The 64958-nt window shown below is 44.1% G+C and overlaps 1 long non-coding RNA gene across 1 annotated transcript; it reads right to left on the reverse strand.

Annotated features, from left to right (window-relative positions):
• Positions 1-23706: 23706 nt before the first annotated feature.
• Positions 23707-56934, reverse strand: LOC113406816. The gene is made up of 3 exons (XR_003369883.1): positions 56836-56934; positions 37919-38010; positions 23707-24149 (listed from the first exon to the last, which is right to left on the reverse strand). It is a non-coding gene; the product is annotated as an uncharacterized LOC113406816 (long non-coding RNA).
• Positions 56935-64958: the final 8024 nt, after the last annotated feature.

Raw genomic sequence — 64958 nt, forward strand, 5'->3', positions numbered from 1 at the left:
CTATGACCTTGCCCTAAATGGAGGAGCAGTAGACTGGTAGGAAGTGAACTGTGGGGATGTAAATTGGGGTGGACCAACAAATGGTCTGGACACTGCAACAACCCTTCAGGGCCTTGGGTCAGGTCCCACTACCCTGATCCTCCTCCTCCTCCAATGGGAGAAGAAGGGACACATAGGAGGGACTGAGGCCTGCCAATGACTCGTCAGGGCCACCCCCTCCAGAACAGACTGAAGAGAACTGTGGAGCCATTGCCTGACCAGAAGGCCAGCTGGATATCATATTGACCTGCTACAAAGCCCCAGTCCAATTCCCACTGAAGTCAATGGAAGACTTATTGGGTTGAATTGGGCCCATGGTAAAGATGAAGTGGGCCCAATGGCTTGACTTAAGGCTGAAACATCAGTCCTTAACTTCAAATGTTGCAGATTGATGTCTAGTTTTTCTTTTTTGTGTTGAGAAAGGATAAAGGATTAGGTTTTAAATACAACAGCTATTCTAGACCAACTGTATAGCATGTAAATACATAAGCAGCCACACAGACTCAAAAAAAAATCAAGAGATGGTAAAGACTATTAGGTCATCTCGTCCCTCCTGCCAGTGCAGGATTGCTCCCTACAGTGTATCCTGAAGCATTTGGTTTGGTCTAGTTTTAAATGACTCACCATTCAGGAAATGTTCTCTGAAAGGCAGCCTACATCTTTGTTTCCTCAGTTTGATCTCATTACTCAGTTTCACCTTTTCAGACCGCCCTAAATAATTCCTCTTTCTTTTATATTTACACCCTTTAGATTTATGTCCTCGCTTAGTCAGAGTTACCAGAGATACCACTGAAATAATTCTTTTAATCTTTTCTTTGTAAATAAATTGTTACTTATTTATGTTGCTTTTCTATAAAATTCTCTGTGACATGGCCTCTTTCTGGGGGTGCAGAGATACCAGGTAGTGCAAACCGTATTCTAGATGTGGCCTCACCAGTGATATGCAGGAAGGAACTGTTGCTTGTTCCATGGCATAATGCCTCTTTCTATGCAGTCTAGACTCATTCTGGCTGTTTGAACTGCTATATACCATTGCAAATCCATAGAGTAGTACTTTGGCATAGTCTTTTGAAGAATCTTAAAGCATTTTGCAAGAATTAATGAAGTGATCCTATAATACCCAATGGTATAGATAAAAACTATTAATACATACAAAGCTTAATTGTGAAGCAGTTATTGTTTCGGCACATGCACCTGACACAAAGCCACAAACATAAAGAAATTAAGAGTTATGCCACCTAACAGAACACATTCTCTACTCCAACCCTTGACCATATCACAACTACTGTACACCACAGACACACATCACAACCTTAACTCTGTCCCCCTTTTGCCTTTATGCACATACTGCTTCACTAGATTGTTTGCCAACCCTAGCAGTTGTGACTATTTGGTGTAGTGACTGTGTTGAGAGCGGGTACTTTGGTAAAGGGTGTGTGCAGGACAGTTAAATGGGGTACCAGGGAGCTGAGTTACAGCTGTAGTGCATGACCTGTGATGTACGGCAGTTGTGGTATGGTCAGGTGTGGGCCTGTGGTGGAGTGTATGTACTGTTAGGTGACTCAACTTTTAATTTCTTTGCTTCTGGGACTTGTGTCAGGTATGCGTGTGTACACCAACACTATCTGCTTCACAACAAAGGGTTAGTGTGTATGTGTGTGTTAATTTCCTAAAAGTTTTAAAGGTTTAATTATTGGTAGCATTTTCACTGAGAGTGGGAGGATGGGGCTAGGAATCATTTTATCCATCAATAGCTACACATAAATCCTTCCTGTTGGAATAAAATCTGACAGAAAAATATAGCTCTTCACACATCAGTTGGACTGGCATGTGCCCAGTACCTCTGCCACCAGTCAACCAATCAGGCTTGCAAGCAAACAGCCTCGATTAATCAGATGTAGAGCATATAAACTTTCAGTTATAATGTGAATAACAGCTAAAAATTATCCTAAAATCCAATATAAAAGAGAACCTCCCCATTTGCCCAAATCTGGTTGCCCCTCTATGAAGTTTTGCATAGATACAGAACACTTTTTAAGAGAGATCAGACAACAGTGAAAAGTGGGCCTGCCAAGAACAAATTTCAGCCAGAGCCCAACGCAGACTAGCTATTAAAAATAAATCCTGAGAAATCAAACAAACTACAGAGAAAATTCAAAAGACATAAAAACTAAACCTGTGTGAAATTTCACATTGATTAGCCACTTACTTTTGGAGAATAAGAATTTATGCCCCATTTTAAGCCTATATTATATACAGCTATGGCGTTTTTACGAGGCATCTCCATGTTTTATGGGAAACTGAGGCTCAAAGAGATTAGGTATGTTGCTTAAGGTTTCTGCAAGAAGTCTGTTGCAGAGTCTGGAATAAGCCGGATCTCAACTCCCAGCCATGTACTTTAACCACAGCACCACTGTACCTCTCAAAATATCCAATTTGCTGTTCACTCTCAGGCCATGTCTACACTACAGAGACTATAGCTGCAGCACTGTAGCTATACCAGCATAATCCCATAGTGTAGACACAGCCTGCACTGATAGAAGGGGGTTTTCTGTCTCTGTAAGAACCTCCCTGAGCGATGGTAGCTATGTTCATGGAAGCATTCTTTGTCAACTGCCAGGGGTTAGGTTGGCATAGTTATGTGGCTCAGGATGTGAATTTTTATGCTGTAGCTATGTTGACCTAAGTTTTAAGTGTAGACAAGTCTTTAGTTCTTTTTCAGAATTCCTGCTTTCCAAGTATCTTCCTCCCACTGAATATTTGTTATTAAATATTACTCCCCATATGTATTCACTTGTATTTTTCCAAGCTGAATCTCATTATTTCTGGCTCAGATTTCTCACTTCTCTGTAGGTCCCTTTGTATTATTTCTCTGTCCTCAATGGGAATTGCAACACTTCTCTGTTTAGTATCACTTGCCAATTGAATGAATGTGCTGTTTAACCCTTCCTCTAGATCACTACAGTTCCGTGCCTAATAAAACCAGGCCTACCACCTGTCACTGTGCTAACTGTCCACCCTCACACAATTTGGCATGGTGCTGCTGGTCAATGACTGCTGTTTGCAATTCTTCAGTCTGTTTTCAATCCATGTGACAGTGCTTCTGCCCAAGGCAAATGGAAATCATTGTTCAAATACAATTGTGTGAGGCACTGTATCAAATGTCTGCCTATACTACAGCAGAGACTCATTAATGCACACTTCCAGGGGAGCCACATTGCAGGCTAGTAAGGTCTGTGATTTGGCTCAAGGCTAGTGGAGGTAATGCCATTTGGGAGAATGCCATGTCATCCCTGATCCCAGGAATGGCTGCAGCCCTGACCCAGGCAACTTACTGTGCTCTTCCTTCTCTGGCATTGTGGTGCTGAAAGAGGCGGGAGCGGATTCTCCCTGAAGCTGTTGAGGAACTCAGCAGCCACTGTGAGGCTATCAGGAGTGAGAGAGGCCATTAGAAAGGCAGCCTCCATTGTCCCTCCTCCCCTTCAACAGCAGCTCTTAAGGGAGCCACCAGCATCTGGGACCCCCAGGGCTTTCAGACCAGCTGTGGGAGTCAAGTAAAACTAGCCACCACTTCCTCCATGCAGAAGGGAAAGGACATCCACAGTCCTGAGCCCTCCCAACCTTTGTTAAGAGAGGAAGAAGAGGTGGCACAAATGGGTTAAGTTCCTTCCCCTCGGTCAAGAGGTGGCAGCCATCTTTAAAATAGAGTTGTAGAATTTAAGGCCCGAAGGGGCCACCAGATCATATAGTCTGACCTCCTGTACATCACAGGCCACCAGCATCCACACAACAAACCCAGCAACCAAAACGAAACCAAAGTATTACAGCCCCCAGGAACCTAGACTGTTAGGAGGGACTGAGGGCCACCAGTGCCTGAGGCCCCCAGTATGGCAGAGAAATGATTGAGAAATACCCAGATAATCCAGCCATGTGACCCGCCCCCACACAGTACAGAGGATGCCAAACTCCCCCTCCCCCCCCAAGGTCACTGCCAATCTGATCCGGGGGTGAGGGAGGAGAATTCCTTCCCGACCCTCACATATGGTGATCAGTTAGACTAGTGGTTCCCAAACTTTAACAACTTGTGAACCCCTTTCACTAAAATGTCAAGTCTCACGAACCCCTTCCTAAAAATGACTATTTCCAGGGATTTTCTCCTTTACCTGAGTATAAATTATAAAAGCAGTGATCTTGGAAATATACAGTTTGTTTTTATGACATGCTTATTACACACTATTTATTATTTATTATTATTTATCATTACAGTATTTTTATTACATTATGAAAACGGCAACACTCTTCTGAGATCTCACTTTCGTAGCTTGTATCTCTTTGAATAAGCCTATTATAAGACAAGGCTCCTATGTTTCATCAAGGAGTATCAGATGTGAAACAGCATGAAGATATTTAAGAAGCCAAATCAAAAAGTTCCTCCTACTCAAGCATTCAGGTCTTGAGCAGTCCAGGCAAACAACACACGTTACAACAAAGCTTAAACTTGGTCTTCATAATAATTTTAAAAATGATACTAGCTGCCTATTTAATTTTAAAAACAGCAAAAAATATCCACTTCCCTTTCCATTTCTTATACGGAATCTTGAAGTTTAAATCTCCTCAGTATGATAGTTATGCTTGCTTTGATCTGCTTAGCTCTTGGAAGTCCAGAACCCCCTGTAACATTTTGTGAACCCCCCAGGGGTTCACAAACCCCAGTTTGGGAACCACTGAGTTAGACCCTGAGCATGTGAGCAAGAACCAGCCTGCCACCTGAGAGAGAGACAGGTCAGTGTCACCTTAGAACCCTGTGCAGTGTCCCATCTCCAGCTGTGCAGATCCCTGATACTTCAGAGGAAGGCGATAATTAATAATTAATATAATATACACCCTCCATGGCTGGACAGAAAGGCAATGACTGCCTCCAAAGCAGCAGCTCTTAAGGAGACAAGTGAGACCCCAGAGATGGCCTTTCTGAAGACCTCTCTACCAGCTACTTTTCTATTCCTATAAAAAGCCTGATCCCGCCAGCTCAGCAGCAGTAACATAAGTAACCTCATCTCAGGGTTTTAACCCGTGCCAGGGCAGGGTTGGGGTGACATATCACTCTTCCGTTGGCCTGCAGAGAGCATGGAGGCATGTGAACTGTCCGTGCTCCTAGACAAGCCATAGAACTCTGTTGACTATGTTAAAGGAAAGTGCAAACCTGGAAAGCTGCTTTCAGCACAGGTTTACCACAGCCTGGATTAGTGAGGTGTTAATGTACATCCACTGCCTTCCCTGCACCCACAGATCTTGTAATTTGATCACAAAAAAGCTAGCATGTTTGACTGGCTCAATTTGTTCTTTATATCCAGAAAAATCTCCCACACACTGATCCTGGGCTTTTTTTCATGTTGCTTGTTAGTGGTGCTCAGGGGCATGCAACCCCCTCATGTCCCTCTCCCCCGCCTCCACACTGGGCATCGTTTATTTCCTTCTATGCCTCTTGTTTTCCTGTGTTACCCAACCACTCGCTCCCACAGGGGCCTTTGGACGCTTGTCTGTTCTGCATTACATAAAACTTTCCAGCTCGCCCTCCTTAGTAAGCAAGGGAGTTAGAGCTGGAAGCATTGCAGCTCAGCTGAGGGGAGCTGCTGCCATATGTATCCCCTACATGTAGTTGCTCCATTAGCTAACCCTAAAATAAACACATGGGGCAGAGGTATTGGTTGGTGGTGTTTTATTCAGGTTAATAATAGACAGTGAACCCTATCCTAAACAGCAATTCAAGTCACTGACCAACGCTTATAGCTTACGAGAAGTGGCCTTTATATGTGACAGCAGCAATGTGTCCTGGTTTGGGGACATGAAGAAGCTGCCTAAAAAGGGTGGTGTCCTATACAGGTTACACTGCATTGTAAAAGTATCAGAGGGGTAGCCGTGTTAGTCTGAATCTGTAAAAAGCAACAGAGGGTCCTGTGGCACCTTTAAGACTAACAGAAGTATTGGGAGCATAAGCTTTCGTGGGTAAGAACCTCACTTCTTCAAATTCAAGAAGTGAGGTTGAAGAAGTGAGGTTCTTACCCACGAAAGCTTATGCTCCCAATACTTCTGTTAGTCTTAAAGGTGCCACAGGACCCTCTGTTGCTTTTTGCATTGTAAAAGTATGTGCAGACATTCAATACACTAACATTAGACTTTTTATTGTCAAGATTTTCCAACTAGTATTAGCCAAAAACTAACAGCGAGAAGGCAAATGTTTCACTTGCAATGGCAGAAAACTTACTAGGGGTGTCGCAGGCTGTCCCCGGCTACGCCCTCATTTTCATTTACAAAAAAAATCCTGGCCGTACTAGCACACAGCTGGCAAATAGCCAAGAGACAATGCCTGCAGGATTGTGCTGGACTGGCCAGGAGCATTGGTTAGTTTTATTTACTTTTAGTATTTGCCCTCTCCCCTGGGACTTCTTGATTATGTTTTCCAATGTGCAGACAACATTCCTAACAGCAACTTTTAGGATGTTGCCTTCTAAAGTTCATGATCCAGTGGTTAAAGGTGACCTTCAAAAGGAAAAGGGGTTGTGGTTCCCTCCCCTGCCCCCGCCCTTTTTGTGCTTCTTTAGGGTGTGTAATGAAGGAAGGTCTGTAAGGAAAGCTGTTTGTTTAAATAAAAATCTCATTTTTTTTACATCAAGTTTTTTCTACCTCATTTTTCACGGGTGCCTGGAATACTAGTAGGATTATGACATCAGAAGGCAAAGAAAGTGAAGTTTGGTTAAGTCAAATGGTTGGTTTATTTTATTCAGACTTAAAGCTCTGTTTTTTTTTTAATTCCTATTTAATCCAGATGCCCAACAAAGAGTGGGAATAAAAAGCCTCACTCCTTAAAACTCACTCCTTCTCTCTGAGCGCCAAGGAAATCTTCAGCAAACCTAAGGAAGTAAAGACTTGATATCTCTAAGGTAAAAATCAAGTAGAAAAATAAATAAATAAATAAAAAACCAACCAACCAACCTTTCAGCCTCTTCAATATAATTAATGCAGAAACATGTAAGAGCACAACCCCAATTATTTTTCCTTTGTTAGTCATCTTCAAAACACTGCAATGGGAATAAGGAAATATGTCTTCCATACCTGGCTCTGTGACTTTAGGCAAATCACTTCACCTCCCTGGACCTGTTCTTTCCCATCCATAAAACAGAGATGAAAATGCTTATCAGTCTCCCAAGATGTTAGAAGGCTTAATTCATTAAAGTTTGTCAAGTGCTTTGAGATCTGAGGGAAGGAGCTAGTGAAGTGTTTGAGACTGTTAGACACAGAGCCAAATTCAGCTGGGCAACAAACGCCACTGACATCAATGGAATTGTGCCCACTTATGCCTGGGTTGAGTCTGGCCAACAATTTACAGGATGTAATTGAGGATGCTGATTTATTTTGAAGTCACTAATAAGATTTATTACCCTAAAGGTAAATATTGTCTTAAGCAGCTGCTAATTCCCTCAATATTTACTCTGAGAGAATGACTCCTATTGATTCAAGACTCTAGACAGTTTGTGTATTGTTCTGCACATTTGGTTCGTCTCTCACTTGCACCAGTGCAGTTCAGAAGCAACTCTGTTGAAGTCAATGGAGTTTTAAAGGTGTAAATGTAGTATAAAGTCAGAATTAGACTCTATATTTTAAAGTAAAATAGCGACCTTCATTATGTATATATAGTATTTTATATTCATTGTACACGATTTTTTAATGGCATATGTACACGATATTCAGAGAGATTAGGATTCAGGCCTAATGACCTGCAATGATGGTGCAGTTTGGTATCAAGCTGCCCTTCAGCTTGTCCTATCAGCTGCATTCAGATATTGGTTTTTGTATCTAAATTAATAGAAAAGTAGGCTCATGTTAATTTTTTTCTGGCTAAAATACTAAATTAATTTGCTTGGAGGTAGCTCCCTTTCAAGATTAGCAAGGGTTTTTTTTCAGCCCCAATTATAAATCCAATATATTTTTTTAAAAAATTCCTTTTCCTCCAGTCGCCTTCCTCCCATAAAAAATGTGCAGGTGGCTGCTGTTATCCACACTGAGGGCTTGTCTACACTTGAAGTGCTACAGCAGCACAACTGCAGCACTGCCACTGTGCTGCCGTAGTACTTCAGCGTAGACCAGAGCCGGCTCCAGGCACCAGCGCAGGAAGCAGGTGCTTGGGGCGGCCAATGCAAAGGGGCGGCACGTCCCGGTCTTCGGCGGCAATTCGGCGGCAGGTCCCTCGGTCCCTCTCGGAGGGAAGGACTGGCCGCCGAATTGCCGCCGAAGAATGAATCGGCGCGGGAGAGCTGCCACCCAAGTGCCGCCAATCATGGCTTTTTTTTTTCTTCTTTGCCGCTTTGGGCGGCAAAAAAGCTGGAGCCGGCCCTGGCGTAGACGCTGCCCATGCAGGCGGGAGGGGTTCTCTGGTCGGCGTAGTTAATCCATCTCCCAGAGAGGTGGATAGCTAGGTTGCCAGAAGAATTTTTCCATCGACCTAGCGCTGTCTACACTGGGGGTTAGGTCAGCTTAACGACATTGCTCAGGGGGATGGATTTTTTACACCCCTGAGCGAAGTAGCTGGGTTGACATAACTTTTTAGTGTCACCCAGGCCTGAATAACAGAGGGAAGAATAGTTAGCTCAACAGCTTTGTTCGAGTCTAATGAACTGTTCCCATTCAACTGACAGTGGGAAGCAACACCCACCATTCAAGATCCATTTGTAGATCAATTTCAGGACTGCGGTTTGCCAGTCAGTAGCACCACATGATGTATATGTTAACTTGTGGCAAAAGAACATTTAATCAGATAAATAGCCTATTGTGCATAAATTAACTTTTTGGAACTTGGAGGAAAAAGCTGCTTGACATCAGGGGTAATCTGTCTATATAATAAAATGGAAACCTCAATCAATTGGATTGCAACTCAGCAGCACTCAGAAAAACCCCAACAGAAACCCACAGAGCAGACAACTTTATGGGGCTGATCATTCAAATACTACACCCCACATTTCCAAAGGTGCCAAAGTTACTAGGAGCTTATCTTCATATACAGTGGCGCAGCTGTATCGATATAGCCTTTAGTGAAGACGCTACTACCCCGGCAGGAGAGCATCTCCCATCGGCGTAGTTAATCCACCTCCTCGAGAGGCAGTAGCTATGTTGACAGGAAAAGCCCTCCTCCCTCAGCATAGCATTGTCTACACGGGGGGAGGGGTAGGTTGGTATAACTACGTCACTCAGGGTGGGGATTTTTCACACCCCTGAGCGATGTACCTATACAGATAAACATAGGTGCCAACTATGTGGGTGCAAAAAAATAGTGGGTGCTCAGAACCCACTGGCAGCCCCGCTGATCAGCTCCTTCCCCTCCCTCCCAGTACCTCCCACCTGCCACCATCAGCTGTTCTGTGGCATGCAGGAAGTGCTGGGGTGGAAGGGGAGGAGCAGGGGCAAGAGGAGGTGGGGGGAGGGGCAGGAAGAAGCGGGGTGGGGTGGGGGCTTGGAGGAAGGGGTGGGTTGGGGGCAGGGGCCTGGGGCAGAGCAGGGGGTTGAGCACCCCCTGGGATCTGAGTAAGTTGGTGCCTATGCCGATATAGGTCTGTAACGTAGACTTGGCCTTAGGCTGGGTCTACCCTACAGAACTATGCTGACAGTCCTCTTCTGTCAGCATAGCTGTGTCCATGGACAGGTCTACATTACAGCGCTACATCGGCTATGCCGATGGGCAAGCACTCTCCCATCGGCATAATTACTTCACCTTGGTGAGAAGCGGAAGCTGTGGACCGCGCGAAACTTGCGTCGCTGGGGAAGGGCTTTTTCACACCCTTGACATAAGTTATATCGACTTAAGGTTGTAGTGTAGATCTGCCCTATGCTGGGGGTTTTGCTGGCATAGCTATGTTACCAGGGGATGCACTTCTTTCACTGAGACAGCTATGTTGGTAGAAGTTTGAAATGTAGACCAGCCCTAAGGCAGATGTGCCCACATTTTTAGAGGTGTTTCCCATGTAGGCTCCTAAGTGCTTAAATCACTTTTGAAAATGAGCTTTGGGCTCCTAAATCAGTTCAGCATTGCAACACTGAGCGCAGAAATGCCTAAATAACTTTAAAAATCTGGGCCTTAGGGCTTAAGTCTAGGTGCCTAACTCCCCCTGAACTCAATGGAAACCTAGGTGCCTAGGCACTTCTTTGGCCTGGTCCACACTACCCCCCCACTTCGGACTAAGGTACGCAAATTCAGCTACGTTATTAACGTAGCTGAATTCGAAGTACCTTAGTCCGAACTTACCGCGGGTCCAGACGCTGCAGGCAGGCTCCCCCGTCGATGCCGCGTACTCCTCTCGCTGAGCTGGAGTACCGGCGTCGACGGCGAGCACTTCCGGGATCGATTCGGGATCGATTTATCGCGTCTAGACAAGACGCGATAAATCGATCCCAGAACACCGATTGCCTGCCGTCGGACCCGGAGGTAAGTGTAGACATACCCTTAGAAAAATCCCACTAGACGCCTGTTTACATCTTTGGGTGCCGAAGTCTCTTTAAAAATCTGGCCCTAAATCCTGCTTACTTTCAATGACTCTCAAGCCTGGTATACCCTGGATTGACCTAGCTATGTCGCTCAGGGCTGTCAAAAATGTAGTACACTGTGCAACATAATCAGGGCTACCTAACTCCTGGTGTAGACACAGGTAGCTTGACTGAAGACCTGGCTACCACCACTCGGAGAGGTAGATTAACTACATTGACGGACCAATCCCTTCCGTAAACAAAGGAAGCGTCTATGCTACAGTTCTGCAGTGGCATATCTGTAACGCTATAGCATTGACCAGGGGTTCTTCTCACAACAAAATTTTTGGTGGCCTCAGAGTGTGGTCACCAATTCTTGCTGGTGGCCGCTCTGACAAATTTTCCTAAAATACTTAATGAGCTTTAGGAAAAACAAATAAATATGCCCTTCTACATGTCCACATCATTGTCATTCATTTAGATAGGGTTGCTTTTTTTCCTCCAGACTCATTAATAAAAATAATGTACAGTTGTATTTTGGTGCCCCTGGCCCCTGCTGCCTGCCCCCGGCCTCCCATTGCCCCCTGGGCCCTGCTGCTTTCCCCTTCCCCCCATTGCCCCGAGTGCCCTTCCGTGGCCTTGCACTGCAGGCTCACCCTGCGCCTTAAGTCTGCCCCTGCAGCCCCTGGGCACTGCAGGAAGGGGCTGCTGCTTTACCCCCTCACCCATCTCTGCTGAGGAGGCTGTCATGGTCACAGGAAAACCCCCTGGTAGCCGCATGCAGCCAAGGTGACTGCAATTGAGAAACGCTGGTGTAGATGTACCCGTAGGCTGCTATGTCACTTAGGTGCCCTTGGAAATTTTACCTGACGTTCTTGTGTTACATTCGGTTGTAACGCCTTTATTTCTGTTGACTGTGTAGCATTATGGAACCCAGCACCTCCTGGAAATCTTGTAGGTTTTCATTCGAGACTCCCACCATTTTTTAGTGCAAAGAGGAGATAAGGGAGAAGATGGTATCTGGCTAAAAGTCTATGCGAAGACAAGGTTCTAGGATGGTAAGATACAGTAGAAATGGATATCAGGGACCGGGATTTTTGTTTCTGAAATCTTCTTAGCAGTCCAAAACTGGACCTTTCTAAGTTATACTACATATATGACTACATACATCCGAAGCAGTGGGTATTCACCCACGAAAGCTCATGCTCCAATACGTCTGTTAGTCTATAAGGTGCCACAGGACTCTTTGCTGCTTTTACAGATCCAGACTAACACGGCTACCCCTTTGATATTAAGCTATACTGTTTTCATGCTCCTGTCTGAGGTTGAGCATGAAGCTGAGGGTGTAGACTTTGATTCCATTTTGGTCTGGTATGAGGCACTGAGAAACGACAGCCTTAACAGCTGCTCCAGCAAATATTTGGCTCCAGGATGTGAATATTTAACACCGACAGCCTTGCAGTGGAGCAGTTTGAGGACTGAAGGACTTGGCAGTGAGCAGCGAGACTTAACTGACAGAGTTGATATTTACATCACTTTTGAACATTTTTTTTACCATTTCAGCTTAAATTTTTTTTTATTTAGTTTCTTAACAGTAGCACCTCTGGACTAACACCCTGTGTGAGAAATGGCAATGCAAGGACTAGGGTTCACTAAGGCGCGAGCGTTAACAGCAATTGTCTTCAAGTTTTACTATGAATACTGTTTATTATTAATAATAATTGAGCTGGCACCCAAGTGCGTGCCAGGCATTTTGCAGACAGTAAGCGAGAGGGTAAGGTTGCTGCTTGGAAGAGTTTACAATCTAAGCAGACTACATGCAGGTGGGGGAGAGAGAGGGCATGTCCTAAAAAGCAGTGTGAATGAATCAGAGCGCTGCGCATGTGACTTTAGTGCTGTGACTTCTGTTTAGTGTGTTGCCATACGTTTGTTTGTTCTTTGAGCAGGAAAGCAGGTGTTAGAGTACTTTGCTTCTTGCATAAAAGTATTTTAAAGCGGTGCGTCCCATACGGTCGGTCTTCCCACAACAGGGGGGCTGAGGGCCAGGTGTCGAGGGGAGTCCCCTGCTTGGGGGGTGGTTGGAGAGTGAGCCTTCCCTGCACTCACCCCACAGCAGCAGTTCTTGTCCCACTCGGCTGGGCCCAGCTCCCCTCTCCAGGTGTTGCCACCTAGAACATGAGAGCCCAGCGCCATTCAGGTTTGGCCTGGCCACCCCTCCACAATGGAGGAGTTGGCAAACCAAACCTGAGTGGCACTGCGACCCCTGTGCACCAAGTCACAATGCCCAGAGGAGAAGCTGGGTTCAGCCCCACAGGTCAGGAGCTACCACTATTGGGTGATGGCAGGGTGGGCTCGCTCGCCAGCTCCCCTCCCCAGGGACTTCCCTTCTGCACAAGGCTGGGGTTAGGGTTGCAAGGGTGGACAGTGCTACTACGGGTGGTGGGTGTCCCTTGGTGGGGTGAGGCGGAAGAGGTGCCAGCAGCAGAGGAGACGGATGCTGGTCTATGAGTTTGGTGGGGGGGCTGCCCCTATGAATTTGGATGTGAGATGGGTCACCAAGAAGCCAAAATGTAATTGGCGGGTCACTTTAAAACAGTGGTTCCCAAAGTTTTTACTAAAGTGCTTTAAAAGATGACCTGTTACTACAAAAAAGCGGGGTGAGGTGGGAATTGGGCTTGCAGCCTTTTTTGCTTCTTTACAAAGGCCAGAGAGATTGTTTGTGGGGAAGGGGGGTTGGGCTTTTTGTTCGTTTTTAAATTAAAAAATCAGGTTTGCCAACCCTGGGAAAATCTGTAGTGACTAGAGCACTAGTTAAATCATGACAGCATATGCGCCTGAATGCTGAGCAACTCAGAGGGGCAGGGATTTTTAGTCACACTCTTTCAAAAATAGTTTGTTTTGGTTTTGTTAACACCTATTTTCATTCTGCTGTCAAATTACAGTTGGGAGACAGGATGGCTTGTTACAAAGCAAACATCAGCACCCTTCAAGGAAGTTGGAGAGCTCAGGATATGCACTCCTCGAGCACTCCATTAAAACTTGGGAGGGCTAATCTTGACTGCAAAGTTCACTCATTGATTCTTGCTAATGCAAATTCCGTCCACACACACAAACCCTCAGCTGAAGTGTGGTGGTGCTTTGCACTCAAGCTGGCTGGCCTGCTGTGGGTCAGAGGGGGAGGAGAAGTTTACAGACTAAAGCAGAGGTCTCAAACACATGGCCTGCGGGCTGCATGCGGCCCGCAGAGTTATTTCCTGCAGCCCGCCATAGGCACCGACTCTGCTGGCAGCCAAGGTCCCCTCTCTCCCCCACTTACTCTGCCTCCCCCGCCCCCAGCACTCGCGTCCCCGCTCCTCCGCCTACCTCCCAGTGCTTCCTGCCACCAAACAGCTGTCTGGCAGCGCTTAGGGCTTTCCAGGAGGGAGGGAGGGGGGAGGAGCGGGGATGCTGCGTGCTCAGGGGAGGAGGTGGAGAAGAGGCAGGGCAGGGGCGGGGATTTGGGGAAGGGGTTCGGGCGGGGACTTTGGGGAAGGGGTTGGAATGTGGGCAGGGAAGGGGTGGGAAGAGGTAGGGTAGCAGCGGGGCCGAGTGTTTGAGACCCCTGTGATAGACAGTTAGGGGCACCGGGTACCATCCCCCATCACCCAGGGATCTCTCTGTTAGGGGTGCTGGGCACCCAGAAGTTCCCCCGCATCATCCAGGGATCTCTCCATTGGGACACTGGACAGTGTCTGTGACGAAGTGGAAATTTTCTGTAACATTTTTATAATTCCTAGGCGAGCCTCAGTTTCCCTCTCAACTTTGTGCTGTGACCGGGAGAGTGGAAAGGGTTACGCAGTGCAGGAGAGAGTCAGCGCCTCCCGCGGGCTGCGTGTTTGAGACCCCTGGTGTAGACCATCATCAGTGTTACTGACCACACAAGGAATAGTTACAGGTGTTTATATTTTATTAAAACCCCTCTTCGCATTGCAGTTTTTAAAAAGTTAATACATTGACTTTTAATAGCGTACTATATTACTCTTCATTTTTTTCATTTTTGACTATACTTTTGTATCGTTGTATGAAAAGGTTTCAGTGATGCGGCCCTCGGGCCAATGTACTAGTCCTCATGTGGCCCTGGTGGTGATTTGAGTTTGAGATCCCTGAGCTAGGCTAACTGGAGTGGAGACAACTTGAGTTAACGCTTCACTGAAGGCACACCCAGGGAAGAGCAGCCTTAATATTCCTGATCAGAAAAACCCAACAGACTGTTGTTGGAGAGAGACCCTCTTTGGCCTTCTTTCCACATCATAAAAAAAAACAAGAAAGGGCATAAGCCCAATGTTAAAAACCCTTTGCACGTCCACTGTTCCCCTCACAGGCACATGTCTGTCATTCCAGCTTCTCCATGTGGGTTTGAATATGCTGATGGATCAGTAGACTGCCTCATCCTCACAGACATCGCTGTCCTTTAGTCAAGGAACCCAAAGGTAGTGGTAAGAGAACACATCAGGCCGCCACCTAGTTTTGTAAAAAAGGCAGGTTTGCCCTCTGGCTACAGTCAGAGGCCATTTGAATAACAGGTGCAAGCTGCAAAGCAAGCCAGTGCCATTCTTATTTTAATTAGCTAATGCTGACTTTGGGGGCCTGATCCCCTTCAATCATTGATGGCAATGGGAGCCGGAGCAGCCCTTAAAAATCACCCAGTAAGGCAATGAATGAGAGAGACCACAGCAGATTTGCGGGCTAAAACTTGACTGCATTTAATATTGAACTTCTTTGCTGTAACACTCAGGGTGGTGAGGAAACAAAAAATAAAAATCCCCCCATCCTCCCATCCAGTAATAAAAGAAATATTGGAAATCTTTGTGGCCATACACCAATCAACAATATGGTTCAAAACTACACATTTACTAAGTTTGCCAAACCAGCTAACTGTACAAGTAAATGACCTTCATTTGTATTCACTTTCGGAGGGAAACAAACTCTACTGTAATGCACTGCTGCTGTATGGAAACTACCAGAGGACATTAATAGAATGTGAAAATGGTAACACTTCTAGAAGGAAAAAACCCACACACCAGCGCAGCTCTTGTTTCTCTGCTGGGAGCCAATTAAACATTCCCCCACAGCATTGCTTCGCTCTGCATATCCAGATTAAAACCTGCCCATCTGAACCAATATTTAAGCAATTGGCACACAGATATGACAGCCAAGAGGGCACACGACTTTGCTCACTGATGAAAAAGATGCTGGTAAAGATCCTGTCACTCAAATGGCTGAATATTTGACCTCCAGGAACAATGGGCTACACTGCAGTTGTAGAGAGCCAGGATATGGTTTCAAACAGAATGGAATATCCCTCATTCTTGCACGCTTTCACACACATTCACACACACACCCCTGTCTCATGAGGCCTAACTGACTAATTGTTTTGCTTGCTCGAGCGCCCTGGTTTAAAAGGGATGAGGACAATGCTGAGCAGCTTTTCCAGTTTAATACCTGCTGCTGATGAAAGCTGTAAGCATTCACACGCATTTCCTGACCAAAGAGCCAGACCAGTGGGGGAAAGCAGAAGTGTACACAACAGCTGTTGAATTCTGTTTTCCAAACATCCCTGCAGATGTTTTGGAATCGCTTCATTAATGCCAAAATGATGTCTGGAACAGCTTCTCCCTGAAACCACCCAGCAAGGTAATCAGGCTTTAAAACACTCACAACCCAGTGCTCGTGTCGGCTTTCTTTCCTTTTGCTTCACCACTTTATAGCTGCAAGTTTGCTGATGTCATCAGCCAAGTAGAGGTGTACTTACGGCAGTCTCTCAGGCTAGCTTTGATCACTGGGTTTTTCACAGGCATCTCCATAGTCAGGCCTGGCCATATGGAGGCTGTCGCTTTTCTGCCTTTTAGTTCCAGCTTGTGCCCATAAATCCCCTTTCCTGACATTACTGTCTGTCTAGAAAAAAGTGTGGCCACTGCCACCCAGAAACAGGCCTATCTCCTGCAGTCCCTGCTGAGGTGAGCTGCAAGTGTCTCTCCTGGGCTTATGGCTTCATTGCTGAGTTAACTTGAGTGCTTGGTACGCCAGTGTGTCCGCTTGACTGAGTTCACACAGGGGCTGCACTGTCTCATATGAGGTGCTAGGACTTCTGGGGGCACATCCCATGGTCCTTAGTGCAGCCATAAACTGAGCTGCTTCATGAACCTTTCCCAGAGTATTGTGAGAGATTTCAGAGTAGCAACCGTGTTAGTCTGTATCCGCAAAAAGAACAGGAGTACTTGTGGCACCTTAGAGACTAACAAATTTATTAGAGCATAGCAAATTTATGCTCTAATAAATTTGTTAGTCTCTAAGGTGCCACAAGTACTCCTGTTCTTATTGTGAGAGAGTTTCTTGTTCGGCCTTCTATCTAGACCCATGGGGGAGAGGAAATGGTGGGTAGGTACTGGAGGATGTGCTTGGCCTGGTTTAGCTTGCATCCACACTGGCAAGAGGGTAGAGCCCAGCCCGCGTGAAAGCAATACTCAGTCTGTAGCCTCTGGACGGGCCGGCAAGCCGAGGTTAGCAGCACCACCACCCTTGAGACAGTTATTGTGTGTGGCCATATCTGTGTCCAGCTGAGAGCTAGGCTAGAGGCCTGAGTAAGAGGCCAAGTTATTGCTGCAGTGAAGCCCTATCTCTGTTGTCTTCAGTATGACATAACTCCAGAGTTTTCATTCTTTTTGGGTCCACAATGCAAACACCGCCCAAGAAATTGGTCTGTTGCCTGCCCTGTCCCAAAAAATTGTGTGCGTTGGCTCACAGGTAGAAACAAGGGGAAGATTTTGTGTGTTGTGTGTGTGGGATGACTGGTTGAGGATACTGCTGCAGAGAGCGGGTGCTGGTGGGGCTCCGGCATGGTGCTCCTCTTCCTTTTCCCAGCCCATCTGCACAGTGCTCAGCTCTGGAGCAGCATTTGTTCACAAGGCATTAAAGCCAGCGCCACAGCCTCTGGAAGCAGCACATCGCCCATCCCAGAGCGAGCCCTGTGTGCTTGTGGAAAAGAAGAGATGGGGATGGTGGCGTGTGTGTGTGTGTGTGTTAGCTTTTTGTTTGGAAGCAGGAGGGAGGGAGTTGCTCCTCCCTTGTGCTCAGCTGCAATATTCTGCCAATTTTTTAACATTCTTGACCAAGTGGGGTGTGACCCACTGGGCCCACCAGGCAGCCATCTTGAGCACACATGCCATGGTGTGAGAGATGCCGAGGCTGGAACGTGTTAGCTGTGGAAGACGTGACCTCACTTGGGCATCACGTGTTGCTTGGCAACGGACTGCACCATTCTGATTTTAATCTGGAAATAACAAGGGTTGGGGGAGCTTCCTTGACCCTACAGCACAGAATCTACTGGCTGTAGAAGTCTGAGGATACCATCACCCGAACTGGATGGAACAGAACTAGTCATCTATGTGTCATAGGCCCCCTCTCTCAATGAGAATTTCCTCGAGCTCAGATGGTAGAAGGACTAGCCTTTTGAATCAGGAGTTTCTGAGTTCTGTTGCTGTTGTTCTAAGTGGCCCTAAGGAGCAGCATTGCTACTAAGTCTATTAAATGGCAGTAGCCGCTGGTGTGAGCAGCGGAGGGGCGGGGTTTGAACTCCTAGAAACCCCCGATGCTCAAGGACAAATTTTGTCTAACTATGGGTGTTTCTGAGCAACTGTGTTGGGCTTGATCTTGCAAGATGCAGCGTCCTCTGGCCCTGAGCCAGTGATGTACTTACAGACGTGCTTAACGTAAATATATTCCCACTGTAGACAATGGAACTGCTTCCATGCCTGAAAGTTAAGCTAGTGCAGTGGCTCTCAAACTTTTTTACTGGTGACCCCTTTCACATAGCAAGCCTCTGAGTGCGACCCCCCCCAATAAATTAAAAACACTTTTTAATATATTTAACACCATTATAAATGCTGGAGGCAAAGCAGGTTTGGGGTGGAGGTTGACAGCTTGCGACCCCCCCCCATGTAATAACCTCGCGACCCCCTGAGGGGTCCCGACCCTCAGTTTGAGAACCCCTGAGCTAGTGCATTGCTGAATCTGAGCCAAAATACTCTCCCCCCCGCCCCTCCCAGGACTGAGCCCTACATGCACCATGCTCTCCATTCTGGATAGACTCAATCTGCTTCATTGTATGTCAGGCCCTATTCTGCTAATGGCGCTTCTCAAGGAATTAGGCTCTGTGTTCCTGAAGCAGGATGTTCTAGCTCCACTGTTTCTGGGAATAGTCACGTGACCATGGTTTGCAGTATAAATAATAACCATACAGTTTCTATGTGGCCATAGACTTATTAGAACTCAGTATACCAAAGCCCAGCTACCTGATGGTTCACTGGCCCCACCTGACTCCCAAGAAGCTAAATATGGGGATAGGTCTCCTGTACAAAGGGCACTTGAGGGAAGTGAGTGAGGGAGGGAGGAGCATGCTATAGAACAGGCCTCTGCTCTTCGGTCATTCATTGGGCAAGTGCATATACACTCTTGTATGATGATCCTTTCACTACACAAGGGGGTCCAGACTGGTAGATAGACTGATAGAGTGCTGTTAATAAACCCAGCTGTCATTTTCATAATTATCTGCCAGTCTTGTCCTATCTCCGACTTTGGCTTTGAAAAACACTGGTGTGCACAGCAGTAGTTGCTAGTTGTACTGGACACCCAATCATCTGGATTTCAATTCACAACCCCTCTTTATTTGCACATCAGTGTGTCAGGTACTGCCCTGGTTACAATGCTCTTTTTCATCACTCTCTCTCTCTATATATTTAGGGTCATCAGCAGATGAAGGCCTCATTACACCAGGTGACTGAGTTTTAAACTACTGCCTCAATTACTTCAGGTCTGCGACCTCGCACAATGCGTCAGAACTAGGCTAAAACATTTTGCCATGTTTCAAAACTAGGCGAGAGCTCATCTAACTCCACAGGGTTTCTTGGGTGTGAGTCCCATTAAAGCAACTGTTTCCAGTTCAAATCCCTGAGTGCTAAGCGTAAGGGCAAGAGCACACTCCCCAGAGTAGTTTAAAAATGAAATTAAAATGACATCCATGCTAGTTATAAAGCCATGGCTGCTTGCAGAACAGACACCAGAACTTCACTGATTCATGCTGAAGCATGGGAGAACCAGTACAAATTACTGCATTTTTGTGAATTAACCCGTAAGGGTGAAATTAACCCCTGTGACTAGGGTGGCACCAGGCTTATGCCCCACTTAAATCTTGTGCTGGCCCTCTGTACAGGGCTGAATGTCACCCTAAGTGAACAAGCACAAAGCTGGCATCACAACATGGACTTTTCATGTATTTTGCCCACCTTAGTTTAGTTTTCATTATTTATGATCATTGATATTCTCCTAGCAAACACAGTGTAATATGTGCTGTAAAAATTATGTAATCTCAGTAATAGGAGACTTCACTGCAGCATCTGCTATTAACTGTTAGCTGAGTGGTGGAGAGAGAATGCACATTTTTGGCAAACATTAAAAAGTGTGTGGTCTAGTGACTTGCAGATTAGTGAGTTTGACTGTTATCTTAATTTACAGCCCATATAGTTTATGTTAACGCCACATACATTTTTAAATATATTAGCAACTTAGTTTGACTCAGATACTTTGATTAGTTATTCACTGTTCCTCCTTGACAAGTTATTACTGACTTCTTCTGCTTGCTCCCTACAGCAAGACCTGAAGCTCTTTCAAGGAAACAAAAATGTCAACAGACTTCTCAGCAGCGCTCTGCTCAAAGCCTAGTTCACCGGTTTTAATTTACTAGGCATTTTGTTAAAGAAACAGTAGTTTCCATGCCCCCCTCCGGCTCGTGCATTGTATTGATCCGAAGGGACAAATAATGTCTGTTTTTCACAAAGGAGCCTAGGAAGAGACACATCAGCTGTCCCCCAGAACTGGCAGATTGGTCAATGCAGAGAGCTGCCAATGAGTCCATTTTCTGGTCAGCACTGAAGTGTTAATACAGACTGTCAAGCTGAAATCTTTAGCTTATTCTGCTCTGCTCCCCTGTCTAGTTGATAACATTTTCACCGCGTTGTTTCAAAGACTGCTCCTGCTGCTATATGCAGCTCTGTGATTGAACATGGAATTTTGTTGATACAGAGCTGTTGTGCTTCTCTTTTTTGCTAATACGTGCTGGAATACACCTAATCACTGTTCACAAAGACAAGGAACTAAAACAGCCAGGATATAGCTTACTACAATAGATCAGTGCTTGTAATGACTCCGAAGGACAAGAAGAATGCCAGGTCTTGACCTGGGTGGGTGCTACAGGATTAACCCAGATCCACAGTAAGGTCCTACACTAATGATAAAATTTGACCTACCAGTCCCCATGTCACATACTGTATAGCTGTGTGATCAGGCCCATGTGTAGTTTTCATTGAGCTGACATTAACGTATGTATCTCAGTTCAATCCACTAGTCACTCTAGTGAGGGTTTGTGTGTGACACTCTCTGACCTCCATGTAGAGCTAGGTCAAAAAGATACAGCCCATAGTCAGTGCTAGTAAAATAAATCACAGCAGCTGACAGCTGCTCCTCCACAGCATCCCTCATTTTGCTGTTCAAAAGTTTGTTGCATTAAAAAAATAACTGAAGCGAGTACGGGGTCTTTCTATGCTCCCCTCAATGTGCAGGCTTAACTTGCATTATTGTTTGTACAATTTTTATGTACTTTTTTACATACTTTTAAAAAACCCTCTGAAAGTACTTAAATATTAACATTTGCAGTGTAGTTTAGAGTACAAAGGCTTATTTTTGTCCGTGTAGGAAGTTAATTTTACTCTGTGGTGTTGGAAAAGGAAGAAACAGCAGCTTTGTCCAAGTGCAGATTTACCTTGTGTAATTCTTAAGCAGGACTAGTTTCTGAATAAAAAGAAAATGTTTAATATGTTGGACTGACACAAAAAGGTTCTAATACGCCTGAGATCAGGTTTTGTCTTTTGTTTATTTGCCCTCTCTGTACTCTCTCCTTTATGCCTCATCCATGTCTCTGTCTGTCTGTCTGTCTCACACACACACACACACACACACACACACACAGAGCGAGAGTGAGCCCCTTGACATTCATGCCTGTGGCAAATTACTTGCAAGTTTCCCTCATTGCATAATTCCCTCATTAGCACTGCAACTAGAAGGTGGTGACTTTTCCCTCCAAATCATCACCCTAATCCAAGACCAATCCTGCATGGTGCTGTAGGACCAGAAAATTTACTGTTCAATATGAGAGAAATCTAGGCCTTAGAGGTGGCACTGGGAATTGAACTGTGGTGTTCAAGTGCTGGAGATCACTCAAGTCCCTTAAGTCAGTGAGCCAAGCTAGTGTTTTGCTCTTGCTTGCTGAGCATAAATATTCATATTTGAATTACTTTCAAATAGACTTAAATCAATAAACGTTCTGGATGATGGTCAGTAGGGCAAAAACAGTGTCGGCTTATTAAGTGCACATGTATAGCTTATGCAATAACTGAGAAAGTTGGCTGAACACAAACTGCGCAGCAATATTTACTTTATGCTATTCAAAAACATGGTTTGGTGACTAAAATTAATAGGCCTCGTCTGGAGGACAGTGTTAGCTTTCTAAGGGCTCTATTCAGTTCTTACTTCTGCCCCACTTCTTTCAGATTTTTGCATACTTCCAACACAGGCAATAGCAGGCCTGTCCCATTCAGAAAGTAAGTCAGTACAACCAGGGCCGACGAGGGGGGGAGAAGCCGGTACAAATTACTGGGGCCCGGCGGTCTGGAAGGGGGTCCGGCTTCCCCCCCCTCTTGTTGGTCCTGTTTAGCTGGTCTGCCCTTGCTGGGACGCCCGAAAATTTTTTTTCACCGGGGCCCAAACCCGCTCTCAGCGGCCCTGAGTACAACCAGCATTCCTTCCAGCTTGCTGGATTCATGGCTAGCAATGCTTTTATGTGACAACATGAACTGGTGCAATCATCCCTCACTTACTCTAAAGCAGCTGTGGCAGTGCTCGGGGGGGTCAGCTTTTCAAAAGGATGAAATGTGCTCAAACAATGTCTCCAAAGCATTGGGCAGAAAGAGGCTTTTTTTCCCCCGTTTCAAAGTTGGGTTTTTTGGGGTACGAGTTCCCTCCAGACTCCACGGCCACAGAGGATTTGGTAACACGCACTGATCTTTTCCACAGCCGTTCCCTTCTTGCGCAGACATTATGCACATTTTGGCATGTGACAGTCCAAAATGTACTCTTGTCCCATGAGTTTACATAGAATCCACCAGCAGAGGATGTAAAGGCACCAGATTTTCAGACATTAGAAAGGAGAATGTGAACCTCAGCACTGGGAGGAAATGTTGAAGCAGTTTCTGTCCCTGCCCACTCCTATGAATCCCAATAATCCTTGCACTACCCAACTCTTTGCTGGAGGTTGCTTTCTTGCTGCAGAATAACATGGAAGATACACTGAGCATTTCAGTTCTTGATGTTTTGTTATATACACCTCTACCTCAATATAACTTTGTCCTCGGGAGCCAAAAAATCTTACCGTGTTATAGGTGAAACCGTGTTATATTGAACTTGCTTTGATCCGCCGGAGTGCGCAGCCCCGCCCCCCCGGAGCACTGCTTTACTGCGTTATATCCGAATTCGTGTTATATCAGGTCGCGTTATATCGAGGTAGCGGTGTAGTTTAAAAAGGGATGTCTCGTGCCCAGATTTGAAGTTCTCATCCAAGTACAATGCACAAAACTGTTGGAAAGGGGTTGTATATTTTTGGATATTCCCTGTGCAGAACGCATGCAATCACTGCACCTGTCCTCCCATGCGACCCGAGGGACCTATAGATACTTTCCATGTGAATATGTTTTTTAAAGAAAGCTAAGATAAAGAATCCTGTAAAAGGTCATGAAATATTTTATAGACTGAATTGCCATACTGTGTTAATTTGTCATGACTAGGTATGCAAAATAAGCACTTAGCTTTTCCAGCCTACCATATACTGTGTTGTTTTGTTCAATCAAAAAGTTTATACCTAATTTGTCCATTTCAAAATTCAATCAGCTAAAGTAAACAGTGAATGTTATAGAGTAAGACTTACATGCAGCTCTGTGTACTTAATCTGTAAGTAACAAAACAGGAAATGTCAGTACCCCATTCCAATTAAGCAAAGGCCAATTTCTCATGGAACATAAATTCTTTACTTTTCTCCCAGAACAATTTATACTGCTGTTTTAAATAGTGGTAAAACATAATGTTTTTAATTTCACACCTCACATAGCACAGTCAAATGCTTCATAACAACATAAACAAAAGTTAGGCGGAGCACTGCGCTAGATTTAAAACAATGATTTCCCCACAATGTGTGCTCAAGGTCTGCAGGGGGAATACATAACAAATGTGTTGGCTAAGGCCACAGAAATGAGTGTTCCGGTGTTTTGGCTGCTGCTGCCAACCTTAGTCAAGGATGTGTTAACAGTGGCTGCATTGATCCAAATCTCATTACTCCCACCACCAATCCAGGAAAGAACTGTGTTATTCTACTCCAGCTCTCTGTTTGGTAGTGTCGTAGGATCGAACAACTTGAGACTGAGAAACAACTCCATGTTCTTCTTGAGAAAATGCATACCCATCTGAAAAAGTGAGAACAAAGGCACAATGGAACCAATTAGAGATGATAATCACAGTTAGACATTACTATATTACACTACTGGTGCGGTGCGGGAAGAGCACATTTGGTTTACCAGTGAATTAGATTTCTGTGACGTGTCTCCCCTCTTCTGGAACATGGGCCGTGTCACCAATGTGATTAGGACAAGCTGCTGCTAAATTTTTGTCACTCTTCCTTCCTCTCTAGAGCAGCCCACTCTAACCAGGCGATAACTCTCTTTCTATGACAACCTAACTAATAATCTACATCTGTAAAAGGAGGCAAATGATACTGACCTCTTTTGTCTGAAAAGCATTATGTCAGAGCTAGATATTAATTACTACTGAGAACAAGCCAATGGGTTGGTTTCTTGGTGGAGAATCTGTAAAGACGTCACAGAAACAGAATTCTCTGGTAAGTACAAATTTGCCTTTCTGCTCAAGTCTCTCATTGTCTGTAATATCATACCTAGCAGAACTTGAGAAACCCAGACTGTGTGAGATGCTAAATCCGAGAGGAGACTATGATTAAGGCTACAATTTTTTCACGGAGGTTGTGGAAGTCACAGAATCCATGACTTCCAGCAACCTCCTCCCAGCTGCTGGGAGCTGCAGAGTCCCCACGCTGCCCGCAGCGGCCAGGAGGTGTGGGGTACCCCCCCCCCCGCCTGGAAGGGGCCCCCGGAAATCCTGACTGCCGCGGGGAATCTCCAGAGCTTCCGACCACCATGGGCGGCAGGGGTACCCCAGAGCTCCAAGTGGCTGCGGGCAGTGGGGGCCCATGGAACTCCAAGCTCCCATGGGTGGTGGGGGCCCCAGAGCTTGGAGTGGCCCCCATAGCTGCCGAGCAGCTGCAGGCAGTGTGGGGCCCCGCAGCTGAGCTCCCCATTTTGTCACGGATATTTTTTAGTAAAAGTCACGGACAGGTCACGGGCTTCCGTGAATTTTTCTTTATTGCCCGTGACGTGTCCGTGACTTTTACTAAAAATATCCGTGACAAAATCTTAGCCTTAACTCTGATTAGTGTTTCCAGAGGACTGCTCCCACTACATTACAGTTAGCTGCAACATCTGAAGACGCTCCTTCATCTACCCTAGAGAAATGGGTGATTGTGTAGATATACAGGTGACAGCCTGGCAAACCTTATTGATTTTTCTCAGTCAAGAGGTTAACGTATCCCGAGTGGAGCAAGCTTTAATATTCTGGGGTAAGTCTCCGAGATGCATATCCTTTTGGCCTGCACAAAATGGGAATCCTTCTGACAAACATATTTTGATTTTTTTTTAAACTCTCAAGTTCTGTTGAGAAAGAATTTCAGGTCTCTGACAACACCCAGGGGATGCCAAATTATTGATATAGTAAAAGGGAAGGCTCAAGAACTGACTCCTGTGAAACTTGGAACTATTTTAAAATGAGGCTTGTCTGGAATATTAGGAATGAGAACCTGCAGCACAGGGCAACAAGGTCTTTGACACCTAGTCAGCCCTGGGGCCAGGTGGGGGAGCCCCGCCCAGCTGTCAGTGCCCCAGACTCCGGCTGTCAATGCCCCACTTCAGTCAGTGCAAGGCCTCCTGGTGAGGACACGCACCACCGGCGGAAGGGGGGTACACCAACAGCTGATGTAATTACCACGGTGGTTGTAGGTCGACCTAACTTAAGTCAACCTTATTTTGTAGTGTTGACAAGCCCTAAGTAACCTCCATTTCTTCTTCGAGTGATGGTCCCCAAGTGTATTCCACATGTGGGTGACTGGAAAATGGTGTTCTGACTGGAGGAGGGTGAGGGGAAGCTGGTAGCAGAGATGCTTGTAGTACTGTCATCCTTACAGCTGCATCCGCAGTTGCGGCTTGAGTTAGAGCAGAATGTGTCGTGAACGTGTGGAAAGAGCTCCAAGATGCTGCCCTGCAAATGTCCTGCAGTGGAACATCCAATAAGGATGTTGTGGAGGCAGCTTGTGTTCGCGTTGAGTGAGCTGTAATACCCCCAGGCTAAGTTCCCTGTAAGCTGTGTGGCCACACAGCAGCCTATTTAGCCCCGTGCAGGCGCTCAGAGAACCTGCCTGGGGGCCTGCCGGGGCGCTCCTCCCCCAGCCCCAACAGGGATGCGGCCCGGACCTACTGCAGCTGGGGCGCTTGGATCTGCCGGGGCAGCACGGCCCAGCCCCAGGCGCAGCTGGAGCAGCCCAGCCTGGCCCCAGGCACAGCCAGGGCAGCCCTCCCCTGTCCCAGACCTGCTGCGGATGGGGGAGAGGCGCCTATCCTGCAGCCCCAGTCCCAGAGACATCGCAGCGGCAAGAGGCGCCTCTCCCCTCCAGCCCAGGTGCTGCTGTGGGGAGAGAGAGCTGGGGGGAGTCCTCTCTCTCTGCTGTAGCCCCAAAGCACCCCCCTGTACCCCAAACCCCTCCTCCCCGCCCCACCCCAGAGCCCACACCCCCAGCCAGAGCCCTCACACACCTGCACCCCAACCCTCTGCTCCAGCCCTGAGCCCCCTCCCAAACTCCGAATCCCTCAGCCCCACCCCCACCACATGAATTTTGTTATGTGCACAGATATGAAGGTGACACATCACCTCCATATCGGTGCACATAACAAAATTCATTCTGCACATGGGTGAGAAAAATTAGAGGGAACACTGCCCCCAGGACAGGGAAAGTTTGTTGCCATAGTAGAAAGATCTTGGGATCAAGCTATATCCTCAGAGAGGATTTCTAAGTGAGTTTCAGGATGCTTAGAATGCTTCAAAACAGCAAAGAGTCTCAGAGATTGTGTGAGGGGTTTGGTTGTTTGCAGATAGAACGTCAGGGCACACCTGACAATGAGGGAGTAAAGTCTCTTGTCTTCAGCAGAAGCATGGGATTTTGCGAAAAATACAGGCAAATGTATTGATGGATTGATGTGAAACTCAGCAGCAATCTTGGGGAGGAATTTGGGGTGTAACCGAAAGGAGACCTTCTCTTTGTGAAATACTTGTATGAGGAGGGTCTGCCATCATGGCTCCTAGTTCACTGACTCTTCTGGCCGAAGTGATGGCAACTAAGATCACCACCTTCATGGTCAGGTGGGTTATCATGGCGCATGCTGCCATAAGTTCTAAGGGTGGACTTGTGAGCATTGACAGAACAAGGTTACGGTCCCATTGAGGCATAGGGTTAATGATCGGTGGGAAGGTCCTGCTCAAGCCCTTCATAAATCGCACAGTAGCCAGGTGCATACTGACAGATCATCCCTGCACTGGAGAGAGGAAGGCACCAATCGCTGATGGGTGTACCCAGCGCGAACTAAGGGCCAGACCTGAAGGCTTTAAGGAGAGGAGATAATCTAGGATAACTGGGATGCCCACAGTATCAAGCGAATGTTGGTGATGATGTGCCCAGGCCGAAAAGCGCCGTCACTTAGCCAGGTAGCAGGTGCTAGTAGAATCTTTTCTACTTTGGTTAAGGATTTCCTGAACGGGGTGGAGCCTGAACATTCTATTTCCGATGCGCTTCCAAACACCAGGCCAGGAGGTGGAGTGAACCTGGGTTGGGATGCTTGATTTTCCCCCTATCCTGGGTTTGGAAATCCTGATAAATGGGCGTGCGGCCATCATTAGGAGTTCTGTGAAACAGAACTGTCTGGTCCAATAGCATGCTAGGATGATGGTGGCTCTGTTGCAATGGTTCTTCCAAACAACTTGTGGTAGTAGGGAGATGGGAGGAAAGGCGTATCTGAGGTTGTCCATTCAGGAGAGCGTCGCCTTGGAAATCGTAGCCTGTGGCTCCCATGGAGCAATACATAGGAAGTTTCCTGTTCGTCTGAGATGCAAAGAGGTCCCATAGTGGAGTGGCCCATTGTGTGAATGTGTTGGTTAGAACTGTGTCGTGGATCTCCCATTCAAGGTCTACAGAGAAGCTGCAGCTTAATTAGTCTGCCAGGGAGTTATGAACACTTGGGAGATATGCGGCCTGTATTCTAATGTGGTTTCTGATACACCAGTTCCAAAGTCTGACTGCTTCCAGGCAGAGCAGACGAGATCTCACTCCTCCCTGTTTGTTTATATAGACCACTGTGGTGATATTATCTCCACATGGAGCGCGCGTATGAGGAGAAGGAAGGTCTTGCACGCAAGCTGGAACGCTCTCAGTTCCAGTAAGTTTATGGGTAGCCTGGCCTCTCTTGGGGTCCAGGTATCCCAAGCAATGTGGTAGTCCAGGTGAGCACTCCCACCCAGTAAGGGAACTTCTGTCAAGATGGTGGCCCTTGGTATGGGAGGGCTGAAGGGAGTCCCTGCCATGACTTTGTTTGGGTTGGACCACCAAACGAAGGAGGTGAGAACTCTGGTGGGAACAGTCATGGGGGAGTCAATGCGATCCCTGTTTGGTTGGTAGGTGGAGTGGATCCAAGCTTGGAGGCACCACAAGTGAAGTCTGGTGAACGGCACACAGGTGCATGCAGCCATGTGGCCTAATAGAGATAGACACCAGTGCACCGCAGTTCACTGCCTGCTCCACCAGCAACTTTTTTAGTCAGAGCTCTTGGGCCTCTCTAGTTCTGGGAAAGAAGGATCGACAGATACTGCACTTTGCAGAGAGATGTGCCTCACCCAGACAGTACAGGGACCATGGATGCTCATCTCTGATGGAGAAGGAGCAAGGGCAGAAGATGCAATTCTTGAACCCTGGGACTCTGGGCATAGTCCCGGGGCCAGGGAGGATTTCCCTTGACTTTGCAGAGGTGGGGGGGATGACAGACATGACTATTATATACTAATTATATACTATACTAAGTATCAGAGGGGTAGCCGTGTTAGTCTGGATCTGTAAAAGCAGCAAAGAGTCCTGTGGCACCTTATAGACTAACAGACGTATTGGAGCATGAGCTTTCGTGGGTGCATCCGACGAAGTGGGTATTCACCCACGAAAGCTCATGCTCCAATACGTCTGTTAATCTATAAGGTGCCACAGGACTCTTTGCTGCTCATACTATACTAACTATAACTACTACGCTAAGATATAAAACTATTTACAAGGATTTTACTTTACAGGTTATGCATGCATTGAAGAAGGACATGATTCTGACTCAGGCCATATGGGAATAAGAAGGAACTAGAGAAGCATCAATCCGCACTGCCTCTTATACCCTCAGTCGGGAGCATGAGGGAGGCTACTGTGCATGTGCGGGTCAACGGACACAGTTCTGAAGAATTTCCGGACCCAGGTGCATGGCATGCATGCTCATTCACATGTGGGATACACATCGGGATCATCACTTGAAGAAGAATTTAATAGTCATACTCTAAGGAACAATGGGAGGAGGAGTTCCAAGTGCTGTAATATGACCTGAAAGTTGATGGGCACTTGGACTTGAGGAGGGTCCCGTTTAATTTTCTCAGAGATCCTGAAACCTCTCAGGGAGTCCTGTTCCTAAATCAGGCATTGAAGTGAAACTTGGCTGGAGAACAGTGTAGAATGGCCCCTGTGATAGATGACCAGGTGCTACTGGCATAACTGTTGAGAAGGAATATAGTCTCATTGTGCTGGGGAGAAAATTCTTTTCATTGTGAAGCTCCTTAAGAGCTTGATTCAGTGACTCGCTGGAGAGCTTCTTGCCAATGTGAGCTGCTTGGAAGCAGGAGACGGAAGCTGGCGGGAATAGTGGAGTTTGGAATGGGGGAAGAAAAGCTCATCCCCTGAATTAGCCTTTTTAAGGGCCCATCTCAACAATTAAATGAGTTCAGGGTTGAGACTGGAGGCTCAAGGTTCCTGGCTCTCATAAGAACAGCCATGCTGGGATAGATCAATGGTCCATCTAGCCCTGTATCCTCTCTCTGACAATGGCCAATGCTAGATGCTTCTGAGGGAATGAACGTAGTGTGACCAGACAGCAAATATGAAAAATTGGGACAGGGGGTGGGGGCAGCCTATATAAGAAAAAGACCCAAAAATCGGGACTGTCCCTATAAAATCAGGACATCTGATCACCCTAAATGAACGGATCAGGGCAATTCTGAGTGATCTACCCCTGTCATCCAGTCTCAGCTTCTGGCAGCTGGAGTTTATGGATGGCCCGAGGATGCGGCTACATTCCTGACCATTTTGGCTAATACCCATTGATGAACCTATCCTTCCTGACCCTATATAATTCTTTTTTTGAACCCTGTTATACTTTTGGCCTCATGACAACAAGTTTCAGGTTTACTGTGCATTGTGTGAAAAAATATTTCCTCTTGTTTGTTTTAAACCTGCTGCCTATTAATTTCATCAGGTGCCCTTTATTTTTCATGTAAAGGCGTAAATAACACTTCCTTATTCATTTTCTCCACATCATTCATGATTTTATAGATCCCTGTCATATCTCACCTTTGTCGTCTCTTTTCTAAGATGAACAATCCCAGTCTTTTTAATCTCTCTTGGCATGGAAGCTCTTCCATACCCTTAATCATTTTTGTTGCCCTTCTTTGAACCTTTTCCAGTTCCACTATATTCTTTTTGAGATGAGGTGACCAGATGCTAGCAGAAATATTTATTCCAGAATTTGTTGGGTTTTTTTAGTTTGCATTACGTTTGAGAATAGACCTCTTCCCATTGGGGCACTTCCAGAATCCTGTGCAACTCAGATCCAGTATGATAACATGGCTCACTGTGTTTTAACATAAGCACGGTTACATGCTAATAACATGGTAAACAGAAATACAGGGTGGACTTCCCTGTCTGTAACTGAAGGTCCACAGACTAATTTACAAAGTTTAAGACATCTTTTAGCAAAGAACACATTCATACTGGATGCTAGCAAAAGAAAGAAGATTTACAAAACATTCTTACAAGGGTGGATTCACACTTGCAAACAAATGCTTTAAGTGGCCAGAATCCTGCAATCTTTAGGCAACAATCTCAACGAAAGTCAGCTTGGATAAAGACTGCAAAATTGGCCTTAAATAACTCAAGGCAGCGGCCCATATCCTGCCCCAAATTAGGGCAGCTTTGCATTGCGCCCTGGAGCTATCTTCATTGACTGCAGGATTACCCCATATTGCAAGATCCTCAGGTGGTATCCAGCTGCCAAGCTCCTTCACACCCCAGGCAATTACCCACAGACAATTATCTGTCATTACCCTGGGACTATTTAAATGACACTGAACAGAGCGTCTAGTTACTTTTCAATACTTGACTTTTTAAGATGCATTTTAACGGCAACAAAGTCCTATCTTGCTGCAAAGTCAGACAAAGTACAACAAAAGAGATGCCTGCTTAAACTGTTTCATGCAAGGTTAATGCCTGTGGGACACACTTTGCCTTGGGAACTCCTTTTATTGTGTTTAAGAGAACCAAGGTAGCCATCATAGGGCCCTTGATCCACATAGGGATCACTCCTTGGCATGTCCTTTCTGTGGGCAGATCATGAGCAGGGCACGTCCCCCAGTGTCACTGATACAAACATATTGGTGACATCTACATTACTTTTGTCTACATTACACTTTTGGTATGAGTAGCTAGACGCCACAGTGAGAAGCAGGCTTCATTCACACTGTGGTGTGTAGCTACATGTCAGTGAAAAGCTCTGGCAGGGGGAGGCAGAGGGGAAAGGCTGAGCTGGGTCACAGAGCCTGGGCTCCAGCCTGAGCCCAAACGTCTACACCGCAGTTAAATAACCTCATAGCCTGAGTTCCATGAGCCCGAGTCAGCTGACACGCGCCAGCCGCGGGTGTTTAGTTGTGAGCTGAGGGGTGAAAACATTATCTATTATGAACTGGAACCATAAACTCACTGAACGTTAAATCTCACCAAATGAGGGTCAATCCATCCTCATCATCGTATCCAATCATTGTACGCTACACTGAACAACGTACCCTAATATCTCAATGTCTGTACTTTGACCCGTCAACCTTTTACCCCCAATCGGGGATATTGCAGATTATGTATTCCTTACGCCAGCCGATCTTAAACTGAACTTCGCACCCCTTGATAATCTGTACGTTATTTCCTGATAACCAGAAACGTCTATGCTTAAACTCTGTAACGTTCACTTTTTTTAAACATCATCTTAATACAATTTTTAAATATACCCTAGGAGGCACGGCTTGGGTGAATGGAGAGCCATGCAGGGTATGTACACATGCACACTGTTCAGGCGTGTCTTTACTCACCTAACCCATGCCGCACCAGCTGCACTGCTATTTATAGCTGTGCTGGGGGTTAGTGGGGGGCTACAGGGATATGCACACCTCCGAAAGACGTGTGCAGTGAAGATGCACCTATTCTCTCCACTCAGCCTGGGCTCAACATTTGACAGTTTATTTTACTTTTACTGTTGATCTCAATAAGCGATGGTTATTTCACACTATGCAGTTCTTTAATCAACTTATTAAAGCTGTTCAGGCAGCTAATTATGCCTCTAGCAGAATCAGAATGTGATTAAATGCTGTTGATTCTCCTAGATCTGGCTAACTGGGTCTTTCCACTATTCCCAGACACCACCCAAAACAATGAAAGTTTCCATGGCCCAGTTACAATGGGACCTTTCGAAAGTCTGAACTTCTCCCAGCTCTGGCTTTTAAAACCACACCTCTCATTCTGCACTGGGAACAAGGCCCCCATTGTTCAGATCTTTTCCAGCAGTCCTAGCAGAGAGAGTGCTTCTTTGGAATTTTCAGCGCAGAATCTAGTCTCTACGGTTTCAGAAGTGAGACCCATCGTATTCCGCATTCTGAGCCTTTCAATTATTTGAGACTTTAAGTCAGGAGGATTTTAAAATATCTGATGGCTTGGTTCATTTGCTAGGAAGAGGGGGTCACATTCTAATCAAATATAAGGTTTCACAGATTCCAGATATTATCAGGCTACCTACTGAATTTTAAACGCATCTAGTTTGTTACCTTTCACGTTCTGCTGCGAGGAGATCTGAATCTCGTCTCCCATTACTAGGTTTCTAGTTGAACAGTACCTTTTTCAGTATACTCAGCTGATTATTTTGTTCTATACAGCGCTGTATTAGAGACATAAAGAACTGTAGTCCACATATAGGCCCCAAACCTGCACACCTGGACATAGGGGTCCACCCACATACTGCAGCTTGCAGAATCCGAGCCTGAGGATGTCCTGAACAATCTGTTTATTCATGCAGATTGTTACGTATTTAAGGGATATTCTTTAGTGATCATCTCTCCTCACGCTCTCTTATTTGACAGTTGAGCTCAGGTCCATTGGGAAAGGATGTTTGTGCTGAGAGTTCATGGATTTGTTTGGCTGATGGCTGGGGGCACAGCAGCTCTCAACAGAAACTTATTAACTCTGGAACTTGCTTCCATGCCTTGGTCCGACATACCCCAACAGTGCAGACCTTCAGAGAATGTGGGGAAGTCTATCTCCAATTACCATTAAACACCAGTAATGTCTTGTCAATGGACAAACTTCACACAACTCTTTGGGTTTGTCTACACTGGGAAAATGAGTAGTGTTATATCATGTTAACTAGTGCATTTAAATTAACACATGCTAAAAGACCACTCATTTGCCCAGTGCTGACAAATAATATTTAAAAAATGACCCAAGAGGAAAAAGTATGACGAACGTTCAGGTTTTGTTTGGTTTCTCTAGAAACCAAACTATTCACATTCAGGAAACATGGGACCGGATCTAACATCATTAAGCCCATCTTCTTCTTGCTATTCCTTTTCTTTTTAAGTAAATGTTAACAGATCCCAACATCTTCATATTCAACTAATATCACTACAGCTATATTTGCTGTATGGAATTTGGCCAGAAAAAGTGCTGGAGCCTTGATACCCAAAGAAAGAAGGTAATGGATTAATAACAATAAAAAAATCCCACAAAGTAACCTGATAGTTTTTCAGATCAACATGCACCAAGAGGAAAGTAGTAGGGAGGCAGCCTCTCTTAGGACACAATAAATGGCAGGATTAGAGCCTTCAGCAAGAACACATTATTATTATTTATTATTCTCCAACCCCCATGCTGTGAAACCAACTTGAAATGACAGATGCTGTTTCTCTATTGATTAACAAGGTGTAAAATGTACTCTCTGTGTTAAGACTTACTCAGTGCAGTTACCTTACACTGTCAAAGGAAGGGGTGATTTCCTCTGCCAGCATAGGAAATCTGGGCCAAATTCTATAATCCCTAGTCAGGCACAGCTCCTCTGGATTTCAGCGGGAGTTCTGCGGGGGGGAGGATTAAGGAGCGTAGGATTCAGCCCGCTGTTTTTAAGTACGTGCTAGCTAGGTCAAATGACAGCCCAATGCTGACAGGAGGCAGACAAGGAGTGTTTTGAATTATGCCAGCCACTATACTTGTGGGATCATATGGAATAATCCAGGTTGCATCCAGGGGCTGAGGGGACAATTGTTCAGTGGATTCCCGGAGCATGTGGGGAATGCCATCTTGGTAACGCTGTTCTCCTTTTTGTCTCTAGAAACCTTTTTCATGGGGATTCTGAGGGAGTTGGGGATCCAGGCCGGGGAGGGGAGTAGCCTGGAATTGGGGAGGAGAGCTGCTTTTTGCAGATGTTGGGCCTCCCTGAGTTCTTGGGTAACTGGCCAGGAGAGAAGTCCTCCACACTGTTGTCAAAGCAACAAGAGAGCTGTGCCATCATGGGGTCAGAAGAGGGCAGAGGAGGCAGGGGCCAGAGTGAGTGGAGGTTCAGGAGCCTCATGGCAAAAGCCCTGTTACCAGCAAATTACCTGGTATCCATGAGTTTTAGGAGCCAAACTACTTCTCCTTCCATGGAAAAGCAAATCCCCCTACACACACTCGAGGGAATGATGATAAGCAACATCTGTGAGGGGAACCTTGCAGCATTTCCTGCTCTCTCTGAGAACTATTCCCACTTGTGGGCCAATCTCCCCTCTTAATTAGGGGGACTTGATGCTTTTCCTATTGCTGGGATTTTAGAAAGCAGATGGGAATGGGAAATCTATCCGCAGACGTTATGCTGAGCTAACCAGCACTGATTTCATACAGGTGTCTCAGACAGGAACTGTACCAGCTCCTAGAGGCTAATGCCGTAATCACTGCACCATCTACTCATTTCCATTAAAACTTTTTGGGCTGCAGAAATGTTCAGCACGTAAGCTTGACAAAAGGCACAAAGCTCTTCTACTAAAAGCCACAGGATAAATGAAATCCTAACTGGCATTTGCATCAAAATCTGAAGGTCAGTGGAAAATCTTTGTTCATTTTCATAAATCTTTCAGAAAGCCACGTCAGTCAGAAAAGAACGATGTGAACCTTGAGAGCACAGTTAAACTATAGAACATTTCTGGCATTTCATCTGACGCTCTCAATTCATGAACACAAAACCATGGCCATAAACAAATTTAAATGGTTTTAGGGGCTAAAATTTCCAAGCTTCCTCCCCCGATCCCCGAGGCCATTAGAAGTAGCCCCAAATCCATTGTTTTTGTGTGTGTTGTCCTAGAACTAATGTCATTCCCATATGCTTTGAGATCAAAGGTTTTTAATGCAATTTTATAGCAGCGAATCTTTGAACAGTTTTTGCCCCACCCTTCCCCCCAAGCTACAGTATTGATTCTGGGTTATTTTACAACTTCTGATGGTAAACTGCCCTTATTCTCCCCCTCCCATTAACAGGGCAATGGGTTTGTCTCAGCCTTGTCAACCAGAACAAAATGAATGATCTTTGATGTGTTAAATTCAAGTGTCCCGGCCTGAACTGAAGTAACATGATCAAGTTTTGGGATAGGTTGAACTCTTTGGGTGGGAACTTGGAAGCCCAGTGGAATCACAATGACTCTAGAGAGCCAGTAGGGTGTGATTCAAAATACATATCTACCATGACAAAACCAATGCCTTAGCTGCCAGCTGCTTGTTTTGACAATTTTCACTATTTATACAACATTTGTACAATTTAGGTCTGTGAAACCAGCACATACGTTCATATGGCCCTGCACATATAGCAGCTGTGCAATGTTTGAAAACAATGTTTGACAAGGGATGACAGAAGTTTTAGAGAATCATGGATCTGCTATAAAAGCCTCTTTTAGTCTTAACAACTTCACAATGAAAATTTACATTCATGTGAAAAACAGACATGTGATTGGAACTTGTCCTGACTGGACTGACTCATTTAGCACTTAATCATTTGTATTTAGGGGGAGCCGGTTAACTGAATCAAAGTTTATTTTGATATCTTATTCTTGTTTCCCAAAGCTTATCAGCCAATTAAAAACACAAAGATGCATTCTACAAATTGTGAGCATGTGGTTCAGATCTGACGGGTAACACAAGCATGCTGGTTTTCTGCACTGTCTGCAGACTGGTTCATAGGTTTCCCTGATTCTTTTTTACAGGCTTGTTCTGCCAGTCATCTCCTATGGAATTGCTTCAAAGAGTCTCCATAGGTGCGTGAAAGAGAGATAAAACCAGCACCCTTTACCTCCGGACACAAAGGAACAAATCTTGGAAGCAGAGCACAGCCAAGCTGAGCTTCTCTGTGGGGGTGAAGGAGAAAATGAATCCCTTCCTTCCAGACCTTACAATGGCAGTGGAGCTGGTCTGCAGAAGTTACTGCACTCTCAAGACTGCTCTAGCCCCTGGAGCCAGTGCACTCTCCCTTCTGTGGAGGAGAATGACCCAGTGGATCTGAACAGTAATGGATCTACCAGCCTTGCTCCTGTCCTGCTCTGAATCACCCCTGAGGATCTGCAGGGGATCTCTGCACCCCATGTCTGAGATTCTTAAATCCTACCCTATTTCTGCAGCAGAAACACCCCAGTTCTTCTGGGTCAGGGCCTTCTGAGCAGTTATGATTCTGCTGAAGAAATGGTCACAGAGAAGAGATGAAATTTGGCTGTACCCCACCTGCTGAAATCCTGACATGATACAGATCTCACCTTCAAAAACTCTCATGTTAAATGGATGATTTGGAGTCAAATGTGTTTGTCTTAGCGCTATCCTGCAACCAGCACCATTGCTGTTGATGGGGCTATTTCCCTTAGTAAGGTGAGAATGTTATTGGTCAAAAATCTGACTGCAAAAGACAATCCACCCCAGTAGCAAGTCAACAATTTTCTCTTAACTCTTATTGGCTCATGGCTCCCTGGGGGTTCTGGTCTGTGGAGTTCTATTTTAATGCTGGGGAAGCCCTGATGAAAATCCAGAAGTAGCAAGTAGAGATGCCAAAGACACTGGGCCTGTCTCATGGACCTATGCCGTAGGATAAACTGTTGAGCTCAGATGCAGTGTGAGAGATACTGTTCCTTTCCTTTAGCAGCAGCAGGCAGGTCTAGGGTTGCCCTTAACTTCCCCAGAAGAGGCCAAGAAGAGGAATACACAAATGGCAGCTACAGGGACCTCCACCTGCTTATTAAAAACATTTAGAACTTTTCTCAAATGGCACCACTGAGCTATTTCTGTATTTTTAAAACCATAGTTAATAGCTATCATTTGAAAACACAGTCACCATTTAAAGCAGAGCTCTATTTCAACATTTTTTTTTTTTTGGTCCTGTCAAATTTTACAAGATCTTGAGAATATCAGGATTTTAAAGTTATGGAATTTCTGCACTGGGATTTTGTCATTGGGACACTTGATTGGGTCCTAGGGAATTATCTACATGCAAGTTCTACAAGCCTGGGGCCAAATACACTAATTCCCCTTCCAAATTTCTGACTCTTGGTTGGCAGCTCAGCCTCTGTACCAGATTATCTCTATCTACAATTTAATTTAAAAAATAATCATCTTCCCCTCCATTCATCTGGGACTGACTGCTGAGAGACACACATCTGATCAGTTACTTACGTGGTACACCTTGCTGGACAGAATGAGCTCGGAAAAGGCTCGGAGGAGTTTTTCTGCCGAGCCTTTTTAACAAATGATCACGTTCGTTCAGGCTGGAAAAAAACCAAATAGACACAGTGAGTCCCTAGATAATTTCACTGCATCTCGAGTGTATTTAACTAAGTACTTTTGCTTTTTAAATAAATCAGTTACAGTGTGTAAAAAACAATTCTTTTAACTTTCTTTACAATGGACACCACCATCAGGGATCTATGATGACAGGACTCCTTCTTTTTAAGGCATAGTGGTATACGTGTACCTCTACGCTGTCTATCTCTGAGATGACCATCATTGTTGCATCTGGGTGCCTGATATCTTGGCCTTGGACAGAACTGTACTGAACTTGGCATCCCATCTTACTTGAAGTATATAATAAAAACTTCCTTTGTAGGTCATGCCCAATTCTTGGCTCCCAAAAACTGCCTTAGAGAGAAGGAGCAATGTGTTTTTACTTAGTGTATGGTAAAGGCTTCTATCACACCTGCAGCATGGCTTGAAACGACCAGAGAAGAAACCCATCATAATTCTTTCATGAATACAGCTCAGTTTTTTTCCCAGTGGAAACTACAAATTATCTCCAGTTTTTGATAAAAAACAACAACAACAACAAAAATCTTCAGTTTCCACAATTTAATTTCTAGCCCTGTGTGGATCTAAAATTAGCTTTTTAAAAGTTATTAAATTTTTACCACATGCAAATGCAAACTAGAGGAGAAAAACAAACACACTGACCAACCAAAAGAGGCAGAGACAAGTGAATAGCTATAATGAATCTCTAGAAAGCTATACACGAGAATCAATAGCTACTATCTACCATGGATAGTTGCACAAAACTATTATTTCACAGTTAGTTTTGTGCACAGAATAAAAGGATAATACTGACCCTGTGGCCCTGATCCTGAAGAGCACTTAAGCATGTGCATAATTTTAAGCCCATGATAGTCTCATTGACATCGGTGGGATTTCTTATAAATTTAATATTATGAATGTTTATGTGTTTTGCTGGACTGGGCCTTAATGATAGGCCTATACATCATTACATAGTGTTCTCATTATGAAATTATATATAATTCTTATTCTCATAGTGTTCTTATTATGAAATTATATATATATAAGCATAATCTATTTTAGTTCAAAATGATAGGGGCCCTGTGTTTTCTCTCACACTCATGTAATTGTCCTGTTTGTAAAGTTATTCCTGATTTACACTAGTGACAGTGAACAGAGAATCAGACTCATTTTGGTTAACAGGACTCCATTGGCATGGTCTCCTTCATACCAGCTTTATGCTGAATTTTCAGAATCCAGGGCCTGATTCTCTTCTCACTCCCTTTTTCCCAATCTCCACTGACTTCAGGGACTGACACTGGTTACACTGAGATCAGAATCAGGCCACGTATAACTGTGCAAACATATCTGGAGTGAGGACCTAGATATCTTTTCTTGCTGACACTTAGGATTTCACATCCATGAAGTATGTGAAATTTGGACTCCAAAGGGCACTGCTGCTATTGCTGTAGACAAGCCGATTGCAGTTTTAACAGGCCACTCTCTTTCACTGAAACAGTTAACTGCTTTAAACAAGAAGATGCCAGCCAGAATTTCTGAAATGTCTGTAATGTCCAATGCCTCTTTGTGGGCTTTCACGCCACCTAGAATTTCATTAGATTCATCTCAAAGGTCAAAGCCTCTCACAGCAGACTAAACAGTGGGGACATCCATGGAGGACAAAGGAAATAATCACCTGAAGTCACTTTGTGGCAACTGTTTCAGTCATGTGAAGTGGGGGTCAAATAGCCACTGGATCCTTTCCTAAATCCTTACAGTGCAAAGAGGGCTCAGACCCCACTATGCAGGACCTCAGACTCCTCCTCTTGCACAGTGAAACTACACATGATGCATTACAAGGCAGTCCCCTGAATCCACAAAGGAGGAGGCAAGATTTGTCTCCAAGAACAGAAGTCTGTGCAGCTTATGACTATTAGTCTTAGCCCCGGTCTACACTGGGGGGGGAGGAGGGGAGGGGGGGATCGATCTAAATTACGCAACTTCAGCTACGTGAATAACATAGCTGAAGTCGATGTACTTAGATTGACTTTTCACTGCGGTGAGTCAACTGCTGCTGCTCCCCCGTCGACTCTGCCTGTGCCTCTTGCCGAGCTGGAGTACAGGAGTCGACGGGAGAGCACTCAGGGGTCCATTTATAGCATCAAGACTAGACGCGATAAATGGATCCCCACTGGATTGATTGCTGCCCGCCGATCCAGCGGGTAATGAAGATATACCAAACGTGGGCAAACTATGGCCCGTGGGCCACATCCGGCTCGCGGGACCGTCCTGCCCGGCCCCTGAGCTCCCGGTCAGGGAGCCTAGTCCCCTGCCCCTCCCCCGCTGTCCCCCTTCTCCCGCAGCCACGTTGCTGTGTGGGCTGCGCTCTGGCCCGCCGCTCCCGCTGGGCAGCGTAGGGAGCGCAGCTGGCTGTGGGCGGGTGTCGCGGCTGCGAGCTCCTGCTGCTGGTAAGGGGGCGGGGAGCGGGGCATCCTGGGGGGCAGTCAGGGAGGAGGAGGCGGTTGGATGCGGTGGAGGTTCTGGGGGGGCGGTCAGGGGATGGGGAACAGGGAGGGTTGGGAGTGGGAGTCCTGGGGGGCCTGTCAGGGGGCGGGGATGTGGATAGGGGTTGGGAGGGCAGTCAGGGGACGGGGAGCAGGGGGGGTTGGATAAGGGGGTGGGATCCCAGGGAGCAGTTCGGGGCGGAGGGTCCCGGGAGGGAGTGGCCAGGGGATGAGGATAGGGGGTGGTTGGATAGGGGGTGGGAGTCCCAGGGGGGCTGTCAGGGAGTGGGGATGTGGATAGGGGTCAGGGCAGTCAGGGAACAGGGAGCAGGGGGTCAGATAGGGGGCAAGGGTCCCGGGAGGGGGTGGTCAGGGGACAAGGAGCAGGGAGGGTTGGATGGGTTGAGGGTTCTGAGGGGGACAGTCAGGGGGTGGGAAGTGGGAGGGGGCGGATAGGGGGCGGGGGCAGGCTGTTTGGGGAGGCACAGCCTTCCCTACCCGGCCCTCCATACAGTTGCGCAACCCCGATGTGGCCCTCGGGCCAAAAAGTTTGCCCACCCCTGAGATATACCCTTGATCTCAGTTTCTTTTCCCGAGGGGGCAGGGATGGAGAATGCTAGAGGCAGGATGCTCAGCCTCTGTAGGAAAAGTGAGCCAAGTGGCTCCCTCACTGGTGTCCCCCTCTGGCAGATGAACGGAGCTTTGGCAATGGGCCAAAAAGTCAGGCACCTCCAGCCATTTTCTGTCAGACAGAAAGTTCCAGCATCGTGAGGCTTTGGAGGGTTGGAGGCAAAGAGGAAAAAGAGGAAATATAGAGGGAATTCTTGGGGCTGTCAGAAACACTTGAGATTACAGTTCTCCTGAGAAGTGCACTGTGTGAAGTACTTCGTCACACAATGCACAGTCAACCCCAGCAACTCATTGCCAGGGGATGTTGTGAAGGCCAAAACTATTACGGGGTTCAAAAAAGAATTAGCTAAGTTCATGGAGGATAGGGCCATCAATGGCTATTAGCCAAGATGGTCAGGGACACAACCCCATACTCTGGGTGTCCCTCGTGTCTGATTGCCAGAAGCTGGGAGTGGACAAGAGAGGATGGATCACTCGATGATTGCCTGTTCTGTTCACTGTCTCTGAGGCACCTGGCATTGGCCACTGTCGGAAGACAGGATACTGGGTTAGCTGATTGGTCTGACCCAGCATGGCTGTTATGTTCTTATTTAGCTTTTCCTACTGATAACAAGACTTCAGATGAATTTAAACTATGGGTTTTCTAAGTATCTATCAGAGCCTCACCATTATCAAGTATAGCAACCACTGAGCAAAGCTGGCATGAGGCAAAATACTTTCTGCATTGCCCTTTGTTTGAATAAAAATATTTTCTTATATCTTTTTGAAATGGCCAAATTACTTTGTTGTCGCTTTCGAAGAATTCCCACTGACCTACAGATAAAGGCAGATGAGTCATATACCTGTACGGAATAAACCTGCCTGTTCCCAAATGCAGTTATCAAGCCACAGCACCTTCCAGTTTATTATTTTGGTTTCAGAAAGTGGAAACCTTTGTAAATTCTCTCTCATCTCCTGGAAACAAATATAAGGAAAAAATAAAGAGATAATCCTAACAACGTGCGCCAGGACACCCAGGACAGAGACACAAGACAGTATGAATGGTGTTTTCAAACCGTGTGTGTCCAGGAATCATTCTGGACTAGATCCATAGATTCCCACAAACCTAGGAAACTGGCATTTATTATCCAAGGGAAGGTGGCTATGCCTTACAGGATCCTGGTCTGTTTCTGTTCAGGTTCCAATGTTGTAGAAAGTCCCATAGTTTGGAAACCCTTTGGCTGCAGAAATATATTTAATTATTTCTGACACAGAATCTTCTCTAAAGCATGCTCAGAGGTTTGTATTTTTTTTTTTTAAATGCTACTTGGAAGAGCTTTGGTTTGCATCATTTTGGAAAAGGCTTCCAAAGCTTGAAAAACAATTCTCACCGTATTATTAATTATTATTTATATTAGTGTAACACTCAAGGGCCCCAGGCAGGATCAGGGTCCCATTGTGTTAGGTGCTGTATACAGACATAGGAAGAGCCAGTTCCTGCTTAAGGAGCCTACATTTTAAAAAAGACAAGTGACATATGGTGGGTGGGGATCGGAATATAATCAAGCACACATGTTTATATAAACACATGAGAATACCTGCTGCTTCTCTGCCTCTTTCTTGTAGGTGCAGACACCAGAGTCTAGATGTGTCAGGAGCAGCAGAAAAAAGGCTTTTTTGCACTGCTTCCCATTTCTTCCTGCTGTGGGACTTCAACATATGCTTACTGAAAGATCACCCTGGGCTTGTGTTGGCTAACTCACTGAGTACATCTTGGTGTTAAAGGGCTAGATCCAAAGCCCAGTGAGGTCCAGGGAACCATCTACTAACTTACATGGGCTTTGGATCAGGCCCAGTCAAGTACTGAATCATGAACTTCTACATTCCGATCTAATTACCAGAAAGCTCTTTTGAGAGGAATATGTATCTAATAACCATAACCAAAAACTTCATTTAAAACCAGGTAAGGCTGCTTAAGTGTGACATCACCTGACACAAACCCTTACAAGTAAGGAAATGCCAAGTTAAGAGACACCTCTTTACTGTACTCTAATGCCCACGCTGCTATTGAAAGACTCTACATCTCCACAGGGAATTTCTTTCTGCCTCCACAGATAAAGAAAACACCTCACACCATAGCATAAAACCTTAACCACAGTCTCATGCTTGTCCCAGAGACATGCACTATGCCACACACTTAATTTGTGCATGCCTGTCACCACTGAACATTTGCTGAGGTTGCTGAGGTCACAATTGCGGGTTTGTGGCTGCAAATACTGCTTCTGCTTTCAATGAGACTGTGCAGGTGTGTGAATTGACCCACATGAGACATGTGCAAGACTGGGCTACAGACTGCAACGGAAAGTGCATCAGGGGGCAGAGAGATGACAGGTCTATAAACATATCTGATGAGACCACACCAGGAATACTTCCTACAGCTTCGGGCACCTCAATAACAGGACGACGTTACCAAACTGGAGGTAATCGAGAGAATGCTCTTATGGGGGCCAGAAGGGCAGATTTATGAGAAAGAATTAAAAGAATGAAACATAGAATCATAGGGTTAGAAGGGACCACACAGCTCAATGTGTTGCTTGTTTAAACAATGACTTTGTGAGAGTTGAGGGGGAAGAGATATAATAATTGTTTACAAGTATGTGAAGGGTAAAACTACAAAAGGTATAGAGGAACTGCTTAAAGTGATACAAAGGAGTTATGAAGTAAAACCAAAGCAACGATAATTTAGGATGAATAAGGAAAATGTCCTTAGAATGAAGATGAAGATTGTGGAACAGTCTTACGAGGAAGTGGTACAAAATTAATCATTTGAGTTATTTAAAACAAGACATTTAAAACAAGGGGTCCTTCAGGGATTGGTTCTTGGCCCAACTTTATTTAACATATTTATCAATTACCTGGAAGAAAACACGAAATCATCACTGATAAAGTTTGCAGATGACATAAAAATTGGGGGAGTGGTAAATAAGGAGGCGCACAGGTCACTGATACTGAGTGATCTGGATCATCTGGTAAGCTGAGCACAGGCACACAATATGTGTTTTAATATGGCTAAATGTAAATGTATACATCTAGGAACCAAGCATATAGGCCATACTAACAGGATGTGGGCCTCTATCCTGGGAAGCAGTGACTCTGAAAAAGATTTGGAGGTAATGGTAGATAATGAGCTGAACATCAGCTCCCAATTTGTCGCTGTGTCTAAAAGGGCTAATGCTATCCTTGGATGAGTAAACAGGGGAATCTTGAGTAGGAGTAGAGAGGTTATTTTACCTCTGTATTTGGCACTGATGCAACTGCTGCTGAAATACTAGGATAGTTCTGGTGTCCACAGTTCAAGAGGGATGTTGATAAACTGGAGCGGGTTCAGAGAAGAGCCACAAGAATGATTAAAGGATTAGAAAACCTGCCTTTTAGTGATAGACTAAAGGAGCTCAATCTATTTACTATAACAAAGACAAAGTTAAGATCACAATCTGTAAGCACCTACTAGGGGAATAAAAATTTGTTAATGGGCTCTTCAATCTAGCAGACAAAGGTATACCATGATCCATTGGCTAGAAGCTCAAGCAAGACAAATTCAGACTGGAAACAAAGTGCAAATTTTTAAGTGACAATAATTAGCCATTGGAACAATTTACCAAGGGCTGTGGTGGATTTTCCATCATTGGCAATTTTTAAATCAAGACTACATGTTTTTCTAAAAGATCTGCTCTAGTTCAAACAGGAATTATTTTGGGGAAGTTCTATGGCTGGTGTTATTCAGGAGGTCAGACACAGTGGTCCCTTCTGGCCTTTGATTCTATGAATTAACAATAGAAAATATATTGAATAGGGAACTTCCCTGCACTGGCTGCCTGAGATGGTCAAGACAACCTACTAGGTCTTTACCATTTCCAATGTGTATGATTCTTTTTGGACTATATCAATAACATTGCACTTGTTTGTTATATCTGATAAGGAATTGAAGGGACATCTTAAGGTGATACGTTATCATTTCAAATGATGACTTTTTCTATCCCATGCACAAAGTCACTCTTGCATCCTGGGTCTTAATTGTTCTAAGGTGTCAGCTAAGATGCTTATTAACTGTGCTAAAAAAGTGTTTTTTGTCCTTTTTTTCCTCCAACAAAAGCAAACAGGCCCTAAGTATGGGCAACAAACATCTGGCTTTACACATTCAAATGAGGAGCATCAAAACAAACAGAATAATTCACAGCTGACCACAAGGTCCCGCTGGCTCATTTGTTTGAGTAATTAAAAAAAGATGAGCTTCACCACCAATTAACCTACTGAGCACTAATTAGTGTTAATGAGGATTTGAAGTACTTGGTATAGCTTGACCCAGAAAGTCCTCCAGAGTTCACTAATTGGCTGGTGGCAAAAGCAGGGCTCACAAAGAAGTGAAGGTTAAAGTGGCTGCAGATGTCTCACTTAAAACAGAGTCTCCCTGGAAAATACAGGCACTGGTTGGGTTAAATTTTTTTTTCAGAATTGCATCAGAATGTCAGTGGTGATGTGCTAGCAGAGCTGCAGAATATAGGCAGGTTATTTATAATGGACAAGATGATTTAGGATTTTTTCTTAAACTAATGTGTTTGGATTATTTAAAATGTTTAGTCCAATACAAACACAAATATATGAGATGGTTTGTTTTTCCCTGCCCCTGCAGTATCCTGCAGGAAGAAATGTAATATTTGTAATTAAAGCCTTGACAGAGCCATAAAATCTGCAAACAATTTGTAAAAATTAAAAAATGTGTGTGTATTCTGGCTGCTATCCCTCTACCCTCTGAATACATAGTAAATATAAGGCTAAAGTATGACCCACAGACTCCTAAATATCATAAAATATAGAGGATTACACACAGAAGTTTGAGCCAACAGGATAGGAAAATGCACAGCTGTTTTTCTGTGACTTGAATAACTATGAATCCCATTACCCTTCTATCTGCAGGTGCTGCATCACAATTTCTTCTATTCAGTGCAGTAGCAACATTTAAATCATGGGAAAGCTGTGATATAAACCAGAAAAACCTCATAGTTCAAGCTGAAATTCTGCCCCCTTTAAAGGGACTAGTAAGTGGGTCCTGATTTAATATGTTGCTTTCTGCTTGTGACACATCTTGTTACATATCTTCTTGTCTGAGGTCTCTTCCTCGGCTCCGGTCCTTCTCGCTCAGAAATAACTCCTCTGAAGCCAGTGGTGGTACACCAGTGCAAAGCAGGTGTGAGAGGAGAATCAGATCCCCTTAACTTCAGCTAACTGAAGTCTTTGTTGTGAGTCCAATAGTTTTCCTTTGTAGCTTTTCTAAAGTTCAGAAATAATTTAAAAAGTACCTCAACATTTCTGTTGCTAAGAACTTTTGCTATGGGTTGCATGATTTTTAAACCTAGTTATGGGTTTCATCTGCCCCTTCCAACCAATAGTTTAGCCTGGATTTTGCTGTTTCTGTGTTGACATCAGTTCTGTTGCTGAAAATAACATTTCAATACACTGTTAAGAGAAGGAGAAAAGAACAAAGCCTCGTGTTGAAGAGGTTCAGGTTTTTCTTCCAGCTTTGGTCATCTCTAACAGTCACTACACCATTTACATGTGGATAATTGTTTTTCATAGGTCCCCTTGCTCCCCTGAATCAGCCCATTTTCTAACAGTAATTTCTACTAAAGGTTAATCAGAGGATTATACACAGTGAATTTTACAGCAGCACGACCATGGCACATGGGGTTAGTTAATAGAGTCCTACCCAGCTATTAGAGTGTACCAATTATTTTGGAGGATTCTTTCACTTCTTTACCACACTCCTCCTCTCCCCCGCCCTAAGATCTATATAAGGTTTTTCTATGTCATCCAGCACCAGCATAGTATCTAAGCACTTATGGTGTCCTGGTCACTGTTGGATCATATCCCCCATTCAGAGCCCATCAACATAGCTTCCTAACTGGCCATAGGAGACTGATTCACAGGAGGACCCCTCTCCCATATATCCCTGATGTCTGAGTGCATTCCCTCTACACTATCACTAGGCCACAAATGCCAATTTAATTTGTTTTCCTTTTAATAAAGATTTAAAAAATTTGCTGATTTAAAAACAAAAACAAAAACTGTATTATGTGAGTTCCCGAAAGGGGAAAAGTGAAGATGGAGCTATGCAATAGCAAGAGAAGGCTGAAGAAGAGGGGCATGAGGTGGCTTCAGAATGAGTAGAATGGAAAGGAAGATTCTCATGGACTGCGAACCTAGTTAGATTAAGCAAATCCTGTGAAATTAGTTTAAGGTGACATTTACCCTGGTACTGAGGACTCACCAAGACCCTGGGCATTACTTAAGTCCCACGTAAGCCCACAACGCGGGTCTTAAGAGGAGCTGTAAACTGTGCGCATTTATGAGAGAGCCCTGTACAGGTGTGAATTTCCCTCTCAGTGAATAGGTGAGTGGGTATTTGAGTACTGATCAGCTGGGTTTTTGGCGTGTCAAGAAAAACAATGACCCTTACATGTCATGATGATACGCAGAAGTAGCCAGGGGCTTGTGTTGGTTTGTCTCTCAGTCGCAGTTCATGAAGGGGAGGTGTTATTTTTGGTTATCTTGCATCAGGTTGATGGAATGTTTTACTCTGTGAGATCAATCTGGGTAGGAGGTCTTTTTAATTTTAAAAGCAAACAGACTTTACTGATAATGAAGCCGCTATGTAATCAGCAGAGATCTCCAGAGAGGTTCTTGAGGAAGTCATTTATGGCAGGGGTGTTTGATACCAATATCTGAAGTGTATAATCGAAATCTTCAGCCTTTTCTTTGCAAAGTCAGTCTCTAGGCACATAATCAATATGTCACTCAAGTAGGGAGACTGAAATAAAAACTAGCCAAGTGCTTTCTGTTTCTTCCTGTAAATATGCAATGAACCATCAACAAACACTAAGCACCAGATTATGGCTGGGGCACAAAGTATAATTGGATAGTGCAGAGAAGTGCATAGTGTTGCCCTAGATCAGTAGGTGAGTGATCCAGGAGCTGGGCATTTTTTCTTCTTTACAATTCTAGTAGATTTTTCAAAATTCTCTGAGAATAGAATGACTAGTTATTTTAAACACAAAACAAAGACTTATCAGTAGCTGGAGAGTGTGAGTTTAACAATTGATTGTATTGTTGTCCTCTCCCTCTTTCTATGTACCTTAGAGACCAGGGGCGGCTCTATGTATTTTGCTGCCCCAAGCACAGCAGTCAGGCAGCCTTTGGCGGCGTGCCTGCGGGGGGTCCGCCGGTCCCGCGGATTCGGCGTACCCGCCGCCGAATTGCCGCCGAAACTGCGGGACCGGTGGACCTCCCGCAGGCTTGCCGCCGAAGGCTCTCTGACTGCTGCCCTCATGGCGACCGGCAGGCCGCCCCCCTCGGCTTGCCGCCCCAGGCACGCGCTTGGTGTGCTGGTGCCTGGAGCCGCCCCTGTTAGAGACGATGACAGTGTAGCAGTTAGGTTTCTAGAGGTTAAACATATGACACCTGGGTCAGCTCAGCTCCCATATAGCTTTACCATATATTTATCCTCATCGGATGTTACGAAGGTTCAGAATATCACACAACGTACATGCAGGTGTTGCAGTAGCAATGCGATTGTTATGGTTTATGAAATAGCTTGGGAGCAGGAGGCCTTTGTTTTACTGTATTTCAAATGCTTGACAGTTCCTTTTAGCCTTGTACATAACAGTTTACACAGAAACTGTATTATATGGATATTTGGGGCCAAATTCTTCTCTTTTTTCTACCCAGGCAACCACACTCAGGAAAGTCAGCAAGGCTGCATGGGTAGAAGTGATTTTTAGGGTTAGGGTCCTTTTTTTTGTTTCAAATTATGTCTTGCTGAAGATAATACTTTCCTACTCATGGCCTTGTAAAGACCACTAGGATCATCCTTCATTTTGCAGGTTGTTATAACTGGAATTGTATTGTAACCTTAACTATAAAGGTACTACCAAGCGCCTGCTATAATAAATGTAAGTTACCCACCTAGGAAAAAGAAATAGACAGCACAGATACAAACAAAGCAATAAGCCTGAGATAGTCATAGCACCTTTCATTTCAAAGTGCTTCAAATATTTTATCTACTCACAGGTGTGTATGTAGGTGTGCACATGTGCATTACTATTAACTGTCCCAAAATGTCACCAACACAGAGTTAAGATTGCTCCGTGTTGCTTCAGCTAAACTTAAACCTTTGAAAACCAGGAAATGAAGAGTGATTTATTGCTTCCCAACCATCCTCACTTTAGTATCAGTGCCCCCGTTTACTTCTTCTCCCTAAGTGCATCACTTGGCACTTACCATGGGTGCTGGTAGTATCCTCTATAGATAAGGTTGCAATACAGTTCCAATTATAACATGCTTTTCCTACACACTCCTATGTTTCGGACACAGTCACCTTTGAGGTTGAAATTTTCCATGCTTGGTCTCTGCCCAAAGGTGATTTGTTATTGGAAAGTATGAACAAGATCCATTCAATCATTTTTAACTTTGGCAAGGGTAGGAAATATACTTTTCTTGTTAACTACTCACCAGGGCTGGCTCTACCATTTTTGCCGCCCAAAGCAAAAAAAAAAAAAAAAAAAAGCTTGGACTACCGAAGCAAAAAAATAAAGCCGCCTGGACTGTGCTGCCCCAAGAATGGACAGAATGCCGCCCCTTTAGCATGTGCCGCCCCAGACACGTGCTTCCTCCGCTGGTGCCTGGAGCCGGCCCTGCTACTCACCCCCCAACCCTCCCCCAACAACCTCTTTTACCAGATTTTTTTTGAATGCCAGCTGTAAAAATGGCTGAATTTTGACACTGTCTGGGCATAGTTCTCAGTGCAGGCTACGGCATTTGCTTGGTTTGAAAAAAAAATCTGGTTTGATTGAGTATTTGGTAACAGCCTACTGGGTATGTATACAGTGTAGTTGTAGCCATGTGGGGCTCAGGATATGAGAGAGACAAGGTGGGTTGAAAGCTTGTCTTTCTCATCAATAGAAGTTAGTTCAATAAAAGATATGTCACACACCTTGTCTCTCTCATATACTGGTATGGAGTATTTTCCATGTAGCCTTCCCTTGTTAAATGCAACCCTTAAAATAGCGCTCTTTGTTCTTGTCTACACCACACAGCTTTTAGCAACAAGGCTGTGTTGACACAGCCTTGTCGCTAAAAATCAGTGTGTGAACACTCTCTGTCGGTATTTTGTCGGCAATTTTGCTGACAAAATACTTCCATCCCCGTGAGCGGCGTTAGCTTTGTCGGTAGAAGAGCGCTCCTGCAGACAAAGCCGCATTCACACTGCCACTTGCATCTGCAAAACTTTTGTCTTTTGCGGGGGGGGGGGGGGGGGGGTTAAAAGTACTCGTGAAAGACAAAAGTTTTGTCGACAACTTCGCAGTGTAGACATACCCTTTGTTACTAATGTATGTCATAATAAAACATACAGGCTGCAAATTCTCCTCCCTCTCCCCTGGGAGTGGGCAAAGGAGGAACTCAGGCCAAAGAGACTGCTCAAGCCATTAGACTGGAGCTGTTGTCATGGAGCAGTTCTCCTGCTGTGCATACTGGAGGGAGGATTCCTTCCCCTTCCCCCCATCAAGATCTCTAGAGCCTAACCCAGTAACTCAAGATTAAGCACTGGGGAGAAGACTAGCCCCTTAATCAGTACTCATTCTCGTTTTGTTCTGTCCCCACTGTTCCCACCTTTCCATTTCAATTTGCAGCTTAATTTTGTCCTGTGTGTTTGTACCGCCTTCAGCTCTGAGGTAGTCAGCAGATTTGATCACAGCTTTAAGCCTCACTCTGGATCATTGTGTTTTTTTTTTTAATTTTATTTGCTATTTTTGAAGGATAATTATTTGATAGGAATTATCAACGTGATGTGATGTGAACCTACTGTACTGTAGAGGGAGCAAGTATAATTCTGTTAGTTTGTTCTAAAAGGCTTAAGCTTGATCTAGCAAATTGTCACTTGGAAAAAAAATCAATCACTGTGTTTATCTTTGCCAGGGCTATAGCTGATTTGCTGAGATGCTTCCCAACTGAAAGCAGGATCAAGCCCTGTGATTTTAAATGCCTTATGCAAAGGGGTCGAAGCACCGGAAATTAACAATACATATGAAAATGAAGAAAAACCTGTCATTTCTCTTTACCTACATCCAGATAAAATGAGATAGCATAAAATAAAACAATTATATATATATGTGAGAGAGAGAGAGAGAGAGGGAGCATTGATCTAATTTTATATGCATTTTGCTAGTAAAAAGAGTCTAATATCTTTTTAGTAGAAAAACTGGGAGAAAAAACCATAAATGACAGTCACTTTGTTGTGTACGTTGATGGAGAAATCTTTCCTTTCCTTTCCTGAAATGGTATGAAGAACATCTGGAAATTTTGCTAAGAAGCCCTAAACCTCAAAAAGAAAATATACCTCTCAATTGCAACCTAATTTTATGCTCAGCTGCACAAGATGGGCCAGATGCCGATCTCAGAGTTGTGTAAATCTTGAGTAAATCCACTGAAGTAGACATGTAAACAAGATCAGAATTTGGCACAGTGTATACAATGTAATTTACCAGCTTGCAACACAGAAGTGTATTTGTGTTTAATAAGATCAAGACCATTCTGTTGTTCCTGTTGATCTGAAGTGCTTTACTGAAACGGTCTCCCTCTCTCAGTTGTATGCTGATTGAAATGCATCAATACAAAATGACAAAAGGCTAGTACTCGGAAATATAACGAGCTCAAACCTTGATGTTAATGGAAAAATTCCCATTGACTTCAATGGCAGCAGGATCAGGCCCTTAATTTACGCAGAGGCTTGTTTTAAAATATGTTTTAGCAATTCTATTTTTGCCTTTGTAAGACTGGGGGGTTTACAGCATTAGGCTACAATACACAGTAAGGGGGCTGAGTCAGATTTCCTTGACTCTACTCTTTCTTCTCTCAAGGGGCCTATTGAGTGAGCAAGCCTCCATAAGTTCCTGTATCAGCTGGCTGAGCACTGATGGGGTCCTACAGCTATCGAAATGACTAGATAGGCATCTGCATTCATGGACTAAGTAAAGCAGAAAAGAAGATGAACAAGATAGCTTGCTTTAAGGAGAGAAGGCTAGTCATGCAGCTCCTTTTACCAAAGCAACACAGTAAGGTGGACTCAGCAAAAAGCACTTAAATGAAAGAGAATCTTAACCACAATGCAGCTGCTTGTTGGACAGAGACACTACAGAGACTGTGAGGATCTGCTCTTTAAACTGCACTGAAAAACAGTGTTGGTTTCTTACCTGATGATAAAAATAGCTGTCTTTTAATGTGACTTTAAAGAGAGTTTAAATCGTAAGAGTCAAAGTGTAATGAAAAATCCTGCACAGAAGTACACTCAAAGAACAGGCCTATGCCTGGTTGGCTCAGAAAACTATTTTGCCTATTCCCGTGTTATTTTACATAGGGCAAGGGTAGTGTTGCATCACAGTTCCAAATGATTTGGGGGAATTCTTTCCCTTTTCTAAATGATTTGGACACTTTGCGGTTATAACCCAGACAAGTCCTTCAGCGCCTTGTAAAGGGTCGAGTAAACTATTAAAGCATCAATATTATTCAGTATAAAATAAAAATCTCCTAACCCCCAATAAATAAACCCTGAAGGAAGTTCTCTATGCAAGTCTGAGACATAGAAACCCTCTTGAATATCAAAATTCACTTTCACAAAGCAAAGTATTGCACTGCTTTATTCACTGCCTATTGGTTGGACACAGTGATAATAAACGGACATGGATTTTCAAGCTAAAAGTCATTTTGGTCCCTAATCAGTCTTTATTCAGACTAAACTCGCACTGATTTCAATGAGACGTTAGACAGAGAACAAACTAAATAAGACCCTCTAGATTTGGCTCTTTTTGAGCCATGATTTGGGTATTAAAAAGTTTTAATTCAAAAATTTCTCCCCAGTTATTTTCAGTCACTTATGTATGTGGATCGGTAGAAAATGTGTTTGTTTTCTTCATGTAAATTTCACATAGCTCCTTTGGTCAGGTGTCCATGTTTGCTTTGGCATGTAAATTGCCCCCTCACCTCTCCAAACTCATGTAAATTTAGTGCTAAATCCTGCCTTTTGTTACATGAGTGTGCCAGGGAGACTATTTCCTTCCCGGACCAAGGCTCACTCAGATTGCAGCTGCACTGGATTCCAGCCCAGCAGTCTCTTGAGTGTCAAATTAGGGAGTGGCTAATGAGCTTGCAGATCCTCCACAGGTAGCTTACTGACTTGGGGGCATGGCAAAGCATCCACTCCCACTGCATGCACAGAGGATTGTGAAGGTTTAGGATGCAGAGTGTGTTGTTCTACTTCCCTGCACAGGCAGGATGGCTCACTAAACCGAACATATGGCTGGCTCTGCTGTTTCCTTAACTCGCCTGCTGTTCACAAAACTGGTGAGTAAGGGCAGAATTTTGCCCTTAGTATTTAGGTCATGAATAAAAATGATTTAGGTTCTAGAAACTAGTCAGATGGGGTTAAGATTAAGATGAGTTTAATGTAATCAATGAAGGGGAGCTGTTTAGTTTTCATTCATCTCAAACATTACAATGACAAGTCTGTTTTGTATAGCTATTCTGATTTTGGATACGTGTGCAAGGCTCCCACTGATGACACTGAGAACCTACCCAAGGCCAGAGTGTGGTCCATGGTGCCATCCTACCCAGGTTTTAAAAACCAAAACAAGCCCAACTGCAACCCAGAAGATAATTTGTGCCCCATTCCATAATGCCATGTGCATTCATGACTTCATGCGGTTATTGAATCACTTGCCGTTAAGCTGAAAAGTTTGTAACATTCAGAATGTGCACCTCATACTTGCATAAGTGCTCATAAGTCCCTCTCTTATCTTTAATTGAGTGTGAAGTATTTTGTGATACTTTTCTGTGAAAGACACTATACAAAAATAGTGTACACCACATGGGACAGGAAAGCAGATCCTGATGACAGCCAGCTTATCTCCCAGCACTGCCTGAACAAAGCATACATCTAGTGGCTATGTTTTCAGAAACACTTCCAACAAGTGTTAACATTTACTTAGAGAGAACTGGCAGTCCTGCGCAGTTTTAATATAGCTTTACCCACCGCACTAGAAACAAGTGGATTCTAGTTACTCACTTCCCTTCCTAGGTAGTCCCAGGGTAAACAGAAATATCATGCCATCAGTGGGGGCACCCAGCAGGAGCAAGCAAAGGAGCACAAATCACAGTGCTCCTGATTCCCAGCAGCCCTCAGGAAATTTAAAAAAAACAAAACATATAGCCAAATGAGAGAGACTGCAGCTCAAGGAAATTCCCAGTACGCCACTTTCCCATCTCCCTCCTTTCCCAAAGGAACAGCACATGATTTCAAGCAGGTGTGAAAGAGCCAGCAGACAAACAAAGGAGATAAAAGACATAATTCCAAGGAGCACTCAGGAGGCCACATCATAAGCATGACACACCAACCTCTAGCAGACTGAGGCACTCCACCATTATCTACTTCACAGATGGACCACCCAGAAAATCTGGGAGCAATTAGGAGGGAGAAAAAAAAATGCATGGGGTGGGGGGTTGGGGTTGGGAAGGAGGGCCAGGAGGATTCCTTACATCATCTCCATGCAAGCGTTTCGAGAATGAAGTGAATCTATATGGAGGAGGAATGCAGATTAAAGTGTTTGCAGTGAGAATGCAATAAAATAAAAGGCTATGAAAACATGCGACATCTGAATGAATTACAACACAGATGTTAAATTTACAAAAAGCCACAACAATGTGTAAACATAAACGGGGAAGCCGATCGAGTTCTAGGAGACACATGTGCACATAAACTGCTTCTTGATGACTATTCATGGCATTTCCTCCTGGTTTCATAACCCAGAGAGGCATTATGCAAAGACAACAGTTTTACTTCCCCCCCGCCCCCCTTCTAGTGGTGTCAATAACAGACAGTTAATATTGTCAGTAAAAAACAAACCAACATAACACAGAAATACAATTGCGTATTCTGTACAAATACATGAACCCCCTCACAGCAGATTCCCTAACAGTTTCACAGAACTGAATGCCTGGGGGCTAAAGACTGCTTGTTCTCAAAGGAGTCCTTTGGACCCAATTCATTTCATTGGTCCAACAGGATTTGAGATTGTTGACTATTAGTTCACGGTGCAAAGCATATATCTTTAAACAAGTTTTTGCCTGATTCTGAACAGTGCTGAGCACTTTCAGCTCCCACTGACTCCAAGGTGGTTGCTCAGCACCACTAAAATTTAGGCCATTCTTATTTAAGCATCTAATTTTAGGCCCTCAAGTTTCAAAATTTTGGTTTGAGCCTTTTACTTTTGTTGACTTTGCTCACTAAAGTTGCTTATTCATTTTAAATGATTCTAGGTTCACCCTAGCACCTTTGCATGTGGCTGCAATTTATAAATAAAACCATACATCTGTAGTACTCAAAAGCAGTAAGACAGAAAGTGACTCACTGTTAATTAAAATGACCTCTACATATTTTGTTTTTTTTTTCTTTTTGTTTTGTACTATTTTTCCTTCGATCTTGATCCCTGAGACTGAGATCTGGGCACTAAGGGCATATTATACAAACATATTAAAATTCATACTAGGGAATCTCTAAAGCTTTTCAGTGTATTAGTCATGGTGGCAAATTCACTTCTTGGCAACTTGTGACTTGGTAGGCACTATCTGTAGAGAAATTAAGCTGAACATTTATTATCCAGCTTGCCTCAGCAGCAGCTACAATACGGCAATTAGTTTACCTTAGAATAGACATCAAAGACTCAAAGGATGACCTTGCCCTGGAAGAATGAAATCTTTTTAAAAGCCCCATTCCACTCAGTTTGCTAGTTTATAAGGTTTGCTAAAATCCAGTTTAATGATCATGTAGTTTCTTAGCAGGTCATGTGGTACCATATTGTTTAAGGAACACAAGAATTAGTTATAAACCCTTTTTGAACTCAGAGAGCTTTCCGATTTGCTGAGGCAGAGCCACTTTCTAAAGACGTAAATGAAACTGTCTGAAGGAAAAGCCTCACTATGATTTTCTTTAGCTTCTTTCAAACCAGACAAAAGTTCCCACACAATATATACGCTCCCTTACAATGAAGCATTTAATAACAGCAATACGTTCTGTCCATATGGCGTGGCTAGAAGGGAGAAGCGCAAGTGACCATGCTGAGAAGTCTGTACTCACAGCCCTGTAAATTACAGATGAAAAGTGAGAGCACAAAAGCTGCGAGGTCAGACAAACTGGGCCAGGTACCAGTGCAGGCCTTATTTTCTGTTTTCCATTCCTCCTTTTAATGCTGGCCTAAAATTTTTCATGTCCGGAGTCATAGCCAACTTTTTTTCTTATCCGAACATTTGATCAAAACCCCTGGTACCATCCAATATACAACAAACTTAGTTTAATCTGCTCTGGTGACCAAGTGGTAGTGGTACATGCCATCATGAAGGAGATTTGAGTTGGAGTGTCAAATTTGGCTTTATGCAGCAATAATACAGGAGAAATGAAGTGGAAAAGATGGATTTAAAAAAAGAAATGGGTGGATAAAATTGAGGAGGATACTTAGGATCCCACCTAGAATTAGGTATGAATGAAAAAAGAAACTTGGGGGTGGGGGTGAAGGAGGAGAAATATCTGTTCTTTAAATTAGGATGGAATTGCCCTACCTCTTTCCATTACTATCACGAAGCATAGCTTTTCCCAGTTCTTTGGATTTAGTTTCCAGCTCCTGAACCTGCTCCAGCAAAGTTTTATGGTAGGTATGCTTGGCCCTGTATCACAAGGAAAAGACAAAAAAACAAAAACAAAAAACACATAAACGTTCACATGGCTGTAAAAGACCAAATTTCCTTCTCAGACAAAAAAGGCACAGAGCCTTTGATTTGGGAAGATTTGGGAAATAGGGCAATGCAAGGGTGTACAAGCATGGCAATTAGTCCAGATTCATAATATCTGGGTAATGTTACATGAAAAGGGCAGAACTGAAAGACTATAAACTCAGTATAGTTCATCTTCTTTAACAGAACACTCTGTCTGTGTAAAACTGTGCAGAGCTGCTGGACTCCGGAGACTTGACACCACTGCCATGGGACTGCTCAAGACCCGGTCATCCAAACAAAAGAGCAGGGTTTCACTGAATATTCATTGAAGTAAAGCATGATTCCATTTTGTCCTTTGAGCCACACATTGCGGTGCACTGAAAATCTGATTACAGTCTCAGATAATCATTGCCATTCAAACCTTCTAATTTTCATTTATGAGTATTGTGACACTGCACTCCGTATTCTTCATAGTGATATGATTATAGCATAATTATGATGTGTTTTACGCAAGATAAGTCATGTGAGATGTCATTGGAAAAGTTATGATTTGCTGAATATGATTATCCTATTTGTATGCATGTATCATTTTTGCATCTGAAGTTATGAATATTGACTATGTATCTGTATTTCAAATGTAGTTATACCTGGGTGACACCCACTAGGCAAGATGCTTTCTGTCTAGATAGCTGGTTGGGAAGGGCCTATTCAGGGCAATGAGCCATTAGAAAGAACAGTAGGCCTTAGGAGAAGTTTATCAACCACCTGGTGAGCCTTCCTGGAACACTCCAAACAGCTTGTAAGTAATGGCTGCTATGACTCTACAAGGACATGTGACCAGGCCACATGATTCTAGACTCCATCTTGGGATATCAGTATTTTTCCAAAACCGCTCTGGGAACCAAGTTTTGAAACAAAGGTTTCCGCCATATGCTAAAGCTATATAAGGCAGGGAGTGACATCATCTGTGGTGCTTCACTCCCCACACTAGAGGACTCCTGAAACATCTGAGGAACAAAGACTGAACTGGGGGAAGTGCTGGACCCAGGCTAAAGGGATTTCTAGCCTGTGTATGAAGATCTGAGAAACCCAAGCTTGTGCAGCTTGTGCCTTAAGAATCTATAAATCTGCCTGTACCATCAGTTATGCTGAGAATCTGCTAATTCAAATCCAATCTATTTAATATATTAAGCTTAGTTTGCGGTTTTTGTTTATTTGCTAGGTAATCTGCTTTGATCTGTTTGCTATCCCTTATAATCACTTAAAATCTCTCTTTTGTAATTAATAAACTTATTTTATGTTTTAATCCAAACCAGTGAGCTTTGACTGGAGTGCTTGGGGAAATCTCTGCTTGGTTACCACAAGTGTGCATTGTCCTCTTCACATTGAGGGAGAGGCAGACTGGGTATTAAACCCATATACTGGCTAGATTTGACCAGGGCAGGACGGTACTGCTCTGGGGTCTAGGCTGGGAAGCTGGTGGTTAGAGAGCCTGCGTGTAACTGCAGCTGGGTGTGTCCATACCTGTGTGAATGCTGGTGAAAGTGAGGCTGGAGGGCTTTGCAGCTTATCGCAGCAGTACAATGTGAAAGGGAGCCCAGGCTGGGGGGTCAGAGGGCTCAGTGGTACCTCAGTTCCAGGTGGCACCCCGGGGGGAACCAGTCATAAGTATTTCCAATTTTGCTAGACTTAAAAGATGCTTCCCTCCCCAATCAGCTTCCAGAAATAAAGTAACAGGACTGGCTGTGTCCTATTTCCTTGGGTTTGGCATGCAAAGAACAATTTTTGTACCACAGGCATAACTAGAATTTATACATGCTTGGGTCTCTGGAGTAAAGAGACTTGGGCCTTGTTTCAGGTCTCACTTATATCATCATTCACTGGCATGACTCCTGAATTATGCTTGTGTAAGCGAGGGGAGAATCTAGCTCTCACAAAGTAATTAAAAAAAATTCAGGAATATCTTTCTCCAATGGACAGTTTCAGCCTCCTCTTTTATGTCACTTAATGGAGAAAGAGTATCCCAGGAGATAATATTGATTTATATATGACAGCAAAATACACTTGAAACAAAATGGAGTCAAGTTGCCTGAGACACCAGTATAGACTTGAAAAGATAAAGTATTTGCCTCTCGTGTTAAAATGGTATGTTCCAATTCCAGAGATGGCAAAGACATCCTAGGCAGACAGAGAGATGTAATTTACACCCAATAATCCAACACATAGTTTTAATCTGTCTGCATTATGGGGAGGTACTGATTGATGTACACATCATTAAAAGGTAACCAAGATACATTCATATTATTAATTCCATGATTTTCATTATTCCGCCTGCTAAAAACCCTCACTACTGTGGACAAAAAGTCCTTGCTGATACTACAGGTACTGTTATTTATTTATTTACTTTTTTTTAAGGACAGCATTTTCAAAACTGACCTCTAATTTTGCATACCCAATTTTAGGCACCCACGGTTTGACTAAGGCCAGGTCTACACTAACCCCCTAATTCGAACTAAGGTACGCAACTTCAGCTACGTGAATAACGTAGCTGAAGTTCGAAGTACCTTAGTTCGAACTTACCTCGGTCCATATGCGGCAGGCAGGCTCCCCCGTCGACTCCGCGGTACTCCTCTCGTCTAGCTGGAGTACCGCAGTCGACGGCGAGCACTTCCTGGTTCGACTTATCGCGTCCAGACAAGACGCGATAAGTCGAACCCAGAAGTTCGATCGCTCGCCACCGAACTACCGGGTAAGTGTAGACATACCCTAAGCAGCCAGAGCTCTCAGTAGCATAAATGGTGCAGGATCAGGCCCCAAGTCTCAAAAGTGGAGGCACCCATAGTGAATGGCCACTTTTGCAAATGTGGGCAAAACATGCACCCGAACATAAAAGAAAAGGCAGCTAGAGAACAAAGGGTTAGAGAGGAGGAATATGAGAGGCTGTAAGGAAAAGGAGACTCACATAGTATTAAAGAATACAGTCCTACCAACATACATTAGCAGTATACTTGAAAATAGAAATAAATACACCCAAATCAAGAGAGGGATAAAGCTTGAATGGTAGCATGGACATATACTGATAGGCAATGAAAATAGAGTAACAGGAACATTTTAAAAGTTGTATAGTTTCAAGAATGTTATATTACTTAGAACTGCACAAAAATTAATTAGATTCAAGTTACTGTGGCTACTTAGACTAATAATTAGACTCATCCTCCTCTTTGAGAACTGAAACTTTAGACAGTTTTTAGGAGATAAAGCCTGCTTTAAGCTTTGGGCTATTAACTCTTATAATCTTTCCAATTGACTTTGCTTTCACATTCCTCTTAATTTGACTAAATATGTTAAAACATTGACCTTGAACTTATCTCCTGCCTTTAAAAGAGACAATATCGAGTACTGTAGACTTGAGGAGTTTTAAAGTCTGTATAAATTTGGAACTTTACAAATCCTTCAGATTTACTTTCATATAGAGAGAAATCTGGAAAAGTACAAACTATCCAATCTCTTCGAAGACTCCATGTTCATCTTTTCAAGTTTCCATTCATCATAAGAGATTAGAGAGATGCTTTTCTTTTCTCTCCCCAGAGTGAATACTGAATCCAGAATGTAAACATAATGGGGCCTTAGCAACAGAGTCCAATTAGTGAAGTACAGTAAAAGCAAGGAATGCATTGAGAAATTTCACCATATGACAAAATATTGTTGCCTTAAAGTCTGACAGCATCGAAGTTATTTTCAAGTAATACAAAACGATGGACTATGCGGGTACTGCATCCTGGCTGGGTATCTAGAAAGTACTGATACAAAGCCATGTCGTTGTCGTATTATTGGATAATTTCTTGGAGTAAGGACCTCATTAAAACAGACAGTAATGGTGGGAATTTAGTATTTGTAAAACAGGCTAATGATAATCCATCCATGTATGTCTAAAGAATAGGTGCTACAAAATGAAACTCTTATTCTTCAGGGCCTTACCCTGCTCCCATTGAATTCAACGGCAAACTTCCCATGGACTTCAGTGGGAGCAGGGAGAGGCACTTTGCCCGACTGCTTTTTTCAGAATGGCAGAAATTAACCTTTGAAACAGGAAAAGAAAGGGACAGGTCCCAGCTGTGCCTTGTACTTCACAAAATATCCTAGCGCTGGGATCATTTCTCATTACTATGAAATCCCCTGTTCCATATTATTGGTTACCAGGCAGTAGAAGTGCTGTAGAAAAACAGGTTTTCTTCAAGAATGTTAAGAGAGTAGAACAGAAAAGCATTCAGGGTTTAACTGAGCATTTTAGACACACCCCCATATTCAGAGTGGTGTAGAGCCTCGCTACCCTAGGGGAAGAGCTGGAGGAATTTTGGAGGCGTATCTGCAGATGCACCCTGGTGGTAGGTGTTCCATATTCCCTTCCTGAACTCCATGCCAGCTCTGCCGTGGCCACACCTTCTTCCCTCTGAGGTGTTTTGTTCCCAAGGGGCACATAGATGGAGCATTTTCTGTGCTCCAGGGATTTTATCTGTGCCCAGCTGCTGCTGCAGAGGGCTGCAAGGAAGGAGGATGCGGAGAGGCTCTTTATGTTCTCCCCTCATCTGCTCCATTGTGCAGAGCAGATGGGCTCAATCTGGCCTTAAGAAGGCCTAGATCTTTTATGCATTTCAAGATTTATTAATTAATGGGTGACTTCTGGAAATTCTGACAACACAACTAAGTGATACATAGTTCAAGAACAATATTAATTACTTTTGTCCTCTTGTCCCAATTCACTGCAACAAATTATTTCATCTAAGGATTCCCATGTATCCTTATATGCCCGATTCTGCAACCCTTACTGGTGCTGAGTAGCAATTACTCACACAAGTAGTCCCAGTGACTTCAGTGGACCACTCAACTTAGTAAGTGCTTCTTATTGGAAGAGTTTACTCCTGGGGGAATTCTGCACCACTGTGCATGCACAGAGTTAATTTCCCCTGCAGATTTTTTTCTCTTCAGAATATAGATTCTGCTGGAGAGGTGCTGCAATTACACATTTTGCCCACCAGGTGCCAGAAGAGAGGGCAGCTGGCCAAAGAAACTGCGTTCCTCACAGCAGGGCCTGGTGAGGAGGCACTGGGCGGCCAGAATGGGGCACACAGGGCTGCTGGGGAGGTCACAGAATGGGGTTCAGAAGGGCTAGTGGGGGGGACAGACTGGGGTGCAGGCTCAGGAGCTAGTGGGGTGACAGCATTGAGCCAGCGGCTGAATGGGAGGGGGGCTGCAGGGCCACATGGAGACAGGAGGTAGGGAGTGCAGGGACACACAGGGACGGGGCCAGATGTGCCTGACTGAATGGGAGAGGCATGGGGTCGGCCAATGTCTGCATGGGGTAGGCTCCCCAACTCCTTAACAATCCCTCCCCCCCCCAACCTCCCTGTTCCATACTTCTCCCACCCACACCCAACAACCCTCCAGGTTTGCTCCCAGGCTCCTTCCCTCAACTTCTCCGTTACCCTTGACTCCGCCAAGCCTTTTTACTGCTTCTGAGGGGTACAGGAAATATGTTTCTGCATTGTAGTTTAAATGAATTACTCAAAGTTCTCTATTAATATGCCTAGTAAGGAATCTATATGTCAAAAAAAAATTCCTGGATTTTTTTTGTCTGTATTGTTACAGACATAGTTGCTGACAGGTATTTTGAAATAAATTACCAAAATAATTGAAACTGACAGGATTATATTGTGTCATTTTGATAAATAAAATATGTAGAATTTTAAAATATTGGATGCAGAGTTTTTAAATTTTTGGTATAGAATTTTTAATATTTTGGTGCAGAATTCCCCAGGGAGTAAGAGTTGCAGAATTTGGACTTTTATAAGAAAGAAACAACTCCTATATATTTCCCCAAGCTGAAATTAGGAAATTGGGTCCAGAGTTAACAATGTGATATTAGAGCCAAGAACTTAATAGTAAGCTTCCTCCTCTTTCTGAAAAGAAAGGAAAATTTTCCACATTTTCTTGATTCAGTAAAGAGGTTTCAGGCACAGAGCTGCAGGGAACATGGGAGATAAGAGGTATGTTGACAACTGTAGCCTACATAACAAAGGAAATATAAAACTAGCTGAAACTTGCCAACATTACAAATTTCTAGAATGGGATAGTGTCCCCGTTTAGAAATAAAAAGATTTGCGTGGGTCTGGAAATATACTTGTTCTTGTCCCTTTCAGTATTCTACCAGATGTAAACTGTACTCTGCACTTTCTCTGTTCTGGCAGCATTCCGTACTGAAATTTAGCATATGTCTTTTGGGTCACAGGAATGCCCTTTCTGTGGACATATGTTTCATGTCCAAAAGGAACTGAAAGGGGTAAACTCCATGACCATGAAAAGCCAGAGCTTCTGGAATTTTATGTCTGACAATGGATTCTGCTGAATTATAGACAGCAGCATGTAGTCCCTGCTGCAGAAAAAATCTGTCTAGTCCCTCTAATTTCCAGGGGCTTTGGTCATAGCTCAAGTTTTGCATGGCAAGCCTCTTGAAAAGGAAACAGACCTTTACTCCTTACATATGGTAGTGCTGATAGCTGTGTCATTTCATTTATCCTAGTTTAAATGTTAATGGTGTTAATTTTACAGCAACGTCTAAAAAAATCTTGTTTGGGAGAACAGATTCCTTGCTTAACATTGATAGGGGCCTCCTGTTTAAAATCTGTTGGCCAATACCCAGTAAATCAATCTATATTTGTCTAGTGAGCTTCACAATCTATTTACATTCCTGATCTGAACTAGTGAAAAGACACTGTTGCTGAAATCTCACTAAAAAATATACAAAGAAGAATTATTCAGGCTAAGTCAGTAATAGACATTTAATGACTAATAGTTTCTGATGACTGGCCCTTTATAAGATTTTACAATGCTTTAGCCTGAGCACTGATAAGAAGAGAGGGCAACTTGAGGACACAAGTTTGACCTGCACTAACTGTCTAGACAAACATTTTCAAAACTCAGCTGGCTAATGTTAGACAACTAAATCCATATTTAAGACCGGTTCCTGCAAACAGTTACATACGTACCTTTAATCATGAGAGTAGTCCCACTGACTTCCAAGTGGGTAAAATTAAACAATGCATAACTCTGTGCAGGATTGGGGCCTTAGTCACACTAATTAACTGATCAGATTTTCAGAGGTGAAAATCAGGCCACTTACATGCCTTACTTTAGGTACTCAAGTTGGACATTTTGGCCTCAGTAATTGTTGGACTTGTTCTACCATTTTCAACAGAGAAGTCTCATTGAATACAACAAAAACACTGCAGTACAATGCCCATATTAAATCATATCAGGCTCCAATGGAAATGTTATATTACTGACATTAACGCTAGGCATGGTAATGCAGCTCATGAATTAATTGATGAAGTTAATCCAATGAACTTTAATGGAGAGAAAGGAAATATTTAAAAAAAAATTGTTATTGATTTTTGGTAGGCAAGTACAACAATTTAATTTTGCATTACTGTCGAGCCCACAGAAAAACACATTTACAGTATCTATACATGTAGCCTGATTTATCCTTTTATACTGACATTTGAGATGTGTGTGCGTGTTGGGGAAGTTGTCTTACTCTCTACTGTATTTTCTCGATTCCTTCTGTACCTTCTACTCTTCCTCCTAAAAAGGAGATTTCCTCAGCTGACCAGGAGCTTGATCCAGGGTGTACAGATTACAGGTTATGAGGCTTTCACCTTATGGCTTTATGACAAATCACATATTAACCTTGCTATCCTCCTATTCCACTCTAGTGAGGATCTGCAATTCTAGCCCCAAGCCTGGAAGAACCCTGGGCCTTCCTCTGTAGAACATAATGAAACATGGCAGTACCTTTAATAAGGAACATAATGGTAATGCTTTCTTCAGATCATCATTCTTCTTCTTCAAACAGAAAGGAGCTGCTAATATAGTGATACAAAACACTACCTATATTCTGAGTCCACGAGAATCAC

Source organism: Terrapene carolina, unplaced genomic scaffold, assembly GCF_002925995.2.
Source record: "Terrapene carolina triunguis isolate 2854851 unplaced genomic scaffold, T_m_triunguis-2.0 Scaffold141, whole genome shotgun sequence".
Taxonomy (NCBI): Eukaryota; Metazoa; Chordata; order Testudines; family Emydidae; genus Terrapene; species Terrapene triunguis.